Genomic DNA, 68,070 nt, shown 5'->3' on the forward strand with positions numbered 1-68,070 from the left:
GAAGCTCAAGTGAACACTGCGGAACTAACTGAAGCCCCGAACCAAAGTTCGGAAGAGCCTAGCGCTGAAATAGTTAGCAACTACCGAGAAGGCAAGCCCCGGACATAACCTATACTTCAAATTAATATCATTTACTGTATTATTTTACTTGTGCATTTACAGTTCATAGGAGTTGAATTGAAAACCTAGATGCAAGATCCTAGGAACCAATGTACTGAACACTAGACTTGAGTTCGAGTAATTGCTAAGCTTATAGGAACGGTAAAAGTCGAGTGATTGCCTGTCACTCGCGAGCTTTATAGGAATTGCTTGTTTACTTTCTGTTATCAATATAAGGACGACGGACGGGGTTGTGTTCGATATCATGTCCTATGTGAGACCCCGTCTGTGTTGATGAACTTGCTAAGGTCGCGGTGTGTGGTAGTGTTGGTTAAGTTTTTGAACGTACTAGCCACATGCCGTAAATATGGTACGCGGTAAGCCTAGTAACCGATTGGACTGGGGAGTGGATATACCTGACACTCTCTCTTAGAGATAGGTTTATTTTATGTTGCGCAACACTACGACTTCTAGGGACAAGGGTGGACCGGGCACGGGTGGACCTTGGAGCCCTGTAGTCGGGGAGAGTGTTCCTATCCACGAGCCGGAAAGAAAGGCAAACGGTTGTTTGGAAATGACCCGACGGTATTCCAAACGTGTGTGTTGGGTTTTCCTTGCAAGGTTGAATTTCGATTCAGAATCGTCCGCCTCTCACGATGAAATGAGACTGCTTGATCTCTTTGCCACACAGAGTAATAAGAGCAACAATATTCTTATTAATCTTGATGTTTGCTTAGAAGTTCCACCATGATTGGATAGTAGCTGCTTACATAGAATGGTTAATCAACTAGAATTTTGAAGCTAAAACTTGAAAGTAAGGACATACTCTTATTGCTTTGCAGCAAAAAGGAATACCAGAGCCTCACAAAACCTTGCATAGTCTAGTTAAAGTGGGCTACTTATACCCGTTGACGGTTAAGTCTTGCTGAGTATTAGAATACTCAGCCTTGCTGTTGAAACCCTTTTTCAGGTATGATTTTTGAGGATCAGATCGCTAGCTTGACCTATCCTTGCTCGTTGCCTCCTGGCTGGTCCGTAGAGTGGGATACGTCTTCGGCCGGCAATGACTATGACGAGTGATACCATGCTTGGGCTAGCTTGGTATACTTTTGCGACGTGTTGTAGTCATCGTGTTTCATCTTCCGCTGTTTAGACTCTGAACTTATAATCATAGCTTGTATAACTGTTATTTAAGTTGGCTTTGTAATAATGTGTTTAACTGGTTTGTAATCATTTTTATGCCTGAGTTGTAAAATTGTGGTTGTAATATCTCTGAACTCGCCTTCGTGCGGGGTATGCTTGTTCGATCCAAGAATCGGTGGTTGTATCGGGACGTTACCCGACAGACCAAAAATTGTTCCGTTTGAAGTGCGTTTAAGCTAATGTTGCCTTTATGGTGATGGTTTACGCACTTGAGCCGGGATAATTTAGGCGGTTCTGCCACAGGTCGCTACCGACCGGTCAGACCAGTCTCACCAGAGGCCGGGCCAGGCTCCTGTTCCAAGGTTTGAGTATTGCTTCAAGGAGCAGAAGCCTGTGGCTGATCCAGAGAAGCCTAAAGCCGAGGTTATTCAAATCGGTGAAATCAAAGTGCACATAAAAGATGCGGGCAAAGAGCCGATGGTTGTTGAGGAATCGGTTGATGTTCTTTCACAAAAGCCGGCCATGGCCAATGATCATGAGGCCGGTAGTAGCAAGGGCACAGCGGACAAGTACCATCAGCCCAAGTGGTGTCCTTCGGGTTTAACTCATACACAGAAAAGGAACCTGCAGCGCCTTCGCAACAAGGAAAAGAAGGAGCAGGAAGAAGAGAGGCTGAGGGATGAGGACTTCAACAGATACATGCCCATGTTCCCTCAAGGCAAGGTTTGGAAGGTCAAGACAACTGATCAGCCAGCCAGACCAGTCGGACCGCCGCAACCGACTGGTCAGACCTGTCAGGACCGGTCAGACCGCTCTGACCAACCGGTCAGACCGGTTGAACCCAGTACAGAGCCATCAGCTGAATCGGCGCCGCCCGCTTCGGCTCCTTCTGTTGATGAAGCCCCAGCAGTTCCTCCAACTACAGAAGACGAGGAATTGGTGGATTACGAGGCGTCTCCAGAGCATACCAACTTGGAGGTCAACATGGTGCACTTGTCTTCGGATTACTTCGTGGTTCCGGAGGAGAATTTGGCTCATCTTTACTTCGGGCCCCGTGAAGCTGTGTTTCATAAGCCAAGCGAGAAGGACAATCATCTAAGGCTCTTTATATGAGGGGACACATCAACGGGAAGCCGGTGACTTGCATGCTAGTGGATAGTGGGGCCATCGTAAATCTTATGCCCTACTCGTTGTACAAGTAGCTTGGTGGCCAAGACGAAGACTTGATCCAGACGAACATGACGGTCAGCGGCGTTGGAGGGAGCGAGCCCCTTAGCGCCAAAGGAGTTGCTTCCATGGAGCTTACCATTGGGAGTAAGACGCTTGCTACGCCCTTCTTCGTCTCGGAGGTGCAAGGTAATTACAATTTGATTCTTGGGAGGGATTGGATTCATGCAAATCAGTGCATTCCTTCTACCTTGCATCAGTTTCTTATTCAGTGGATCGGCGATGAGGTTGAGAATGTCCATGGGGACACTTCATCCTTTGTTGCTTTAGCCGATTCGGATTCTATTAGTGCACACGACAATGTCAAGTGTTTATCGGGCGTGGATCTGTCCGATTATGATTTGATCAGTTGCTCTAAGGATGGTTTTGTTTCTGCTATATTAAAGCCGATGGACAATCAGCTAAATCATTTAATGTAAATCAAATGAGTACAATAGAAGCTCCAGAAGCGACCGGTCAGACCGCTTGTGCCGACCGGTTAGACCGGTCCAGTCCCGTTTGACGGATAAGGCCGACCAGTCAGACCGGACCCCCCCGACCGGTCAGACCGGTCCAACGCAGAGTGGTTGCAGCAGAGGCTAGATCAATATCGGGCGCGTACAAACGATATGTGTCAAGCCATTGAAGATTCTGATGATCTAGACAAGCTGGGCCAAGGGTTTACATCGGCCGATCCTTTAGAAAAGGTAGATATTGGTGATGGAACTATTCCTAGGCCGACCTTTGTAAACAAAAATTTATCGGCTGAATATAAAGCCGATTTGATTAATTTGTTGAAAGAATATATTGATTGCTTTGCTTGGGAGTATCATGAAATGCCTGGTTTAAGTCGTGATCTTGTTGAGCATCGTTTACCGATTAAAGCCGGTTTTAGACCCTATAAGCAACTGGTTAGGCATTTCAATCCAATTATTTATGACCGAATTAAAGCTGAAATTAATCGTTTACTTGATGCTGGATTTATTCGGTCTTGTCGTTATGCTGATTGGATTTTCAATATCGTGCCTGTTGAGAAAAAGGATTCGGGGAAAATTAGAGTGTGCATTGATTTTAGAAATCTTAATAAAGCTACTCCCAAGGATGAATATCCTATGCCTATAGCCGATATGTTGATCAATGAGGCTTCCGGACATCGTGTCATTAGTTTTCTTGATGGTAATGCTGGTTACAATCAAATATTTATGGCCAAGGAAGATATATCTAAAACAGCCTTTAGATGTCAGGAATTTGTCGGCTTGTTTGAGTGGGTTGTCATGACTTTTGGTTTGAAAAATGCGGGCGCTACTTATCAAAGAGCTATGAATTTAATCTTCCATGATTTGATTGGTGTTATCTTGGAAGTGTACATTGATGATATTGTCATTAAATCGGCCGGTTTAGATCATCATTTAGCCGATTTGAGGCTTGCTCTTGAGAGGATGCGCCGGTATGGTTTGAAGATGAATCCACTCAAATGTGCTTTTGGTGTATCGGCTGGGAAGTTTCTTGGTTTCATTATTCATGAGATGAGGATAGAAATTGATCCAAAGAGAATTGAAGCCATGAAACAAGTTGAGGCTCCTACATGCAAGAAGGACTTGCAAAAGTTCTTGGGCAAGGTAAATTTCTTGAGAAGATTTATATCTAACTTGTCTGGGAAGATCGATGCTTTTACTCCTATTCTTCGGTTAAAAGATGAAACCGAATTTACTTGGGGGGGGGGGCAAAAAAACAAGAAGCGTTTGAGAAGATCAAGATTTATTTGTCTTCACCACCTATGCTTAAAGCGCCTAGGAGGGGAGTGCCTTTCAGACTTTATGTGGCTGCTGAAGATAAGGTTATTGGAGCTGTTTTGACTCAAGAGACCGAAGGAAAGGAGTACATCATTACATATTTAAGACGACGACTTATTGATGCGGAGATAAGGTATACATTTATTGAGAAGTTATGTTTGTCTCTTTATTATGCTTGTACCAAATTGAGACATTACCTACTATCTAGTACTTGCATAATAGTGTGTCAAACCGATGTAATCAAACATATGTTACAAAAGCCGATTTTGAGTGGTCGAATCGGTAAATGGGCTTATGCTTTGGTTGAATATGATTTGGCTTGTGAACCTTTAAGATCCATGAGAGGCCAAATTATAACAGATTTTATTGTTGAGCATCGGATTAATGACAAGCATGATCTAGAAGTCGGCTATATTACTTGCACACCGTGGAAGTTGTACTTTGATGGATCGGTTTGTGATGATGGTCAAAGGATTGGTGCTGTTCTTATTTCTCCGAATGGTCAAAGGATGGTCGGCTATATTACTTGCACACCCTAAACCGATTGGAAGAAGAGTGCACAAACAACCAAGTTGAATATCAAGCGCTTCTATTTGGCTTGGAATTCTTGCAATCCATGAGTGTGAAGCATGTTGAAGCCTTTGGAGATTCTCTTCTAGTGATGCATCAAGTGTCCAAGGTATGCCAATGCTATAATGGTTCTCTAAATGCATATTTTGATAAGTGGCTTAATATTATTTGTTCCTTCGATGAATTTATTATTAAACATATTTCGAGGGAAGAGAATGGAAAGGCAAATACTCTAGCTTAGCAAGCATCTGGCTATACGAAAAAAATATTTCAACGTTCGCAAGCCGATGCAATCGAAAGCCGAGTTTCTGGTTCTGGATGTACCGGTCCGACCGGTCAGTGAGACCGGTCTGACCGCCCAGACCGGTCTGACCGGTGATGCAGCTGTTGGTTCTGATTCGGCCAAGAAAGATGATTCAAATGTCTCGGCCGAAGCTCAGGATTGGAGGGTCCCTCTTATATCATATTTGAGAGATCCTGGTCGTGGAGCGGAGAGAAATATTCGGCGTTTGACTTTCAAGTATGTTTTAATTGATCATGAGCTTTATCGTCGAACTGCCGAAGATTTGCTCCTCAAGTGTTTATACTCGGATCAAGCCCGGGTTGCTATGGGTGAGGTTCCCAAGATGAAGTGGTTACTCAGAAGAGCCGGTTTCTATTGGCCCACCATGCTATCCGATTGTTTCAAATACTATAAAGGGTGTGAAGAATGTCAGCGGTTTGGTGATTTGCAATTGGTGCCTGCTATGTTGATGCATCCTATTATTAAAATATGGCCGTTCCGAGGTTGGGGGAGGATTTTATTGGGCAAATTAATCCTCCATCTTCAAAGGGGCATCGCTTCGTGTTAGTTGCTAAGGATTACTTTACCAAGTGGACCGAAGCGGTTCCTTTGAAGAATATGACACATAAGGAGGTAATTGAGTTTATTACTGAGCATATTATTTATAGATTCGGTATTCCACAAACTTAGACAACGGATCAAGGTTCTTCAATTATATCAAAAGAGGTGCGTGCCTTTACCGGATACAAGATTAAGTTGCTCAATTCATCTCCATACTATGCTCAGGCCAATGGACAGGCTGAGTCTAGTAATAAGATTTTGATCAAACTTGTCAAGAAGAAGATAGAAGAAAATCCTAGGAGGTGGCATGAAGTGTTATCCGAAGCATTATGAGCTCATCGTATATCTAGACATGGTGCTACTAAGGTTACTCCTTTTGAGCTTGTGTATGGTCAAGAGGATGTTTTACCCGTTGAGGTAAATCTGGACGCTTATAAATTAGCAAAACAAAATGACCTTTCCGCTGTTGATTATCATGATTTGATGATGGATAATATTGATGAGGTGACTGACAAGCGTTTGAAGGCTTTGAGGGAAATTGAGAAAGATAAGCTTCGGGTGGCCAGAGCTTACAACAAGAAGGTAAAACTTAAATCTTTTCAGGTTGAAGATCTGGTTTGGAAGACAATTTTGCCTCTTGGGATGAAAAGCAACAAGTTTGGCAAATGGTCGCCAAGTTGGGAAGGTCCATACAAGATTATCAAGGTTATCTCCGGTAATTCATATATGATGGAGACATTGCAAGGTGAGCGTCTACCTAGGGCTATCAATGGGAGATACTTAAAGAAGTTCTATCCTAGCGTGTGGTAAAGTGCATGAAGACGAAGACGACCGGTATTAGATATCGCCCTTAGTTTTATTTTTAGACTTGTATGCTCTGTGTAAAACATTACATCAGGATAGTTCTTGCTTTTTGGCTTGTGAAACTCACCAAAAAGCAGGGGGGCATATGTTGACAGCCAATTCTGGCAGTTCAGAGGCCGACCGGTCATACCGGTCTGTCCAGTTGTAATCCGAGTAGGCTTCGTTTTATTTTGAAAATTCTTGTATAAACCGACTTGGAGAGGGGTACGACTTCCCCGGCCTATAAATATAAAGGCTAAGGCCGATTGAGGTATTCCCAATCGAATCAATACAAAATACATCTACTTTTTGTTCCTCTCAAACCCTAGCTTTTCCAAACCCTAATTATGTTCTTTTTGCATCTCGACGGCGTTTGAAGACGCTCTGAGTGGCCTGCCGACTTCAGAGCAACCCTACGTTCACGAGCTCCGACGGGGTCCCTCCAGAGCTCGCTGTTCTAGGTCTTCGCGAGTTCCCTGCCTGCACCGGTCAGACCGGACGGCGAAACCGGTCAGACCGGTCCGCCCAGGGTTTTCGCTGTGTTGATCGTTTTGACGATCGTCGCGCGTTCTAGCGCATTCAGGTGTGTTTGGCGCGATTCTGTGTCAACACGTTGGATGTTCTTTCTCAGTTTACCAATTGGCCACTCCAGTCAATCCTAATATTGTATGTTCTTTCTCAATTTACCTGTTATCGCTCACTGCATACTGCTAGCTTTGTAATATGTCTGACTATAGCGACTGTATGTTGGAGGGGCATCATGGTATGTTTTATTATCTTCTAGGCCAATATCTAAACTTGATATAGCATTACCTCGTATCTTTTTGGAATTTGAAATGAACTTCCTACATTTTACAGGGAAATTATATCAGCATTGAAAGGGTGAATGATCATTATGAAACAAAACCAAAAGTAAGAAAAATACTATTTCCTGAACTTTGTTCTGTTCTATGCTGGGTTGATACCCTGTTATGAGATAAGCATAAACCAATCTTATGATAGAGGCCTTTGATAAAATATTAATCTTATGAATTCCTCGTGTCAGAGGTGGTGTGAAATGATCAGACTTGGGGTGCAAGTGTTGCTGTTCCAGACTTTTGTAAATCTGTATGGCAAGATAGCTAACATGTAATACTAAACCACAAATTTCTTACTGGTTAGAATGTGGTGGTAATTTTTCATCAAAGAATGTGATGGAAAAAAGCACAAGTAGAAAAAATTGTTCTGCTGCCCATTATTCAGAGGCACATAGCATTTCTAGAAAACTCAGTATTCATTATATTTATTTAAGGCAATGATCTCTAAATTATTTAGTGGGATATGCTTATTACACACACACAGTCACTTTGTAAAGTGGAGTTTATGTTGCTAGGCCTGTAAATAGGCATCTCTTCAGTCTTTCATGAGATGCATAATCTGAATCCTGTTGTCCAACTGTGAGATTAGAGGCATATATCAAATTAGGCGCATATAGTGCTGGTGGAGAAAGTTAGATAAAGGTTGACTGCACTAACAAACATTTTCAGTTAGCCTTTTTTTTCTAACTTGTTTGGATCAGTTAGGAATAGGATCTCAATTGAATGTTGCAGCTGTTGGGATGCATACTTTGAACTGAATAAACTTGAGATTTGTGTTAGGATTTTGGAGCAACGGCGTCATGCGGAATTGCTTGGGCTGTTTGGGGAGCATCAGCAGCGGCGCCAGCAGGCGTTGGCCGTGGAGGCAGGTTTGCAGCAGGTGTGGGCAGCGGTGGCGGCACGGCCGCAGCCGCAAGAGCTGATGCTGTACACGGTGGATGGGGGTGCCGCCGGGTACGACACCAAGAGGGACGAGCTGCACCCGGTCTCCCAGGGGGCTTCTCCTTCAAATCGAGTAGGCCTTGCTCTCCGCACTCGTGTTTGCTGTTCTTTTTTTTGTTGAAGAAATCGTGTTTGCTGTTCTACAGTTGGGACATTGATGAGGGGCGTTTATTCTGGTCAGGGTTGGGTTCATCTACGAGGTTTGGTTCCATTGCATTTATTTGGTGAATGGAGGGTGCGTTATGTTGTTACGGAAATCGTGGGGCTCACATTGTGTTTGGTTTCTTTAGCACGGTGAATGGAGGGGTGCATTCTGTTTTTGGGATCAGAGTTCTGAGCATTTGGGTTTTTGTGTTATTGATGATTTGTTTGGTGAGGTGAATGGAAGGCGCGTTGTGCTATTCAGATCAGAAAGACATGGGAATTTGTCTTATCCTAAATGTTTTCAGAACTAAACTGATAAATAATTGTGCCATTTATGTCAAACAAAGATAGGGTATTAATTTGTCTAACTCTAAATGTTTTTTCAGAACTAAACCGATAAGTATCGTGCAGCTATAAATATTTATTTCCGATGATGTCTTATTTGTGAATATTGATACATGTTCAGGTGGGCTAACATAGAAGATTTTGGTGTACCCAGAGGTTGAGAGAGAAATATGGATGGAGCTTGCTATATTTTTTCGAGTCTTGCATGGTGTTGTTGCATCAATTAGGCCATATTTGAAATTCATGTATCAATTAAAAATAAATTAAGATAAATTCTTATGGTGGATCTAATATAATTTTTCGTTGAACTATTATTATTGTTAATTTTATTTTGGTGATTTGTCCATTGGGTGCTGACCAATACGTGATATATATTCTTGATCTATCTACTTGGCGGAACTCTTAAACCATGGAGTATAATATGTACCTCCATAGAGTTGAAATAGAATTAGTTTTAAACACGTGCCTGAGCACGTGCATAACCACTAATGTAGTTTAAAAAATAACCAATTGCACAATTTGGCTGTAAATGATGAGATGAATCTTTTGAGCCTAATTAGTCCAAGATTGGACACTAATTACCAAATAAAAACGAAAGTGTGTAATAGCCCAAAAAAAATTCACTAAATGAAATCACGCGCTAAAAGTAATTTCCAAAACTTTTTCGTCGCTGAGCTCGAATCGAACTCCAAATTTCCCGTAAACCTTCCCGGTGATTTTTTCACCGTCCCAACACCGAATCCTATCGCCGTCCCGTCTCCCTGTTCCACACGTCACGGCGCGCGTGCTCGACCGGCTCGCGAACGCCGCCGAGAAATCCGCCGCGCCCCTCTCTCTTTTTCCTCTCTTTTTCTTTCCTTCTCCTTTTTCTTTTCTTTTCTCCCTCCTTCTCTCTCCTTCCTTTTCCTCTGCTCCCTGCCCACGCACGCCCGGTCCCGGCTCCCTGTCCACGCCGCGCGCGCCTCGCCCCCACGTGAACCACGCGCCGCGTCGCCCGTTGTCAAGCACCGCGCCGCTCGCTGCCCGACGGGTCTCGTCACCCTGTGCGCGCAACACGCGCCCCACGCGGCCCCGGCCATCGCCGCGCCGCTCGTCGATCCGAACAGAACCGCCGCCTGTGCCGGCTCGACGCGGGAGCGCGAGCCGAGCTCGACGTCGGCCACAGCAACCGGCCACATGCGCGCCCCACCCCTGGACGCCGCCCTCGACGCCCGCGCCGCTCCGCAACGCCCGCAAGCAGCCGGAGCTGCCCCCACGCCATTGAAGGCGCACTGCAGAGCTGCCCGTCGGCCACCACCGCGGCCCCCGTCCTCCACCGCCTTTCCGCGCCTATAAATAGGACCTCCACGGCGCCCTCCATCCCCACAACTCGCCCCCACTGCGCACCTCCCTTCCTGGCCTCCCAGCTCCGCCGCTCCGTGCTCCACCGCCACCTCCCGCCGGCCTCCGTGGCCAGCCCTCCTCGCTCCACCTCCGCCCAAGGTAGGAAGGGGAATCGGACCCCCTCGGCCTCCTCTCCGTTTTCTTCTACTCCCCGGCCGCTCCCGTGCCCTGGAGCGCCGCCACCCAGGGGCGCCCCCCTTCCTTCCCCTCCTCTGTTTCTGTCGAGGGAGGGGACGGGAGGAAGAAGAATGGGCAATTTTGCCCCTAGTCCCCTCTGTTTTCTCTTTTTCTTTAAAGAGCCCTCCCACCATTCTCTAATCCTTTTTCCAAAAGAAACCCTCCCTACATTTTATTTTCAATCCCTCCACTATGCCAAATATTTATAAACAGACCCCTGCCTATTTCCTAGAGTAACCATAATATTTCCAGAAATACTAATCAAGCCCCTGCTATCTCGAGAATTTTTTACAAATAAACCCTTGCACCCCCGTTTAGCGCCTAAACACATCCTTAACCTATCATTTCATGCACCGAAAATACTCCAAATATTCCAAAACTCGACCACGCCATTCCCAATATTATTTCGGCCGTGCCATTAGAAAACCACCCAAAAATATTACTCCTATCTCCGTATCTTAATTGTTTCTGATTCGAGCTCAACGATAAAACTCTTATTTCTTTTTCTTGATTGTGTGCTTGTTTGTGTGCGTCGTAGATCACGGTGGGAATGAGGGAGAACCCGTCGATGAGCAGTACTGCGAGCAAGCAAACGAGGACCAGTTCCGCGACCACGAACCCGAAGGACAATACCTCGATCAGGACTTCCCGGAAGGCTTTGAGAACGGCAAGTTCAATCCCATCCTTTGATGCATATTTTGTCCTAGTTTTTATAAACACAACCTATTGGCCTGATTTACAAAACTGCATATATTTTGCCTGCTGAAAACATGGTTGGATAGCCACCCCTTGATTTGTTATAACCATTCCTTGACCACCTAGATTAATGTCTGAATGTGATCTTTTTGGACGTTAATCGATGCTAGAACGCTTAGGACCTTAAACACGATACAACTTGTTTTATACAAAGAAAAGGTGTGAGTGTGTGGGAAGGGAAAAATGTGAAATTTTCAAAAGATAAGTTTAGACGGGATAGATGGCACTTCTATGTGAATTGCCGAATGGTGTGCTCGTACCTGTGTGGTTGAGCAAGGAAGGGAGATATCCATCTTGTCACAATTAAGGACCGAGTTGGTGTGTCATCTCACCTAACTCAACCATCGTGCAAACTACTCGACCGTTGTATGGGCAACGGCTTAGCATAAACCCCACTAGTTAGTCTGATAGTCATCAGGAGAGCTGAGAGCAACGGGTGACCAAGGAGGAGGGATATGCTCTGTGTGACTTATGCCCCGGTTATACCTCGGTGATAGGTCGATGACCCCTTGGTGGATCCCGTGGTGGCTAGTCAGGTCTAACTAAGGTGCGTAATGGCTTTGTTGGGATCTGCACCGACACTAAGGTGATCGAGTTGCGGTACCCCGCTTGTGGGTAAAGTTGCACACCTCTGCAGAGTTAAAATCTATTCGAATAGCCGTGCCCACGGTACTGGGCGAGTTACGGTGTGGTCACATAACTAGTGCTTCTTCTGGGAATGGACGGGTTGGCGTGAGTGGTTTTGATAAAGTGTCCGGCGGTTGTGCTGTGTGCTACGGCGGATGAGGAGTCCGGTAGCAGCTTAAAACTTGGATCCTGTGTGGGTCAACACTACGTGTTACCCGGTACAAGAAAAACTTGCTTTGAAAATTCTTTCTTTCAAATAAACCCCTGCATAAAAATTTGCTTTCCGCAAATTAAATCCTAACCTTACCCTTGATTTACCCTGTGCATTATATTCTGTTTATACCCCTCCGTGGGTGTGGTTGGACTTGCTGAGTATGTTTGTACTCACCCCATTCTTAATTTTTACAGAGGAAGATCCAGACTTCGTTCCCGAAGACGTTGAGTAGAAGTCCCGTCCCGCACCCAACCTTGCCTGTGGATAGGGTCACCCGCAGGAAGTTCCGTATGGCGCAAGACTCTGATGACCCCCTCTTCGTAGTTAATATCATTGTGTGGATAGTGACGCTTCACTGCCCACTTCCGCATAGAGTTGTACGGTGATGTACCATCTGATGTAATAAAAGTGTTATCAGCCTCCTGGGACTGATATTGTATCACTTTTAAGTCTTCTCTTATGAAGAGATGCTTCAAAGTGCTACAGTAACAAACCCAAAAAATTTCACCAATTAAACACACCCTCAATACTCATGCATGTTAAGGCTAGTTTCAGTAAAAAGTGTTATTGCACAGTTACCAAGATTGTGAACTAGATAACTGAGCCGGAGAAGTGTCATCACTCATGATGGCAATCCGAAGTCATAGTGTCTATGGGTGGTGTTCATGTTGCCATCATCAAGATACCACCTTTCGAAACTACACTCTACAACCCATGATGTTTTGCTATGAAATTTTATTAAACTCACTCTTTTTTCTCCACCTATCATATTTGTTCTCCATTTATTATGAAGACACTATCTCATTCCCAATGCACAACTTGTAATGTCTAGCGTATTGATTTACACACTAGGTCTTTCATGAGATCCAATTTTCTCTCTCTCTCTCTCATTTATTATAGTACCACATAAACCAAAAATCCTATGTGGCAATATAATTAATCACATAGACATCATCCTACATGGAGGGTTGGAAATGCCCTGACACTCTTCTAACATTCTATGACACTCCCTCTTCTCTTTTCTGTCATGTCAGCCAATTTAATGCTCATTACATTCCTATAATGCTACCATTGCGATTGGCCTAATGGGAGTTTAGGAGAAGACACCTTGTATTTTACAAATTGACAAAAATTGGTTACAATTATATATAGTGGGCCAGGCGTATGCACTTGCGTTGCTAGAGAAGCGTAAAAAAGCATCATCATTGGATATTGTATACTTTTTAATGGGCGTTTAGCCGGCTAGGGGTCCTTCTAAAATTAAGCGGGGAGCTTGAAGTGACATCTCTAAATACGAAAGCACATTCGCGCTTAGATGAATTCCTAAAAATAGAGCGCGCCACATCGCCTAAAAAAATCAGCCATTCAATCGGGCCATCCAAGGCTCATGTGCCCTCAAGGCAGCTGCCCGTCGAGCCACCTCGTGCCACCGGTCCGCCATGCCGCGTCGCGCCGAGCTGCCTGCTGGGCCATGGAAGAGGAGAACGAAAGAGGAGGTGCCGCTGAGGAACCGCCATGTAGAGCCGCCCACCGGGCAGCCGTGACGAGCCGCCAGATCTCCCTCGGTGGTGCGTCTCCCCCTGGCCTGGCTTGGACCGTGGTATTGCGCTGGCGGCGGCTGCCGCGGCTCGCGCTGCATTTAGACACATCTCTTGCATGTTGCGGCCCGACCTTCGTCCCTCCTCCGCCTGAGCTAACCCCTAGAACCGCTCCACCACCTCGGACTGCACCTCTCCGGCTTGACCTGGCCCGCCCGGCTCCGCCAGACCGCCACTGCACGCCGCTTCCCTCACCTACGAGTCCCTGCTCTCATCGTAGGCCCGCCCATCCACCCCGTCCCCAACCCAAGCTACCAAAAGGTAGCTCTCATCGCTCTGAAGCTCCCCCACCCTTCCCTCGTTGCCGACCGGCCACCACCTAGCCGAATTTTGGCTTCCCCCGCCGCCTGGCCATGGCCAAGGGTCACATTGCAAGCCTCCAATTAGTTGTAGGGTCTGTTACCCAAAAAGCTAGGGGTCTATTTGTAAAATCTGAGTTCAAGTTTTGTTTTCAAAACAACAAATTTGTAAAATCAATATAAAATTGTAAAAAAGTCATAAAAATGCAATGTTCCTCTAGCTGAGATCTACAACTTTTGTACAGGACCAAGGTCAGATCCAAAATAAATTGTAGTCTAGCATCAATGTTAGTTTATTAGCTTTTAAATGTAAATTATATTCTAGCTCAGTTCTATACATGATTTTTGGACAGTGGCCTTCATTCTAGGAGTTTAGCTCTGTACAAATTTTGTGGGCCAGAGCATAACTGCAGCTACAATTTATTTTTATTTCTTCTATGCTGTGTTTAAATAGATCTTATTGTTCTAGGTGTGATACTGCGATTCATGAAGTAAAATTTTTACAGTAATGTTATATTGATGTCTAGATACTGTTGAAAAAGTTTAGGACTTTTTGCTTCACTGGATCTTGCTCAAGTAAATTTTGCCATGAATAAATACAAGTCAGCTTTTCGCTAAACGTACAAATAGTAATCAACACAAAAAAATAAAGGAATATTTGCCCGTACTAATAACATGACAAAACACAAACCCTACCACAGTGTGCTAGAGGTGTACGTGTCCTCGCGTGAACCTGATGGGCAAAAGAGCGATTATCCTGCGGCACACGTTTAAAAGTCCCACATACGACTAAAATAAAAATATAACCTTGTATGACAATGCCATGTAGTTGTTCCACTATACCTTGTAACAACAAGTGCGGCAATAACCTATGCATCTTAAAAAAGGTAAAGAGTGTATCAAGCTAAGATCGTTCTTTTTTCCATGTATTAAATAAAGTTTCACATAATATAATTAAATGATAAAAAACAGGTCTCGCCTTTCTAGTGGTCACTACTACGAAAGGCCGTACGAAAAAAGTGAAACAATCAAGAAGTAAGTGAAAATGGAACTGATTAGTTTGCTTAAGTTTGCATAAGAAAATTAGAAACGAGTGAGAAAATTATATGAGCTATTTGGTACCTTCAAACATCAGTTTTGACTCTCTATCCCTGCACCGCACGGAAACTCCAAGCATGTACAATTTACCTCAGTAAGTATGCTGAACCACATTTCCCTAGTGCATGTAAGAACATAACTACATAAGTCACACATATAAATAAGTGCATAACAAAGATTAACGAGTACAAAGAGGCAACTTCTAAATTCCGAACTTCATGGGTAGCACATAGATCAGAGCATCGTCATGAATCTAAAGCTATCTTTCCAGGCAGTGGCGGATCTAGCGATGGGGCGGGCGGGGCTGGAGCCCCCCTACCGCCGTAATTTCATGGAGCCCCTCCTACTAAGCGCCCCCCCTCCAAATTTGAGGAGGAAGAAGAAGAGAAGGGGTGAGAGGAGGAAGAAGAGAAAGCAGCCCCTCCTGCTGGTCATTCCTGCGTTCGCCACTGTATCCAGGTGCTATTCCTCTAAATCCCCATGCAATTCTCCTTTTGTTCTATCTCAAACCTAGCGGAACCGAAACAATTTAAGGACCAGACGACTTAAAAGTTACATGAACCATCTGATCTTTCATGGCGAGTATGTTCGTGCCATCTGCATCACAATCCGCCACCTCATCCACAGGCTGCATCATCAAAATATCTAGATCCTAACTGATGGTTTGTGCATCGATCAGCTCAGGTAGGTGTTTTTCCATTGCCTCCATGAAGATGCCGATGTAGCAGCGTGTTTTTGATAACCAGTTGCAAGGAACTGCACAGACTGACAGAAACTATGTGAATTGAAGAAGTGAAATCAAGTGTCATTTTGCAGAGATAAGGTAACACATACTCCTTCCATCCCATGAAAAATGCAATTCCGCGTTTGAAAAGATCCTACAAAAAGGTGCAATTTTAGAGGTTGGATCTTCTATCTGCCTAATTAAGTGGTTAGATTTGGTTTGCATACCAAAACCAACCGCATGTGGTAAACAAATGAGGGTATGAGAGTTTTTTCACGCCACCACTAATCTGTCTTAAAAATAGAATTGCACTCTTCATGGGATGGAGGGGTACAAGTTAAGGACAAATTGATTCACAAACCTATTTTAAAGGTAGAATATTGTAGTAAAATGTTATATTAATTGCTTATCCTTAGGAAAAGAAAATTATGAGACCAAAGGTGAACTGAACAATCCTGATCACATAGACGTATTCGAACCTAAAAGAGGCCATACCCAAACACATTTTCACTATTAAATTGCATTAGATTTATTCTTTGATGGATAAGTTGGATAGGTAAAATGAATTAAAGAATGATTGAACCTAATTATCATACAAATATTAGGATTTCAATAAACAAAGCTAATGCAATGTTGTATAATGAATTGCCGTCAGGAAGATGAACAATGTTGCTCTGTTACCAAGATCTTCATCAAACAGCCGAACCGCGCTCGGTCGATCGACAGCAACTCGTTGCACTGCACACTCACGTAGCTTCCGCCATCATGGTAGCAAACCAAAGTTGTCGCTTGCGCCATCTTTCGACGATGAACCATGCCGGAGTGACTACAGCATAGCTCAGTCACCCGCCGCCATCCGCTGCAAGCCTAGTTGTCCCATGTTGTCGTTGCCGCAAGCGCTGCCCGCGGACATTGTGCCACACCGATTGACAGCCACTAAGCAGCTCCAGCCGGCCCGGCCCGCTGCATGCAGCCAAACTAACAGCCATGAAGCAACCTCTGGTCGTGACCATAACTGTGAGACGCCATAACTTGAGCTTGTCAACCCCCTTTAGCTCACCCTCATGCACATAGTCGTCACCTCCCTCAGCCGCCGACTTCCCAGGCTGAGCTGGGTCTCAAGGAGCAACGCCTCCAAGGAGGTCACGACGCCATTGATGCCGCCGTCGTCCGTCCAGGAACTGGACCAGGCTTTCGCCCAGAGACCCCAAGCAATGGTGGGTGGAGCTCGAAGATGACGCCCCCAACAGGGAGAGCGACGCCCGAAGGCACCGCCGCCATCGCTGCCAACATGATTGGCGGCCAGGACTTTCGCCCAGAGCATCCCGACCCAAGCCACTGCCCGCACCCAGCCCGGACGTGCACCGAGGGCGGCACCGTCGTGCCATCCCATCTCGCCGCACCGGAACGAAGCTGTCCAGACGCTGCCCACGCCGACCCAGCGCAAAACATCACAGCCGGAAGGCCTCGTCACACGGCGCCGGCCTAGGCCAGAAAACCAGGCCCACGGACACCGGAACCGGCTGCAGAGGCCCCGAACCCGGCCTCCTCAACACCTGCGAGGCCACCGTCGAGCCCGCGCCACCTCCTCGACGCCCGCGGCCGACCCCCACCGGTCCCGAGCCCCGCGTAGCTGATGTGCTGTCGCCGTGCCAAGGCCCGCTGTAGGGGCGTCCCGTCACCGCCGCCGCCGCCGCCCAGCTCCATGAACTCGTCCTCCTCGTCGCTCCCCACCCCGCGACGACGACGACCGCATCGCCGACTAGGCGCCACCCGCGAAGCCGACCGACGCCTCCGCACGAACACGCTCGCGCTCGACCTGAACGAAGGCAAACACAACCGGCGGCCGCCCTCGTGCAGCACCGAGTCGCATGTGCAGAGCCGCCGCCGCTGCACCTGGCAGCAAATCCACCCCCGGGGCCCCGCCGGATCCGGCCACAGCAGCCTTTAACCCGGCCTCACCGGCGTCGGCGATGCCCGGCCCAAGAAGCTCCCTTCCACTCCCGCGGCGGCCGTGCCCGCTGGGAGAAAGGGGCGGATAAGGCAGTCCCGCCGCGCGCCGTCCTTGTGAGCCGCGAGGGCTTCTGACGGCCAGCTCCAGCGGCGGCGCGACGGTGTGGAGAGGGCGGAGGGGGGGGGGGGGGCAGCGGCGCCGAAGGTGCCGCCCGTGTCGCCCACGCGAGGGCTGACGGGTCTATCTTAGATGTGGATTTTTAATTCTTGATTGTGGGAGTCATCTGACTTTTGGATTTCCCAAAACGGAACCTTCAAAATCGGCCCACAGCTAAAACAGACGGGGTTTTAAGCATGGCAACTGAAAGTCTGAAAGCATACGTAAAACATTCAAAAAGCACCCACCCATCAGGAGTCCAGGATTTAACCACCCCGTTGCAGTGTTGTGCTCCTCCGCTGCTAAACCCAATACAAGACAGTGCGACGACCAACTTACTACAACACTAGAGTACTCGAGTCTGACTGACCAACAAGATCGCAGCAGCAATTTCGCACGCGTTTCAAATACAACTCCAAAACGACCTCCCGCTCATTGAAAATTACTAAACAAATGCGCCACACCTTGCTTGCCTATATCTCCTCTTCTTCGAATGGGTCTCTCTCCGGGTAGTTGCCGACCTGGGAAAATAGAATAAAAGAACTGCTATTGAACATTTTAACTTCTGTGACCAAAATTTCCCCCTACCACTTAATTTTACCACCCTTAATAAGCAACATGTGCTTGCACAGCTAAAATCTCAATTCGATTGTCACAGAAAGAAACATGCACATAATTAGAAGAAAAATTCTCAAGACCTCATCGCGCAACACAGCCTCATGCCACACGTTCCGCTACTGCAAACAGGCTGCGTTAATCCTTACGTTCCAAAAGCTTATTTCAGAAACACCAGGCCCTCTAAAATTCGGAAATCAGTTAGGCATCTAGCAAGCAAAATACCTTTACTTTCTCTGGCCTCACAATTGCCCCGTGACCTTGAGGGCACTCAAAGAAGCGAATGCCTTTCACCCTGCAGCATCCAACAAGCAAAAGAAAGTGTTACAAGGAGCTATTGAGATGTAAGAAGAAATAGCATGTTACTCATCACAAAATTATGGCATAAGACATAAATTGCAACTGGCATCACAAATAATAATGGGCTATCAGACAATCAATACAGAGTTTATTTTATTCTAACGCTTTAGCAATGAACATACATGCCATCGTGCTTTCCAAGTGGCTCATCATATTGCACACCAACCCAGAATCCACGTCCAAGAGCTTCAGCTCTGCCAACAAATTTTATAGTGCCCCTCTTGGCACCTGGCTCAACTTCACATCTATCTCCCACCTGTGACACAATGTTTAGATCACTTGCTGCAGCTGCCAATAATTAAGACTACCAGTTTCAAACCTATCCTAAGGATGGGTACCAAACCATCAGCAGTATAAAAAGAAAAACTGAAAATAAATCTGACCATGGCATTGGAGCATTCCAGAGTCTAGTGCAACTAGATCGAATGCATATGACTATGTAAAGAACCAAATTAACTGACCTTGATTTTGGAGCACAATTCCTCCATGTGCTTTTCCAATTGCTGAAGAAATAGAGCAAGTGAGCTGAGAAGTAAGAATATAGAAGAAAACAGTCCAAAACTTGAGTAGCTTACTTCTTTATCCTCTGATGTGGAGCTTTTCGGGGTCATCTTTTCTTTAAATTTTCGAAAGTTCGCTGGCACAAAAATTATAACATCAGTGTTGGTAAACAAGATCACGCAAACAGAGTTTGTTGAGGGGGCAAGGAATTTGCGTGTGGGAAGTTACTGTGGAGCTTGTCGTATGCTTCATCGGACATTTTGTACTTGTCAACAAGGGAGGTGTCTTCCAACCAGCCACCAGAGGTGAGTGAGGAAGGATCGAGATCGAGGACATGGATCCGGTAGCCGTTGTAGGGGCCGTAGGCTGCGAGGGGCGCGGCGTCATCATCGAGGTCGGCGACCTTGGCGCCGGTGTCGTCGCGGAGCTGGAGGCGCATGGAGGCGACGGCGGTGCCGGTCTTGCGCCAGAGCTTGTCCTTGAGCGCCTCGACGGTGGTCTGCGATCCGACGCAATTTTCAGCAGAAGAAATGGCGGAGGTAGATAGAGATGACGGGATCCATGTTGAAGGGGAATGATACCTGTTGCGAGACGCGGATGTCTGCGGCGAAGGTGGAGAGATTGGAGTGGGTGAAGAGCAGGAGGACGCTGTCGTCCGCCGGAAGCTGCAGCTTGGACGACGCCATGGCTGAAGTCCTCCGGCGTTGCGTCGTGTGTGTGACTACTGACCCACCTGACCAGCCGCCGCCGCCGCCGCCGAAGGGGAGGAGGAGAGGGGGATGCTGGGTTGGGGCCGTGGGCTGCCTCTGCACGTCTGTCTCTGGCTGGGCTGTCAATTTGGGCCCGGCCCACCATAGGGGCCGCCTTAAGCAGGCAGCCCAGCACGGGGATGGCTTCTTCCCTATCCATCCCCTCCACCCACCACCACCATGATTTTTTTCTCCCCCCGCCCCCGCCCCCATCACCATCGCCCTGTCCTCGGTCTTCTCCTCCACTTCCAGCGAAGCCTGCTATCCTCCTCGGGACTCGTGAGGGAACAAGAGAGAGATGGCGGCTGCCACTCCCGTGCCCCCGGTCTTCTGCAAGCAGCAGCTAGTGCTTGTCCACGCCACCAAGCCTCCCCTGCCCCTTCTCGCGCGCCGCGCCGTCTCCGTCCGCGCCGCGCCGCCCCGCCAGCGCCAGCAACGCCCCCCTCCCAGGACCAAGCGGGTCGATCCTCCTCCCAGGCCCGCCCGCCGTCCGCCGAGGGCCCCTCTGGACTACGACGACGACGACGAGGAGGAGGAGGAGGAGGGGAGGTTCGCTGGGGGCACCCGGGCCGCCTCCATGCCCAAGCCGCCGGCCGGCTTCGTGCTTGACGACAAGGGCAGGTGCATCGCTGCAGCATCCAAGCGCATCGTCACCATCGTACGCCATCTTTTATTATATTAATGTCCTGACCCCTGAGGAGCTTGCTGCTTTCAATCATCACAAATGGAACGAAATAAACAGGCAGACATTGCCATTGCAGATCGACGACGCCAACAACCGCCCCTTGGAGTGCATAATCAGGAGAGTCTTCCGGAGCTCGCAGGACCACGACTGCATGCTTCTCTGCCCAGTTGACATGTAATAAACCTCAACGCCACACTTCCTCTGTGCTGCTGTCTATTGCTACTGATCGATACACTTCCAGGCCTGTGCAGGTCCTCAAGAGCACAAATTTCAGTGGCTGGATAGCTGTATGTCTTCAACCTCTCTCCGCCTCATATATATCTTTTCGCATGATTCTCGATGGAATCAACTTTTCTTCTCTTCCCCTCTTCTGCTTGTGTAGGTTGACGACCACCAGCTCAAGCAAATCATTCCTTCTGTTGCCTATGCCCTTGCAAGAGTGCATATGCACTTTGTCGAAAGCGGGTAAGGGCTCATGAATGCAAAAGAGTGTTCCTGAACTTGTGCTTGCTGCTGTTACTAAAATGTCTCCGTATAAGAATCTTGCTCTCCGTTTCAGATTCTGTTATACAGCAAGGGGTGGCTTTTGCTTTCCTGAAGAAGCCATTCAAGAGTTTCATGGTAACCAAAATTACAGGCATGCGTCTTTTAATTTTTTGGGGCAGCTCACCTTGTCATCTAGTCAAAATTATTAAAAGAATTTTAAGCAACTGTATTTGCAGATGAAAGAAAGTTTGTGCAAAGGTTTTGACAATATCTTGTCAGTGCCAAATGTTTGTAGACTGTATCTCAACAGTATCTGAAACTATTTGCTTACCAGTACGAACTACTCTCTGCAACGTCTTCTATGGTATCTCATTTAAAGATTGCAGATTCCGGTGATGGCGTTGAGGGGGTACCTTTCGAAGGTGTAGAGATTTGCTGCTTCAATTTGGTGAGCAAGTTTCTCGGATGTAATATGAGAACCCGGTTTTGGTCAACTAGAAATAGAATAATTGCCATATGCAGCACGATAGGCTACTGCTGCTATCGTGAGTCTTCACATTTGACATATAGATATAGATCCCCAAATAAGTAATTCATAAAGATTCAATCTTGGGTCTTCATTGGTATGCTTGTGATTGCTGACGCTTTGTATTTGCAGGATGGTGCTCACTATATGATTTATACACCAGTTGATCCTCTTCTGTTCGTCGCAGTCAAGGTTAGTTGGCTGCTGTTCAACTTGTTGTGGTAAATTCAGTTTGTACATGATATCTGAGAATGTTGTAACATGTTTGTGCAGGACAAGGATGGTGTGCTACGCATCGCTGAAGATGTAAGCAGTGCTGCAATCAGCGTTTCCATTTTATCACTGCAATCTGTATGTAGAGCAGGGGACTTAGCTGTGAGTGTTTTCACAGGATTTGATGGATGACCCTGCAGTTGTTGATGCCATAGACGAAGAGACAGAATTTACAGCTCTAGTGGTACGGTAACTGCTCCATACTTTATGAATGTAGTTCATCCAGTGTTTCGAGCTAAGACATGATGTACAAGATCTCCTGAACCATGCTCTATCTTACTCTGTGTCCGGCAGGAGGAGGAAGAGGCCCTTCTTGAAACGGTACTTGGTGAAAGGTGATGAATGGTAGGGAGGGGGTTCCTACATGAATTGGAAGAGGAGACCCATGCTCCACTAGTCCACTCCACCAAGCAGTAGAATGACGAAGCCCTAGTTGGTCCTGAAGAAGGGGATGCCAATTGCAGCTGCAAAAGTGCGTGTGCTTGCTTGGATTGGATTATATGTGCAGCAAAGCGCAATTGAGCTGCCTACCCTAGGATGGATGAAGATGTAATGTTAATCGTCATGTGCTGCTGCCACTGCTCATCGTCGTCTGTCAACTAGTGTAGTATAGAAAGCTGCAAGGAGGCTTTTGTTTTGTTTTCTAATCAAATGAATAGGACGACCAAAGCTATTGCTGCTCTGCTGATGACTTGAATCAACCTAATAAAAATGATCCAATCTGATATCCCATGAAACGCCCCAACTGTTGCTAGCTTTGTGGACTGCAGCACCCTAAGGCCGACGCAGGTCATCGCAATTGCACCAGCACCAGTGAAGTCATGCCCACTCCATCCATGAGGATTCTACTTCTAGGAGCAGACGACTCATGCTTCTACTGAAGTTCAGTTCAGATGCAGCTTAAAAAAAAGGTTCAGTTCAGGTGATGCTGAATCAGCAATTCAGCATACATATATACCACTCAGACGGCATCAAGCTTGCTCAGTGATCGTTTTCAAGGATCCATAGGAACAATGCCTGTAATTATCTGGAGTGATGAGATCCAAGCCTACCCAACTTCAGTAGTTCTGGGTGGGCTAGTTTTGTCTGTTTCAGTTCTCAATATTAACATGGTTTGCTTATCTAAAAAAAAGTCAAAATTATACTATTAACTATAACATCCAGAGGTCAAGCATATACATCTCAAATATAACATGATTTTCCATCCTTTCTTAGGTCAAGCATATACATCTCAAATATAACAACTCCCTAAAAAGGCAACCGATATGGATAGTATGGTGAATATACACAGGAGTGCAGTACCTAACACTGCCATGGCGAACTCAATCTGGCTCTGCCACAGTGACTCTTGCTATTCTACATGCTCATGAGGAGCGTATGCTGCGAGTTCGTGAGGCCCAAACACCAAACACAAGGAACCAGGACACAAACAAGATTGCCCAATATTGCATAGACCCATACTGGATTCTCGGGAAAACCTGCAACCATAAACGATCATCATAAACCATAGGTATACAAACATCATTTTCTGCAGATTAATTCTCAGTCTGAGGTAATAAGGTCTGGCAAAAGGGAAATTCCATATTATATCATGAAAGATCACCATCTACTTACAAATCTCATGGATATTACTAGAGTCAACGCGCATAAACCTCCAAGAAGCATGTGAAGACCAATTACAGCAGCCTTCTGCACATAGCCCCAAAAATAAAATCATACTTCCCATCAAATGCTTCATTCATAGGACTACTTTGTGCATACACAAGCATTAGTTTTAATTTTCCTCCAAAGAGCAAGGAATCCTTGCTAATTAGCTGAAAATCATATATAAAAATGGCTGAATTATAAAAGGAATGAAAGAAATATGCATGTGATTACATCACTTATCATACACCCTCAACCAGTACTGCCCTCAACATGGTCCAAGAACAGCCAAAGGCTTCAAAGAGGCAGCAGCATCCAAATTTTCTAATTCAGACTCACACGTTACTTCTACAGAACAGAAGATTGTCATTATAACAACCTTCAAATAAAGAGGACCACTTCCATTAACTTCAAAGTTGAAACTACGCTGATAGTTACAAAGTGCACTTCTGTAAGGGATTTTTTTTAAAAAAGAAAACCACATCATCACACATGTAAATATGTTTTAGCAAATAGCAGTATCCTTCAGTTGATGGTATTAACATGTGGAGAACCTTAAGAGGATCGATAACCTTCTTTATGCATCTATAAAGTTCTTTCCTTTTTGTTTCATCTATAAAGCATCTAATTACAATTGTGTGACTGCTTGATTGTTTTTTTCCATCTAAACAAATGGGAGGATTGTTTGCTGTTCAGCTAAAATCAAAGTATGAGAAAATTTTATTAATTATCCGAAGGGGTGTGCAGTTGAATTCATAGCCAGAGGATATGTAAATAACAGAACTTTTTAAGACATGCATACCTTGCCAACATGTGGAGCAACCAACCATGCAAGAACAATCACAGCTAGGCCAATAGCAACAAGAACTCCAGTACTCTCCAAACTCCATCTTGTATGCACCCGTCTCGCTGCCACAATACTATGCTCCGGTACAGAATTATTGCTTGGACTAAGTGGCGGCTGATCAACGTGCCCTTGAGAGACAGCCATGTGAGAGTTATGAGGATTGAACCAAGATGATATCTCGCTAAGCCGCTGCCTTCGTATTGCCGCAACAGCATCTGGGTCAACACCTGTGTCTGCCACATGCTGCAAGTATGAGAGTTCCCCAGTAGATGTCCTTTCCCTGAGAGCTTCATAATCCTTCAAGGACACAAGGACCTTGTTGAAATCGTCAGGCCTTACATTTGCAGCAATACTTCCACATATCTCACACACAGTGGATCCATGGCTGATGAACCACTTCAATGCACAGGCATAATGCGCAAGGGCAAGCTCATTCTTGCAGGAACAGCCTAGATCCACAAGATGATCTTGTTGATGCAGGGGGCCTGATTCGACGTCAGTAGCGCACACGAATATCTCGCCCTCGGGGCTTATAAACTCAACAAACCTGGGGGCATTGGTTCCATCCTTTAGCCCAGTGATGACATCCTTGCTGGTGGAAGTCTTGGTAGCATCATTGTTGGTCCTTGGGGCGGAAGGCTCTCTCGAAGGCGGCACAATGCCCAAGAAACCTAGGGCAGACTCGCCTCTGAAATCAGTCTCGACGCAATGACAGACCCGGCAAAGTGAAAGGCCAGAATCCTTATCAGTGCTGCAGCTTGATACACGGGGGATGGCCGGATTGTGGTGGTCATCAGCAGTAGGCGAGTTGACGGCATCAGTTTGATCAGTGGTGTTGGGTTGCGGATGCTGTTCCTTGAGGCCCATGTCGGATCAGAGGATCATTTCACGGTGTTCAAAACTTGAAAGGTGTATCTCGTCAAGAACTGAAGAAGGGAATAGGTAGCCGATCATAAGGTCAATGGCAATGCGTATCAGGCAGCGGAACAGCTGGAGAGGAAGAGGATGGATAAGATGACTGCAGGTAGAGAGAGTGGACAAATGGAGGGTAAGGGTGCGGTCCCAACTCCGAAGATGTGTGTGTAACAACACATGTCCTTATGAATATCTGAGTACCCAACCCAGATCACAAAATGATGAGGGCGGCGGTGCGGTGTGGTCTACTCTAAACGAGTGTGCATTGGCTGGCTCTAATCCAGGAGCCTGGCGTTGATGATACTTACATCTGGAGCTGAGGCTGGAAATCAGGCAAGGGAATGTACTGTACCTGGTTGGATGTGTGAAGTGAAGGGAACCTGCACGGGGCACTGTAGCATGGCACATACTAGGGGGAGTCAGCAGGAGGACGAACGAAAACAAAGGAGGATCGAGTGGGAAGCAGCTAACCTTGTCGCGCGCACCCCGGCGGACGAAGGGGAAGCAGGCAGATAACTGAAATTGATGAAGGGGAATCTCATCGAGGCTCCTAGCCTAGCAACATCAGCATGGGGATTTCGATCTCGATTTGAGGGGAGGGAAGCCAGGCAATCAATCGAATCACCCCCCTCCTACCTTGCTAGCTCGTCGATTCGATGGGATGGGATGGGATGGGATTGCTGGCCGAAGGGGACGAACACCATTGATCTCCCCTCTCCTTTCTCTCGCTGGCCGTGGGCCCCGCCGGAACTAGCATCTGGCGGTGCGGTGGTCGAGGGCCCACCGTCCAGCGGCTCATGCCAGCTGCTGCTGCTGCTCCGCACTGGAATTCTCCTCCCCCTCCAAAGCTGTCTCCAGTTCCCTTTTCCTTTTTTTCCCACCTCTGTTAAAAGGATCCAATTTGAAAGTTCCAGCATTTTATTTTGTACTACTAGTAAATATTTTAACATTTTTAATTGTACTAGCACCCTAATAATTTTATTTCTACCACCGGGCAGTGGTACAAATAAAATATGTGGTTACTGAGTTTAAATATTTGGTTTCTATTCCGTATGAATACGGTTGTTCTTACACTTAACAAATTTAAGTATACTAGATATAATTTTTTTCTTTGGATAGGTGATATGTGGTTGCTAAATTTAAATAAAAATCTCAAATAAATTTGTACTAGAATTACAATTGTCGCAGCTATATTTTTTGTTATTTCATCATACTTTTTTAGAAAAAAAAATATACATGACTTGACCAAATCATTCGTAGCACACACCAATGTAAATATACAAGCTGCTGTTTTTTTCACATGTTATTGTGTTAGGTTGTGCACGGTAATGGGAAGATGTTTATAGATGCTTTGATTAGAGTAGCTGTAAGCTGATGCCTTTTGTTTTTCGGGCTCGTTTGCCTTGCCTGGAAGCCGTAGCCACCATCCTTAGCCTCTCGTATTCTAGTTGCATGCAGCATGCGGATGATTAACCGATGGATGAGGAACACGCACATCAAAAGCAGCTGTCAATACACAAACTCTCGTGTAACAGCTGAGCCCCCGCGTCGTCCCCAGCTCGGGCGACTCGGGCGGCGTCCTAGTCCCCGGTGGCGCTACCTCCACATCCCCTCCCCTCCTTGCCGTTACCGGAGGGAGCTGTCGGAAGTCCGCGCGGCTCCCTAGGAGGACAGCGGTGGGGTCTCTCCGATCTACGCACGGATCTGGCGGGGGACCGCGGCCGGCAGTGGAGGTGCCTTATTGGTCGGCGGTGTGCGCGCCCGGCGAGCAGCGGCGGGGACTCGCGGCAGAGGCGCCAGTGTGGAGGAGGCCGAAGGCGGCGACAACGAGCTTGGTGACCAGAGGAACTGCGCGGCGAGGGTGCTCGCCGGTGCGGGCGGCAGATGGCGAGGCTGGTCGGCGGGGCTCCTCCGGCGACTTGGCGGCCGGATCCTTCGTCCCCATGGCCGGATCTGCCACCCCCATGGGTGGATCTGCGGCCATGGAGGGTGGCCAGCGCGGACGGCGTTGGCGGGCGGCGGTCCGGTGTCTGGGGACCCGTCTTCCCGGCGGAGGGCGGTGTGCCGGGTGTCCGTGCGCCACGGAAGCGGTAATGGCGGCCTCGACGCAGGGCGTGGTGCCCAGTGCGCGGCGTCCGATGTTCGCCGCAGTGGCGGCGATGGTGCGCGGCGCGGGGCCGCGCATGGCGGCAGTTTCAGTGCGGGGCTCGCGTTCGGTGTCGGCGTTGGAGTGGGGCGAGGTGCCCTCGCGCGGCGGCTGCCTCGGCGTAGGAGTGCTCCCCTCACGCGGGGGCAGCCTCGGTGGCGGGCGTGCGGCTTCGTTGCGCGACGCTGCTTGCAGCAATCAAAGTGGAGGTGGAGTTCGGCAGCATGGGCGTGTGGGGCGCGGCGGCGGTGTCGTTCCGAACGGGCTGTCGTGGCTTTGGTGTCGGTTTTGCCATGTCGTGCGCGTGCAGCTTGGGATTGGGATGCTCCGGGCGAAAGCACTCGCCGGTGTTGCTGGTGGGATGACGGCGGCATCCTTGACATCGCTTTCCCCGTTGGGCGCGTCATTTTGGAGCTATAACTCTGCTGCACGGGGTTCTCTAGGTGAAAACCATGTCCTTTGACGAGCGACGCGTGACGGCGGCGCTCTTGGCGTTGTGCCCTTCTTGAAGGCGTCGTCTCTAGAGACCTAGTTCGGTGTGTGGCTTCGCCCGTCCTTGGTCATTACCGGCTTCTGCTGGGGTCGATATTTTTGCTGCTTGGCGAGCTGGGACGGTGTTACTAAGCCCACGCGGAGGCAATCGATGTCTTGATGGCGGCCAGGGTTTGTTGCTTGGTTGTCGGTAGGCTGCTTGCAGCGGACCGCGGCGACTGGCGTTGCTTGGCAACGGTCACTGCAGTGTGGGACTGCGTCGGATGACGGCGCTCGTGGCACCGGTATTATGGGATAACTTGGCTTGCAGCAGACTACGACGGGTTGCTCAGACTGGTTGTGGCCTCCTGGTGTGGTACAACATCGGACGATGGTGCAAGCGACTTCCCTGGCTTGCCGCTATGGCGGCGGTGGCTAGATGCGAGGGTAAAGCAACAAGGCGAAGTCGAAACTATGGCGATGGCATGACGGTTTGTTAGAGACCCCGGGGGAGCGGGGCATCTTTGCGCACCACTCCGACGGCAACTTCTGAAACAGATCCTGGCCGTAGAGTTATGTGGCGGGTGTGCCGAGGCTCCTGTGCGCAAACGGGAACGGTGGAAGCGGCGAGGCCTCCGCGCGTTGTGTTATCGTGGTGGCGACTGCGTGGCAGTCTACGAGTGGCCCGGATCCGGTGTTGTTAACTCTGTCGGGTGGTGCGTTTTGTTGCAGCGGCATCACGGTGAAGGATCCTACATGGCGGCGACCCTTTTGGTGCGGTATTGTCCACCTCTTTGTTCTTTTTCAACATTGAGTCACACCGAAGTTTTCTCGACGATTATAAGAATGTGGAGTGCGGATGGGTGCTGCGATACTGTTTCGACTTTGTTGCCGTCTTGTGTGGAGTGTTTACCTCAGGGCCTATCAAAATAGTTTCGAGTTCTCGTGTTGATGACCCAATCCAATCGAGTGAGTTGAGTTGCTGTGTCCCTGTGTTGACGTTCCAATCTAAGCGGGCGAATCTTTTTTTTCCAATTTTATTTTGTTTTTCTAGCTATAGCCTCCCAAGACTGTAGAATTGTATTTTCTCTGCTATATCAATGAAACTCGCAAAACTCGCACTATCTTGTGCGATTCATCGGAAAAAAAGATTAACCGATGGATGTGCATGCTGTTATTTATCTATTAATCAATTATTAACTGTTTACGTAACCGGTATGGCCTAAATAATCCGGGTCCGGCTTGTCTAACATGCTGAAGCAAAGTCATCAAACAGTACAATTAATTGTGTCTGCGTAAACAGCATAAGTACTGTATCTATAAATCTCATCCATCCATCTGCGATTGAACGGCCGGGAGCGCACCGAAAGTCACCGCTGCAATTTTTGCTGATGGACACCCAAGAAAATTGCGCAGGACTGGCGGCGTCGCGTTATCCTTATTTGGGCAGGGCAGCCAATAGAGGCAGGCCAGCTGTCGGCGGTGCTCCCGTGGCTGGAGGCCTCAAGCTGTCTGTCGTCAACGTTCCACAGCCACAAGCCGAAGCGGCGGCCGGTGGCTCTACGCTTCGACGTCGCCGCAGCAACACCACCAGACAGGCTTCTTGCCAGTTGCCATGGGGGGCCTTGCTGCTCCTGCATCCTGAACTAAATCGATCTAATCTGCCCAGATTCCATCATCTGAAGCTTTCGTCAATGGCGGCGCGCGGCGGCGCGCTCTGCTTCTCATCCTCGTCCGCCGCCGCCGTCACGTGCAGGAGGGCGGGTGGCTGCAGGCCGGAACCGCCGCGTTTCTTGGTCGTCAGCTGCGACGCCAGGACAGCGGACGTCTACTCCTCCCTGCCCCTGGTAAGAATAATCAAGAGCTAGCCGACTGACTGATGAAACAATGCAATGCGATGCGATGCGATGCTTAGAATATCGAGCGATCCTCCCTCCAACCAGCCAACCAACCAACAGTCGATGTCGATCGATGCCCTCTGCATGCAGGCCGCGAAGCTGCTGGGTCCTCCCACGACCTTCAACGCGGCGAAGCTCAAGGTTGAGTTCGCCGGGGAGGATCCGCTGCTGCGGGGCAAGAAGCAGCCTTTCCCCAGAGCCTACACCCTGACCCACTGCGACTTGACGGCCAACCTGACGCTCGCCGTGACCGGGGGGCCCATGACCAGCGAGCAGCTGCGGAGCTGGCAGTCGACGCTGCAGCGGGACGACGTGGTGGCCGAGTGGAAGGAGGCGGCCGCCGGCGCCGGGGAGATGGCGCTGCACGTGCATTGCTTCGTCAGCGGCGCCAACCTCCTGCAGGAGCTGGCGGCGGGTTTCAGATACTACGTCTTCTCCAAGGAGCTGCCGCTGGTACGCTTAATTTCTTTCTTGTTCAATTCATTTCAGCTACCAATCGTAATCGATGGATGGATCAGGTCCTCAAGGCTGTGGTTCACGGCGACGCGGCGCTCTTCTCGGAGCGGCCGGAGCTGATGGAGGCCAAGGTGTGGGTGCACTTCCACTCCAGCTCCCGCAAGTACAACCGGATAGAGTGCTGGGGGCCGCTCAGGGAGGCCACCAAGAGGAACCTGCACCTGCTGGATAGGCGGCTGGACGAACTGCAGAGCGCAATCACCAGGAGCAGGAGGCGACGCAAGTGGGCGAGCCCAGAGACAATCTTCAACGCCCTGGTGGCACTACTGCTTTGACAGATCGAGCAAGGGATGAGCATTTCTTTGCAATCCTTTGCTCTGCTGCTGAATACTGATACGGGCATGTGCATTCTTCAATTCTGCTCTGCTCTGCTTGACACCCCAGTTGCCATTTGCAATGTGGGTGCTTTCTCCCTTTTTCAGGACTGGTGATTGCTTGGCTTGCTGCTCCAGTCCAGTAGTAGTTGTCAACATCAAGTTTGGCAAGCGAATCCTGTAGTAATGTACAATACTGTCGTGGTGTAGAAAACCACAGCCGGCTGGCGGAATGCACCCGCCTAATCCTAAGTGTAGGATGTGCTTGGGAGCAGTCAAGGAATGCTCGATCTAGAGGCGTAAGAACACGGAAGCACACAAGGATTTAGAGTGGTTCGGACCGCCGGAACGTAATACCCTACGTCTACTGCGTGATGTATTGCCTGAGCTTGTGTGCAAGCTAGGGGAGGAGCTATGGATGTCTCTGCATGTGTGAAAACTTGTGAAACCTGTGTTCTAGCGGGCGTGCTCTCCCTTTTATATGTCCAAGGGGAGCATGTACACTGAGCGGGGCCCCGACAGGTGGGGCCGGCGATATATTTGATATTGTATACAGCGGAGGCTTAAATGCTACAAATCCGGAGATCTTCGTCGTCGGCCTCCGTGCGTAGCTTCTGACCAGGGATGGTCTTGAACTGTCCTGTCGGAGTAGAGTCTAGCCTCTGGAGCTGCGTGTCGAGGTTATGATGAAGCGCCGAACTACTGACTCAGTCCGCTGTAGCAGCGTGCACTGTTGCTCCAGTTAGTAGCTGGTCATCATGACTTGTCGCCCACGCGTGCGGCGCTGAGACACTGCTGCACGTCTCGGTAACAGACGAGCCGCCTTGAAAACAGGCGGGCTTACCGTGTTGTCATGTCACGCCTGTCCAACCCGTGAGTGGGTATCCGATGCCCTGCTCTGGCAGCGCACGCCCCAACCACCAGCATTTAATGCGGCAGGACAGCTGGCTTCAGGCAGAAGACTCGTGCCTGTGGGACACGTGACGGCACCGAACCCGGGGGTTGGCAGTCGCGCCCACAGGGGCATGTGGCGGTTCCGGACCCCTGTCCAAGCGGGGAGCGGAGGTCCGGAGGTCGGCCCTGTGGGTCACGTGGCGGCGCCGGACCCTGGGGGCTTGCGAGGGCTCCGGACTCCTGCCCAAATAGGGTGCTGGGTCCGGATCCCTTGGCTGGCTCGATGACTCAGGCCTCCTGGAGGTCCGGCTTCCACTTGTAGAGGCCCAGGTCCGGCCCGCGGAGGTTCGGGACCTGTCCGCGGGGGTCCGGACCCGTGGTCCGTGGTCGCCTCTCCTGAGCGCCTTCGTCCTTGTCTTGTAGGAGATGGTACTCCTGTCTGAGTGTACCGACAGTGGCCCCCGGGCCCACCTGCGGGTGAGGTATTAACCCGCAGGTGGGGCCAAATCGATGTCGTGGTTGACGCCTGCTCGGACGGACCGCGCCAGTGTTCTCCGTGGGGGAATTCGTCCCCTGCAACTCCAGTAGCTGGCGCTGCCGGTCTCCAGGTACTCTGGCCCCCGTCTTGTACACAACTTAGGACTGGTGTTTAGTAACTTGCCCACGTGGTCCCGGATCCCGTTGGCAGAGGTCCTTTGAGATACGCAGCCAGACCTGTGGAACAGAGCTTAGGAGGCCAGGCCTCAAGCTAGAATGAGGTCTGGACCTCTAGGTACACTGAGCGGGGCCCCGACAGGTGGGGCCGGCGATATATTTGATATTGTATACAGCGGAGCCTCAAATGCTACAGATCCGGAGATGTTCGTCGTCGGCCTCCGTGCGTAGCTTCCGACTAGGGATGGTCTTGAGCTGTCTTGTCGGAGTAGAGTCTAGCCTCTGGAGCTGCGCGTCGAGGTTATGATGAAGCGCCGAACTACTGACTCAGTCCGCTGTAGCAGCATGCACTGTTGCTCCAATTAGTAGCTGGTCATCATGACTCGTCGCCCACGCGCGCGGCGCTGAGACACTGCTGCGCGCCTCGGTAACAGACGAGCCGCCTTAGAAACAGGCGGGCTTACCATGCTGTCATGTCACGCCTGTCCAACCCGTGAGTGGGTATTCGATGCCCAGCTTTAGCAGCGCACGTCCCAATCACCAGCATTTGATGCGGCAGGAGAGCTGGCTTCAGGCAGAAGACTCGTGCCTGTGGGACACGTGGCGGCACCGGACCCGGGGGTCGGCGATCGCGCCCACAGGGGCACGTGGCGGTTCCGGACCCCTGCCCAAGCGGGGAGCGGAGGTCCGAAGGTCGACCCTGTGGGTCACGTGGCGGCGCCGGACCCTGGGGTCGGCAGCCGCGCCCACAGGGGCTTGCGAGGGCTCCAGACTTCTACCCAAATAGGGTGCTGGGTCCGGGTCCCTTGGCTGGCTCGATGACTCAGGCCTCCTGGAGGTCCGGCTTCCACTTGTAGAGGCCTAGGTCCGGCCCGCGGAGGTTCGGGACCTGTCTGCGGGGGTCTGGACTCGTGGTCCGTGGTTGCTGCTACTGAGCGCCTTCGTCCTTGTCTTGTAGGAGAGGGTACTGCTGTCTGAGTGTACCGACAAATACCAAGAAATTCAGCAGAGGAAGCAGTATAATGATTCATCATTCAGAAGGTGGTACTGCATTTCGAACAGCACTTCTTTTGGAAGATGGATCGGCAGGAATGCCGTTGTGAATTCAAACATCTTGCGCTCTAGAGTGGCACACAATTGCAGTTGCAGGAAGGGGCCATGGCCATGCGCACAAAATCTAGCCAGACACCCACTTTTTAGCTACATAAAAAACAATCGATTGGTTCCCAAAAGGCAAAAAGGTGAAGTGGATGGAATTGGGTTTTCTCTTCTTTTACAGCCTGCCTGCCTTGAAAAACTTGGCAACGGATAGGTCGGTTTGTCCTCTCTGGTCAATCACTCTGCCTATCTTGCATCTTCTGTGTGTGTGTGTGTGTATTGCACATATGATGGCCTTCCCCGCAGCAAGGAAGCAAGGCCTGCTCTGCTCATTCGTTTAAGGATGGCAGCGGGGCGGGTTCGGGGCGGATACCCGCAGGTTTCGGGTTTGCGGGTTTCGGGTTTGCGGGTTTCGGGTTCGGGTTTCGATATTCGCCCGCGGATTTGCGGGTTCGGATATCCAAAATATTTCGGGTTTGGTGCGGGTTTTAAAATGTACCCGCAGAGCTCCATTGGGCCTCCGAAAACAACCAGCCCAATAGAAGCCCAACTAACATCCATGACTATATAAGCCCAGAAACCCTATTCCCACCCTCACCCACACCTCACCCGTCAGCTCCCTAGCCGCCGCCGCCGCCTGCCTCCCCAATCCTGCCCGATGCCGCGACGGGGCACCTGCATCCCGCCCGGCGCTCGCAGCGCGCACCCGCCCCGCCCGGCGCGGCGCACGGCGGAGGGCCGGAGCCCGGAGGCCGGCCGCACCTCTCCCAGCATGGAGGTCGCCGTCCGCCAGCAGCCCCGCACCCCGCCCTGCCGGAGCTCGGAGGCCGGCCGGCGGCTCGCAGCGCGCACCCCGCCCCGCCCGGCGCGGCGCACGGCGGAGGGCCGGAGGCCGGCCGCACCCTCCCAGCACGGAGGTCGCCGTCCGCCCACACCCCGCCCTGCCGGAGCCCGGCGGCCGGCCGCACCCCTCCCGGCACGGAGCTCGCCGTCCGCCTGCACCCCCACTGGAGGCTGCAGCTGCACGCAGACGCCAGACGCGGCCCAGGCACGGAGGCGCACGACACGGTGGCCCGCATCAGCATCTCTGGGAGATTCGTCTAGCTCACTAGAAAATGTTCGGGTTTCGGATTATCCGTCGGTTTTCGGGTATCCGCGGATTTCGGTTTCGGGGATAGATTTCGACCCGAATTGAAGTTCGGGGCGGGTTCGGGTTTCAAATTCGGGTTTCGGGTTTGGGTGCCCAGACACTCCACCCAAACCAAACCCGACCCGTTGCCAACCTTGCATTCGTTCTTGCACCATCACCACCAGCAGCAGAGCATGGGCACCTGCGTGAGCAAATGCTACCCTTCTCCTCCTGATTCCACCAGCAAATCAGCAGCACCAGCACCAGCAAAGGAGGCTTCTCCTCCTCCCACCACCACCACCTCCTCGCTATCTCGAGGGTCAACTTGCAACTCCTCCTCGTCGTCTTCGTCGTCATCAGCGGCTTGCTCCTCGTCGCCTCCACGACCGCTTGGCCTCGTCCTCCTCCCCGACAGCAGCAAGAGCAGGGAGTGGGACGTGGTGGTGCTGGATCAATGCGTATCACTGTCATGCTCGCGGTTGCCCGGCGGGTTCAGCCGGCCCGGTCTATAGCTACGTGTACGACGTCGCGGCGGCGCGCGCGGCCTCCAGGTCGGCGGCGTCGGAGGCGGCGGTGTCGAGTGCCGCCTGCTGCTGCTTCGTCCCGCCGCCGCGGCGCTTGCTCGGCCTCATCTCCTCCGCGAAGATGGGCTTGCGCCGGCGCTCCGTGATGGCGATGGAGATGGAGATGTCGTTGGGGAAGAGGTCGCGGTGCACCACCGCGTGCAGCAGCGTCGTCAGGAAGAGCGCCGTCATGGTCAGCGAGAAGCTGAACCCCCGGAACAGGTTCACCCGCACGGCCTGCCACGATCGATCCCGGAACAGGTTCAGCAGCAGCAAGCAACTACTAGCAGTCAATGGTCATGGAGATCGATCGAGCAAGCGAGCGGCGCGTCTTCTTGCTGGCCCCACCGCCAGGGCAGGGTCGTGCCGTCTACGCGCACGCGCGACCCGACGCGGTGGCGCGGCTGCTCGCTGCACCGTCGGGAGGAATGCAGGAGAGCGACCGCGGCGGCGCTGCAGGAGAGCCAAGGGAGTGCGTCGCCGGAGCAGAGGGGGAAAGAAGAGAGTGGGCTGGGCTGGATTTGGGCGCGCGGGCTGAACATTTAGGGTTGGGGGAGCCATGCTGACATGGATCCCTGCTGCAGGGACAAGGTGACGTCCACGCAAGTAAAAGTGGTAAAATTGTATTGTTTTTCTCTCTTTCCTGCTCTTTTCGTAATTGCAATTCTAAGAGTGTCATATGAGGAGGTGGCAACCGATATAATGATAAAAAGTTAAATGCCCCCATATCGTCCTACAATTGCAGCAAGCTCACCTCTGTCCACCCTCCCGGCAATGGCAGGCTTGCAACACCCAAGCCCAAGCCCAAGCCCAAGCGCCGGTGGGCACCGCCACCCAAACGGCAGCTGCTGCTGCAGCACAAGAGGCAGAAGCCGGCAACGGAGCAGGTGGCGGAAGATGAACTCACCAATCCCGTCATCGCCATGGATTGCTTCATCTTCCTCTGACTGCTCCTTTATATGTGAAAAATCTCTCTATTGAGTCAAAGTCCGTAATATAATTGGTGCTTCTCGCAAAATCGTCTCTAACCAATTTGCTTTCTTCGTTCGGCCGCAACGATTTGCCTGCTAGTACTAACACAGCTAGCTAATAGTTTTTTTTTTAAAAAAACAGTCAATGAGTTTCTTACATTTACCACCAATAATGATCCAGCAAAGAGCAGACGTTTGCTGCCATTTCCTACTAGATTAGTTCAAATAAAGCCAGCCAGCGTTTTGGGGATAACAAAAGGACTAATGAAATGGTAGTCACAACCCAGTGACTAATGAAATGGTTTGTCTTGTCTAGCAAGTGGCAATTAGCAACACAACATTCCACAATAAGCTGCTGCCTGCTTCAAAACACACTCCCCCCTCGTAGCCAGCCAGCTTAAACAGACACTATTTCAACATCAGAAACTCGACAGCCTAAACCGACAACACTATGCTCTCCATATCTGCGCTCAGATCATCCAAGCAGATCACTTCCGTGCCCCCCTTTTCCCTCTCCCTCTTCTCCTTCTCCGCAGAAGTCAGTTTCTCATCCAGCTCACTTATCTGCCTCCTTATCTTCTCCCCACCATCTGGTAGCTTCGACACCAGTGCCTAAATTCAACAATTTGTTTACTCCCATACCATGATCATCAAGCTGAATGCAAAGATCCACTTGAGAGAGAGAGAGAGAGGGAGGGAGGGAGGGAGAGTTACCGCATTGGAGAGAGTCTGTGAAAGCCGGTCGATTCTTGCCTTAATCTCTTCAGGACTCTCTGCACTTCTGTTGCTTGGGGAGTACCTTGGAGCAGTGAATTTTTCATCTTTCGGCTTCAATGCAAAAGCTGCCCTACATATGCAAAATGGAAACACAAAGCCTCAACAGACCAAACCTACACAAACAATACTTCAGATGAGGATCCTTACCCGCTGGCAACATAGTCAGACGAGGATCCCTTGTAATAGTGCTGAGGCATCATGGGCATTCCTCGAGGTTTGCTGCATGTAATGTGCCAGTTTATATACAATAATAACAAGTGCACAGATTAATGCAGGATAAGAAACTGGAGATGCTCTCGAAAGCATGATAACCTTTATTACCAAAAGAAGCACATGCTATGCTAGCGGTATGGCTAACCTGTCCAGTGCATCACTCTCACTCAATGTGGGCAGGGTTGCTGTTTTAGAGAACAGGAGGCTGTGATGGCTCACGCCGGCTATTCCCTGTTGCTCCAGAAACTGTATATGCTGCCTCAAGGATTCATCCCTGTAAGATGCATAACAAACTTCTCAGTAGTTCTTAGTAAACCTGGAACTATGAGTAACTACTGCACACTGATTGTGAAGAAAATTCATCTAAAAACAGGCAGCAACATTTTTAAAGGGCAATGCATTGTCTTCTGCAAATAAAGAATGCCTCATGTGCCTACAAAATTCATGGAGGAAATTCAACACGTTGCAGCATGCAGGTTGTGCTTTATTTACACCACGGGGATACTTCAAATTAATGTGATAATGTAAACAAAATTATTGTCGTAGCCATCCATTATCTATATACCTCAGGAGACACATAAGGCTGTACCATCAAAGATAAAATTAGCTGTGCTACAATTAAACAGAGTTCAATTAAAACAGATCTCTTACATAACAACTTGTTGACCATGCTCTTCTTGCAACTGCTTTTGCGTGAGGGAAACATCAAAACCTTGTTGTGGCAAACTAAAAAGCTCTTGAATCTCCTGAGGTTACAAACAAGATAGCCATAAAGTATCTAGTAGGAGATTGAGCAAACAATGACAAGAAATAGAAGCAGGACAAGTACACTCTTGCTGAAGTAACGTGTTTGCTCCTTTTGTTCTGTAGCTGTTCTGAACAGAGCCCCCTTGAAAACCTGGACAAAAGATCATCTCTAACTACTCAGTCTAGCTTTCCTTTCACATGGTCTTTTACAAAAGAAAAATATATAAGCGATTTGCTAAGATGGAAGCACAAAGCAGAAAGCTGGAGAAATCCATGAAAAAGGGAGTTGTGCGTGCAGCAATACAGCATGGTAAAAAGGACATCCAGTACACACATTACATTCACATCAACAAAAAGCAGTAGCAGATTCTACGCCTAGAAATCAAATTTCAGTAGTAGGGTCTATGATGTTGCAGAGAGAAACACAAGGATGTAAGAAAATTTTCACCATGTAAAACCATTATAGAAAGCTCATACTCCTAATAATTGCTTCAACAAACCAGCAGGTAAGAACTGATATTTGTGAACCTGTAATTTGTAGATCTTTTCCTCAATGGTTGCAGATGTCATCAAGCGGTATACAATCACATCTTTGGTCTGGCCAATCCGGTAAGCACGATCTACACTTTGATTGTCTGTACTGTAAATATAAAAACAAGTGTGTAAGGATAAAAAATATGTAGTGCTAAACATCCAGTCCAGAAAAGTTGAAGTCATGCAGTTAGGTGTCATTGTTCAGATACCTTGGGTTCCAAGCAGGATCAACTACTATGACGCGTGCTGCCTTGGTAAGTGTAAGTCCAAGTCCACCAACTTGTGTGGTTAGTAAAAATATTGGAGCTCCAGGACCCTCTTGGAAATCCTGGAGGATGCAAATACATGTAAGCAACAAAGCAGATATGGCTGACTATATGACACAAAGCTCATGGAGAGAACCTTCACAATCCTTTCCCGATCAGAAACCTTTGTTGTGCCATCAATGCGCAAAAACTTGTAGCCCTCTAATAATATGGCTTCCTGTTACAACAAACCAACAACTGAAACTGTTGAGCTAATAAGCCAAAAAAAAGTATGTATGATTTTACAAAAAGAAAAAAAAAATGACAACAGATATACTTGTTGACAAAGAAGCTGTCAATGAAGATTGAAAGAACATTCTGGGGCCAAAACACCAAACTATCACTGATGCGTTATGCCAGAACTAGATAACACTAAAATGTCTACTGGCAAGCTAATGATCAGGTTATCAGACCAATTGCTTTTAATTTCTTCTAAAGAAGTGTATCTCGAATACTACCATAGGGAAAAGAAAGCTCTATATTGATGCAGCAGTGATAACCAATGACAGTATTAAAGCTTCGAAGACAACTGGAACAGGATGTGATGTTACACCTACAGCTTGGTGATAGTAATGAGTCCATGTATTTTAGTTCACTAAACATTTACAGAAGGCAACTAACCATACATACGTCCTTGTCCAGTTATGGAGGTTATCCATGTGCATTGAGACTCCAGTAATTTACAAAGTTTTTAATGGATCTAAGCAGTAACTTATCAATGTACAGAAGAAATGCAATCTAAAAATCACAAGTGTCATGTGCAAATGTGCTACGGCAGGGTGAAGCACAAAAAAAAAATTAAAATAGCAAAAACGTACCTGAATAAGGTTCAACATTTTACGGGTCTGCGAAAAGATTAAAACATGATGCCCCTCTTTAACAAGGTTCCGCTGTGACATCAGATAATACTTATTTTAATTTAGCATTAGGGCCGAATACATAGGTTACAACAAAAATAGGAATGCGTCCAATAATACTTACCAACAAGGACATGATGAATGATAGTTTGCATGAGACATCCTGACCAACTTCCAGTGCATCATCATCATGAGCCATATCTGCAAGGTTCATGGCCATTTTTTCTACCATTCCTATGTCTTGATCATTCAGCATTTCATCCATCCCTTCCAAGACGCCTTCAGCAGCTTTCTTAGTCAATAGCAGTGGGTGATCGCATATTTTCTTCAATATCTGTGGAGAGAATAAAAGTGTACGATACATAATCGCACCAATAAACATGCCCAAAAAACTTTTCTATAAACCTATGAAACTTGATTTTTGAGCAACAAGAGAAAACATGATCCTAAATGAACAGAAAACATGTAGGCAGAGGAAGGTAAACAGTATCACTATAAAGGAATGAAGGTGATCTTACTGTGATTGCAGCCAGTGGTGATCCCTTTGGTTGTACAGCTAAATGAACCAACTCACTTTTTAGAAAAGCTTCATACAACTTCCTCTGCGCCCAGAGAAAGGTCATCAGTAAAACATCCATTAACCAATAGCTCAAGCAATTTTTTACAAGAATGACACTAGAGTCAAACCTGGCAAGCCGTTAACTTCAGCCAGACAATTAGCTCGTTCTTCTTTGCTAACGTTTTTTCTTCTGATGCACCACTATCAAGGAATACTTCACTTTTCATGCGTCGCAAAAAGTATGGCTTGATCCGCTCTCTTAGTTCCTGTGAAATATAGTTCAAAACCAATCAAAAAACACATTAAATTATATCAATTAATGAGAACATACTTAAGAGTAATATAATCTGGAATGGTGAGCACATAAAAAGCGAGCAAACTACAAAGGCTTAATTTAACACGTTTGCCCACTTATTGCTTCAACCGAGAGTAGATCAGAGTTAATCTTAAGTCTGAGTGCAGTATATATGCATTGCTTTCAAAGGTACAATCAAAGATGAATCTACTACCTAGTTGGTATATGAATGAGTCACTTGCATTACAATTTGTTGATGTCTAACTGTGCTACTTTATCAAAGTCAATGGTGAAGTTGTTCTTCAAGCCTACCGATTCAATGAGTAAAAGACCAACCATATCCTAACTTGGCTAAACTCTCTCCCTTAATCTTTCTGAGAGTTTGCTCTGTACAGTCCTCTTCTTTCTCTAGTTATTAGTTTTCATTTCTTTCAGTTGTTTTTTATTTTGTACGGCTCCCTTTTGGCAATTTTCTTATACAGTACTGGAAGCCAGATTCACACACCATCCATATATTAGTATATTATGAACAAAAGAAGTTCAAGATAGAAGTTACTACCTTAGCTACATTTGAGCCTATGTGCTTCTCTCGAGTGGTAGCATTCTTGTCGTTTCCTCGAAGGATAGCCATCTCAAACCTTGTTTTGAACCTGTAATAGTATAGAGAAATAAATGACACAAAATTGTGAATTCAACAAACTTTGAGAGTACAGGACAATAGAGAATAATTGAATGTACGAAATTACTGTTGTTTATCACCCAAGACATCCGGGCAACAGAAATTGAACAGAGCCCACATTTCCTGCAATAAAATGAGGTTCGTTGCAAAGCATATTGTATATCATGTATAAGTTTGAGGAACTGAAGTAGGGGATAAGGGATACCTTCAAGTTATTTTGGATAGGTGTCCCACTGATCACAATGCGATGGGCACAAGGTATTTCGAACAAGCTTTGAGCCCTTTGTGTCTTATTGTTTTTTATTAGATGCCCCTCATCAAGAATGACGTAATTCCACAATGTTCCTTCCTCATCGTCGTCATCATTGTTGTAGGAATTGCCTCTTATCAGCTTGTAATTGTTCCGGACAATGTCATACGTTGTTAGGAGGACACCACCCTCCTGTGGAAAGATGGAGTTAAACATTTGCTAGAACTAATTACAACATCTTGGGAGGGATTCAGGAATTTGTTCTAGATGATGATATGAAAAAAATGGCTGGGTAGTCAAATTTTCAAAATGTTACATATTGCAAAGTTACAAAAAGCCAGACCAAGTAATCCTTATGATAGAAGAACTTGCCTTGAAGGCATACCGAAGCTCATGATTGCGAATATTTGTGCTGGGGCCAGAGTAGCTGTCAAAAATGGAAAGAAATAGATGATTAGCACCAACAAACAGAACTTAGATCATATGAACTAGATAGAAGATATAGTTCTCTATACTCTCTGATCTTATGTTTAAGGCCAACAACTGAGAGCTCCTTGGTCCAATGAGCCAGAAGTGTCTTTGGAGCGACAATGAGCACCCTCTTGATTAGGCGAGAATGAAACAATCCAGCCAGAAATGCAGAAACCTGCACAGCACAAATAAGGTCCCATGCTTCCATTAGTGGATTCTGGATTCCACAACTAAATGAACCGGTGGCGAAGGATGAGAAACTGTCAACAAAATTCACAATATGAAGCCAACTGGGAATGACAGGTATGTATATAGCAACAAAAGGAAGAGAACAGTTTTCAGCCCCCTAAGCCTTAATGAATTGAAATGGCATTGAACAAGAAAACACTAAAAAGTTCAAGAAAAGAGTATAAGTGAAAGAAGGGGAGATGAGCGTGAGGAACCTGCATGGTCTTGCCAAGGCCCATGTCATCCCCTAGGATCCCTCCAGTTCCCTTGCAGTGCAGAACCCAGAGCCATCGGAGGCCCTCCCGCTGATGAGGGTAAAGCATCTTGAATATCCTTCCCGGGAGCTTATATGGTTTGGATGTTGCAGCAGTTCCAGTTGGCTCCATCTTGAAGTCCTCCGTCTTCTCCCATCCAACATCCTCAGCATCGTTCTCCACAACTCCATGATTTTCCTTCTCCTGACCCAGGACGTCATCGCTGCTGTAGTCATGGTTCATGAATGTTGAGGCCTTGGTTTGTCTCCTTGTGAATGCCTTCCTTCTGACATGCTTAGCAGCATAAGCTGTTGATGTTCCTTTCTCCTCATCACCGTCGTCGTAATCAGAATCAGAATCAACGAAGGATGAGGCCTTTGATACCCTATCTATCCTCCCCACATCCTTGGTACCTTTGCTCTTCCCAATGCCACGGGGGACCTCACCACATGAATAATCAGTAAAGGCTGAGGCGACTGAAGTAGTTTCTGGATTGACCTCAGCCCGCCTGGTGATGGTTGTAGCTGCTTCATCAGAGCTAGAAATCTGAAGGGGCGAGGAGGTGCCGGCATGGGTCACTCCATCCTTGGCGCTCTGGTCATCTGGGTCTGAGGTGATGTCGCACGGCAGGGGGGCGAACTGCTCTTCTCTGGGCCTCGCGGTAGGGTTGGTCTTGTGGACGGACAGCGAGTCGAGGCGGGTGGTGAGATCGTCCAGGATGTCGCGAATGCTGTCGCCGCCGTCCTGCTGCTTCTGCTCCTCCTCCTCCGGTTGCTGGGTGGCGAGCTTGCACAGGCGGCGTCGGTCGGCGAGCTTGACCTTCCTGGCTTCTTCAGCGGGGGTTCCTGTCAGAAAAGGGGGCAAATGGAATAATCCGGATTATTGATTGATGGGCGCGGGGCGACAGAGAGACAGGCGAGCGAGTGGGAAAGGTGTACATACCTGGAGGCGGATTGGGGTTAGGGTTAGGGTCTTGGCGGCTGCGGGCGAGGCGGAGGAGGTGGTCGTTGAGGCCGTTGGGCGTGGGGGCGGCGGCAGGGTGATGGCGACCGGCGGGGATGGCGGTGGCCGGCTCGTCGTCGAGATCGCCGCAAATGTCGAAAGGCGGGGGAGATGCCATACCAGCCGCCCGCCGAGGGCCCTGTTCGATTCAACTTACCTGAGCGAGAGGGAGGGAGGGAGGGAGGGAGGGAGGGCGGCGGCGCAGGCAGCAGGCAGCAGGCAGCAGATGGTTGGGAAAACAGAGGCGCGGGCGTTTGGGGAGGGGCGGCGGCGCAGCTCAGGCGGAGGTTGGGCTTAATAGCAAGCAAGAAGAGGAAGGGGCAACCAATCGATCCAAATCCCTAAGTTTTGAATTCCTCCGGCCCGGCCGGCCAACGGCACCGAGCGCGGGTCTCCACTCCTCACCAGGGTTTTAAAATCCGACCGGACTGGACTAACCGCCACCCTCCGGTACCGGTTTACCGGACCGGTTAGGCCGGTAACCGGTGGAAACCGGTTGAATTCAAATTCAAATTCAAATAAATTCAAAAACTCCCATGCAACTAGTTCCGACCGATTTACCGGCCGGTTTTACCGGTTTACCGGCCGGTTTGACCGGTTTGAAATTCAAGAACTCCCGTGCAACCGGTTTACCGGCCGGTTTGACCGGTTTACCGGCCGGTTTGACCGGTTTGATCGGTGGGCCTTCATGGGCCGGCCCATTTTTTTCTTTTTCTTTTTTGATTTAAGTTTTAAATTTCCACAAACTATACTAAATGAATGAATTTTTGAGAAAATTTGACACCATTAGATTCATCACACCTTGAAGTATTTTTAGGAATTTTTTGGGAATTTTTCATTTTTTGAATTCAAATTTAAAATTTGAATTTTGGCCGGTTGGGTACCGGCCGAAACCGGAACCGGACCGGACTGGTTTGACCGGTAACCGGTCAAACCGGACCGGTTCCCACCGGTTAGGTTAACCTTGCTCCTCACACGATCCACTCGCACAGTCGCACCTAGTAAGAGCACCAATGGCCCCTGCTCAAGGGCTCTGCTGAAGTATACCATATTATATATTCACTGTGTAGCTCTAATCATTTGGAGTCCAACACATTTGGATTTTCCATTTTATGACTTTTCTGTGATTTACTATGATTTTTCAAAACTACTTTAGGATGTAATTTGACCGATTTTGGAAAGTTCAGGGGGTGATATAGACCGTTTTATAGGTTGGAGGGTTATGTAGTCCACCCCGCATAGTTGAGGGGGTGATATAGACTTTTTCCTAATAATAATAGGATCCACTTGTCATAGACTATGTCTTTTCTCCTTTCTTCCTAATTCTCCTGTCCGTTCCCTCGATTTTCTCTCTCTCCCGCATTGCTCCGCCGCCGCGCCGGCGACCCCGCCCATTGTGTACTCCACGGGGAAGATGGCATTGTCGGCGTCGCTCCGCTCCACGGCCGCTAGCGCGTCCGTGAAGGCCCGACACGGGAGCGCGGAGCCCTGGAACGCCGCGCAGACCTTGGTGGCCGCGGAGGCGGCGCCCCCGCCGGCGGCGCGGGTGCGGAGGGATCCCGGCCTCCGCCATGGACGGATCCAGGCGGCGCGCCTCCTCCGTGATGCAGGACAGGCTGCGGGACAATATCCGACTCGTTGGAGTGAACTCGCCGGCGGGCGGCAGCGGGAGCAAGGCCGGGCGGGGCAAGAACGCCCGCGGATGCCACGCCTTAAGGGCTCGGGGCGGCGGCGACGAGGTGGGTGTCGTAGCTCGGGGGACGGCAGGGGTGGCCGAGCTCGAGGACGACGTCGGCGCCAGTGGTTCAGCTGGGGGCGGTGGGGCGCATGCGGCTCCGGCCGGCCGCGCGGGCAGGAGATCCGCCTTGTGCGCGTGAGGCTCCGGCCGGCCACGCCGGCGCGAGCTCCGCCGCAGGCGCGGGCGGCTCCGGCCGGCCGCGCAGACAGGAGTTCCGCCGCGTGCTGCTGGCTCTGGGACGACGGCGCCGGGGGTGCTGCAGCTCGGGGCGCCGCGGCGAGGCGAGGTCCCGTTCGCGACGGCGTAGCACAGTCAGGCCAAGCCAGTGGTGCGCGGCGTAGCGGGGTCGCGCCGAGTGGAGAAGTGGAGAAGGGGAGTAGGGGACTCCCTAGGGATCCGTTGGAGTTGGGGGTGGAAGGGGGGATTTGAGTGCCTCCCTACTCTAGGGACCCAAATAGAACCCCTGCTAGAGTGAGTTTTTTTTGCTCTTCGGCCCCTATTTTAAAAGTAGGGACCCAAGTACGATCCTTATTGGAGATGCTCTAACCCACATGTTTCATTCAACGATAGGATACTACGGCCTCGGTGTGTTTAGTTGGTAAAAAAGTTTGAGTTTTGGTACTGCAGCATATTTCATTGTTATTTGACAAATAATATCTAATTATAGACTAATTAGATTTAAAAGGTTTAGCTCGTGCTAATCAGTTAGACTGTGTAATTAGTTATTGTTTCAACTACATTTAATGCTCCATGCATATGTCCTAATATTCGATGTGACGGGTACTTTGCAAATTTTTTGGGAACTAAACAGGGCCAGCAAAAATTTTTGGGTAAAAGTTTTTGTACCTTTTTTCAACACTAATTACGTATATTAAATATTAATTAATTATAAAACTATTTACACGGATGGACGGAAAATCACGAGACGAATCTATTAATCCTAATTAATTCATTAGATGATGTTTACTGTAGCACGACATTGTCTAATCATTGCAATTAAGTTCATTAGATTCATCTCGCGATTTCACCTGGGATTATGGAATGAGTTTTGTTAGTTATCCACATTTAATACTTCTAATTAGTGGTCAAATGTTCGAAATTACTGTCGCGTGAGAAAATTTTTGGGAACTAAACGGAGCCTACGACTCCATCTTCAACTCGGATTTTGGGTATGATTTAGGGCCCGTTTAGTTAGCAAAATTTTTTGGCAACGTTTGCAACACTAATTAGAGATATTAAATGTCGCTGCGGGAAATGGGCGACTACAAAACTACTCGATTGCTTGATTGTTGTGCGCTTGATCGAATATGGTCTAGCACGCAAAGACTCGAGGATTTAGACTGGTTCGGGCCTGAAATACCCTACGTCCAGTATGGGAGTGGTGTTCTTGCTCTATTGTTCTCGAGCCTGGGTGCTCAAAGTTCAGAGGGGAGCTTACAAACTGGTCTAGTAGTGTCGAACCCGTGAGAGTCCAACCAGCCCTTTCCTACGTGGGGGGCCTTCCCTTTTATAGTCCAAGGCGGGGCCCCTATTTACAGTTATCTAGTGTTGTGCCTTTGAACCGTCGGGGCGCAAATCATCCTTATCAGTCGTCGGGGCCCACTCGGTCGATCGGGAGTGGGCGAGCTTGATCCTGGCGATCTTCTGGTGCAAGGAATGATCCTGGCGATCTCCTTGAGCGGTGTGTCCCCCTGGCGCTGTCCCATCTTGGCTCAGTCGGGGCGGCGCGACCACCCGGTCGGTCACTCGGGGGTCTCCTTCGGTCTTGAACGCCGGAGCCTGGGTTTTTTACCTGAGGGGCTATCTTACGTAGCTCTATCACCAGACGGCGCGTCTGGTGAGGGGTGCCTTACCAAGGCCTGGCCGGGGCGTCCGGTCACGGTCGCTGGCGTAATGGAGTGGTGCGCAGAGGCGACCATCATTACGGCGAGGGGAAGGCAGCGTCTGTGGACGTCCCCTCCCGTTGTGTCAAGGGGCCCGCACGAGCGGCGTTGTTCCCTTGTCAGGGAGGCCTGCTGGCTTGGCCCTTGGCGCAAGATAAGGAGAACCGGCGCCTTAGGTCTTGGACGGAGGCTGTCTTGGCCGGCACGCCTGTCAGAGGGTGCGGCGCCCTTGGAGCGCACGTCTCAGGCCACCAGCCTGGCCTTGACCCGGGGCGCTAGGTCGGGGTCCGCCACGTGTCCGGGAGGTCGCGCTCCCGGACCCGTTCGCTTAGCGGCGAAGCCAGCTCCCCGCGCGTCTTAACGGGTCGTCCCGTCCTTGGCCCAATAAATCTGCCGGGCCTTGCTTTGTATAAGTCGGGCCCGTTAGGCACCCCAAGTCTATTCCCCCGTCAGAGGCCCCCGAGCGGTTCTACGATTTTGAAAATAATCGTGGAGCCACTGGTCTCGGCTTTGATGGCCCCTGATCGGGCCGTCCCCTCCGGCTGCCCGCGCCCTCAGCTTTCGTCGTGCGCCAGACGAGGCGTGACGGGATCAAAAGAGAGCCGTTGCCCTTGCTTTCGTTCCATTCATCGTTCTTGGGTTCTATGGACCTGTGAGGTCTGTTGGTGCCCAAGGAGAGGTTGGGAGCGGTAGGGCTCTGGCGAACGCGTAATAAGTGACTGGCCCGTGGGGTCCGGCTCGCCTCCGGCCCCGAGGGGGAGAATTCTGGGCGTGTTTCGATGACGCGTCTCTTGGAGACCCGCGTCATCTGGTGGGGCCCATCATCCTGAATGCCTCGGCCTTTTAATACGCGGAGTGAAGGGTTTTGTTTCTTTATTTACCTAGCCCCGACCCCCTCTCTCCGCCGCCTTTCAGCATTCGCCTCCTTCTCTGCTCTTGCTCGCCGCCGCCCCAGCTTCCGCCCTCCTTCTTGTTGCTCTGTTTGCGGTTTAGGTGCAACCATGTCGCTGTGGAGGCCGTCTTCTGTGACTGAGGCCCAGCTTGTGAGGCTGGCCGTGGAGGGGTCGATTCCTCCCAAGGATGTTGCTCACTGGAGGGCGCCACCGCCTGCAGAGGTAAGTCCTCATCCTCGCTCCGACGAGGTGGTCACCTTCCGCATCTTCTATGCGCGGGGGCTTGGCCACCCTGCCCACCCCTTCCTGCTGGGCTTGTTGGAGGGGTGGTAGATCGGGCTGCACCACCTTAACCCTACCGGGATGCTGCATATCGCGGGCTTCATGATGGTGTGCGAGGCGTTTCTTGGGATAGATCCCCATGTGGATCTATTCCGGGAGATGTTCGTTGGCCGTCCGGTCACGCTGAGGCGTGAGGCCGGGACGTCACGTTCGGAGACGACCATCGCTCCCGTGGGCGGCTTTGGTTTGCAGCGGAGGCCTGGGAAGACCTCATACCCCCGGTACACTCCTGTGGATAACAACCGGGGGTGGCATGATGAGTGGTTCTACATCCGGAATCCCTCCAGGAGGGAGGAGGCATTCTCGGCGTTCACCAGGAGTGCCTCGGAGAAGCAGGACAGTTGGATTTGGGGGGCTTCCCGGAGGAAGAAGAACAATGTGGGAGTGATTGAGGAGGTGCTGCAGGGTTTGGTGGCCCGCGGTTTGGACGGCACCCGCATTTTCTCCACCATCTTCCTTCGCCGGGTGCGCGTTCTATCGGCGCGGCGAGGGAAGATGTGGGACTATGAGCACGACGAGCCGCAGGAGGAGTTGCGGGATCCAGCCAGCTCTGGGCTGTGGAGGTGGCTTGACGGCATGATCGCGGGCGAAGGTCGCCGTCCGATCGGTGGTCCGTCTCCTTTTTGGACAGGGTCGCCCCCTAATTTGATAACCACCAGTCTGGTTTTTCATCTCTCGCTCCTCATTGTAACGTCCTGGTCCCCATCCGTCTCATTTACCATTTGTATTGGCAGGGACTCGGCAAGCCCAAATCTCTCCCTCATCGCAACAAGGGTCCGGAAGGAGCCGCTCGCCAAGCCGAGCAGCAGAGGAAGGCTGCGGGGAAGAAGAAGAAGAAGAGGGCGCTTCGTGCCCGGGTGCATGAGAGCCTCGAGAAGGAGGTGGCCAAGCTTATCCGTGAGGGGATGGACCCCGCGGAGGCTTAGGATTTGGTCGACGCCTGGATCCCGGAGGATCCGGAATCTGGGTTCGACGGGGAAGAGGAAGAAGAAGAACTGGAGTCGCCCGGGGCCGTGGACTTCGGTCCGGATGTTTCCCCTCGTGGGACGAGCGAGTCCGGGCCCCCCAAGCGCGCTAGTGATGAGGCGGAGCCGGAGCCGGCGAAACGGTTTCGAGGTGAGGGTCTGGGTGCGCCGGGGTTTGTTAGCGACGTCTTCCGGGATGCCGATGACATCCCCACCCTGAGCCGCAGAGAGGCCGATGGGCCGCCGCTGCCCATTGCGGCGTCCGTCGCGACGCATCCGCCTCCTTCATCGTCGGCCGAGGTCGCTGTTCCGAAGAAGACGGCGAGAACACAAGTGCCCTTCCCATTTCCATTCTGCCATTTCTGGAGGGGCGGCCTTTTGGTGACGTGTTCTTTTGTTCTTGCAATATAGGGTCTCGACCGGTTTCCAGCCGACAGCCGATCCGGTGGAGTGGACCGAGCACCCTGCATTGGCGACACTGCTTGCTAGGTGTCGGGGAGGGCGCGTGCTTTTGGGCACGTCCTCGTCACAGGTGGTGATGGTGGCGATTCCAGGCCCCATCCTCTCGCCGGTCGGCATGGTGCCGGCATTTGTGCCGCATTCGGTGGGCCATGCGTGCGCTTCCGCTGGGAGTTCTCCCCTATCGCCTCCCGTGGGGGAGACCGCTGCGTCGGAGAGGCTGCCGTCGGTGGAGGGCGCTCTAGTCCTGTACCGCTTGCCGGAGGGGCCGCTGGAGTGGTCGTCCCGCGACGAAGGTGATGACGCGCTGTTCATGCTGAACGATTCCTGGGAAGACAAGGTCTGGCGGCATGTGGGTCGGCAGGGCCTCGAAGCCCAGGAAATGCTCGCCTATGCTAAAAGTCGCCTCACCCTGGTGTTGAAGGAGGTGGAGCGAGCTGCGAAGCTTGTTACCTCCGGCCTGCATCCCGCTGTTGGGGTGAGTTCTTTTGCATCGAGTCTGTTCTTTCCTGCCCGCAGGTGTCTTGTTGTGACCCCCTTCCGTTTTCCAGGTGTTGGAGAACATCTCAAAAAGGAAGTCATCTTTCCTGCAGGATGAGTACGGTCACGAGATGGCGAGCGAGGCGGCGCACCGGGACCTTACGGAGCGGTTGCGCTCCGTGGAGGCTGCGCGTGCTTCGGATACTGAGGAGTATCGTCGCAACCTTGCAAGACATGTCAACTCCTATACGCACACAAAGATCATATCAGACGAGCCGCCACAATATCATATACATGATGTTCCCTTTGCCTCACGATATTTGGTCTAGTTTAAAGCCGACCACTCTTTCTCGATCCTGTGATTCGGAATACTTGGTTAACTCTTAACCCCAGCATGGCCATGCATTTCCTGATCCGAATCACTCGAGGGGCCCAGAGATATCTCTCTCTTGTAGAGAGGGGCAAATCCCATCTTGACCGACTATGTCTCACAGTATGCTTCTTGACAGACCCGAAAGCCACCTTTATGACTACCCTGTTACGGTGCAGCGTTTGATGGCTCATAAGTAAGTCGGTTCACATCTTGAGTACATACGACGATCTCAGGTCTTAGGACACAGCGTACATACTGTGTAATGAGAAGTCATCATCTCGTGTTGGGTCAGTTCAGTCTCATGTCTCACATGAGCCCACATTATTAGTTTCACATCCCCATGTCCATGACTTGTGAAACGTAGTCAATCAACTAATACATGTGCTAGTCTAATATTTATGTGTGTCCTCACATGAACTCCGACTAGAAACATTTTAGAATATTCATACAAGTATAGAGTTTCACAAATACTTCACATAAGCATTAATCAATACAAGTTGTCATCCATGAATATTCAAGGTACACTTTATTAACCATGAATACAAGGAAATATGATTGCCTCTAGGGCATATTTCCAACAGTCTCCCACTTGCACTAGAGTCAATCCAGAATGTATCTAATACCCATAGCTCTTGTGTGCCTCTCATGCTTGGGTTGTGGAAGGGGTTTTGTCAATGGATCTTAAATGTTCAGGTCCGTGTGTATTTTGCATATCTTGATCTCACCCCGATCGATGAACTCTTGAATGAGATGAAATCGCCGCATAACATGTTTGCTCTTCTGGTGATTCCTTGGCTCCTTGGCTCGCGCAATGGCTCCACTGTTGTCACAGTAGAGATCCAGCAGGCTAGAGGCATTAGGGAACACACCAAGCTCAATAAGGAACTTACTTATCCAAACACCTTCCTTCGCAGCTTCCGAAGCTGCGATGTACTCGGCCTCTGTCGTAGAATCGGCCACCGTCTCCTGCTTGGAACTCTTCCAGCTAACAGCACCACCATTTATTGTGAACACGTAACCTGATTGGGACTTTGAATCATCTTTGTCAGTTTGGAAGCTAGCGTCGGTGTAACCCGTTACAACGAGCTCTTCCTCACCTCCATAGACCAAAAATACATTCTTAGTTCTTCTTAAGTACTTAAGAATGTTCTTCACAGCTGTCCAGTGACTCTCACCTGGATCAGACTGGTATCTGCTCATTACACTTAGAGCATAAGAAACATCTGGGCGTGTACTTATCATTGCATACATGATAGATCCAATTGCTGAGGCATATGGAACTTTGCTCATGCGCTCTCACTCATCAGTCGTCGTAGGACACTGAGTCTTGCTAAGATGTATGCCATGTGACATAGGCAAGAACCCTTTCTTTGCTTCTTCCATGTTGAACTGCTTCAACACTTTATCAATGCAAGTATCTTGGCTTAATCCTATAAACCTCTTTGATCTATCTCTATAGATCTTGATGCCCAGTATGTATGCTGCTTCTCCTAAATCCTTCATCGAAAAACTATTTTTCAGTGAAGTCTTTACGGACTCAAGCATAGGAATATTATTTCCAATCAGCAGTATGTCATCTACATACAAGATTAGAAATACAACAGAGCTCCCACTTTCCTTCTTGTAAACACAAGTTTCTTCTTCGTTTTTAATGAAGCCAAACCCTTGGACTGCTTCATCAAAACGAATATTCCAACTCCGAGATGCTTGCTTTAATCCATAAATGGATTTTTGAAGCTTGCATATCTTTCCAGCATTGGTCGGATCGACAAAACCCTCGGGCTGCATCATATACACGTCCTCGGTTAGATTTCCATTGAGGAAAGCTGTTTTGACATACATCTACCATATTTTATAATCGAAATATGCAGTAATAGCTAGAATAATCCGAACAGATTTAAGCATCGTTACGGGCGAGAAAGTCTCGTCGTAGTCAACTCCTTGAACTTGTCGAAAACCTTTTGCGACAAGTCGAGTTTTATAGATGTCAATATTTCCATCCATATCTTTCTTCTTCTTATAGACCCATTTGCACTCTATGGTTCTCACACCGTCAGGCGGGTCTATCAAGTTCCAAACTTGATTTTCCTTCATGGATTCTATTTCGGATTTCATGGCATCTTGCCATCTCTCGGAGTCAGGGTCTGCCATCACCTCTGCATATGTCACAGGCTCATCATTGTCTAACAATAATAATTCCCGTGCTGCGCGGAGCCTTGCTGACCTTCGTAGTTGCGGAGGTGCTTCTGTTTCCATAGGCATCTCAACTTGTTCAGCTACATTAGCGTCACTTGTAGAGTCTTGTCCTATTGGCTCATCTCGAAATTCTTCGAGTTGCACCATTCTTCCACTTTTCTCTCCTTTGAGAAACTCTTTCTCTAGGAAAACTCTGTTCCGAGTGACAAACACTTTGCCCTCAGATCGATTGTAGAAGTAATACCCTAAGGTCTTCTTTGGGTATCCCACGAATATGCACTTATCCGATTTGGGTGCAAGCTTGTCAGACTGGAGTCGTTTGACAAATGCTTCACAACCCCAAATTTTTAGAAAAGACAAACTGGGAGACTTGCCAGTCCATATTTCATATGGTGTCTTGTCTACTGATTTTGACGGCACCCTGTTCAGTGTAAAAGCTGTTGTTTCTAGAACGTAACCCCAAAACGATAACGGTAGGTCCGACTGGCTCATCATTGATCGAACCATGTCCAACAGAGTTCGATTACGTCGCTCAGACACACCGTTTCTCTGAGGTGTTCCAGGCGGCGTAAGTTGTGGAACAATTCCGCAACTCTTTAGATGATTGCTAAACTCATGGCTCAGATATTCGCCTCCACGATCAGATCGTAAAGCTTTAATTTTCTTGCCACACGGATTTTCAACTTCACTTTGAAATTCTTTGAACTTTTCAAAAGTTTCAGACTTATGCTTCATCAAGTAGACATAGCCATATATACTCAAGTCATCAGTGAAAGTTATGAAGTATTGGAATCCACCTCTAGCAATCGAGCTCATTGGTACACATACATCAGTATGTATGAGTTCCAGTAAGTCTGATGCTCTCTCTGGAAAACCTGTGAATGGCGTCTTGGTCATCTTGCCTAGCAAACAAGCTTCGTATGTCTCGTATGACTCAAAATCAAACGATGTTAGAAGTCCATCCAAATGGAGCTTCTTCATGCGTTTCTCGCTTATATGACCGAGACGACAATGCCACATGTAGGTAGGATTCAAATCAGCAAGCCGAGGCCTTTTAGCATTAATATTACAGATAGGTGAATCATCAAGATTTAAAACAAATAGCCCATTCACAATGGACGCAAAAGCCACAAACATATTATTCTTAGAGATAGCACAACCATTGTTTTCACTCGCAAAAGAATAACCATCCTTCATCAAACATGAAGGAGACAGAATGTTTCGACTCAAACTAGGAACAAAATAACAATTACTAAGCTCCAAGACAAATTCTGATGGTAGGTGAAGTTGCATCGTCCCGACGGCCACAGCAGCAACTCTTGCATTATTGCCGACGCGGAAGTCAACTTCTCCTCTTTCAACGCTTCTACTCTTTGTCATTCCCTGCATCGAATTGCATATATGAGCAACCGATCCGGTATCAAATACCCATGAATTAACATAAGAGTCAGCGAGAAATATTTCTGTAATATGAACAACAAGCGTACCCGAGGTGGAAGAACGATTCTTCTGTGCGGCTAGGTACAGCTTGCAGTTCCTCTTCCAGTGTCCTGGCTGGTGACAATGAAAGCACTCCTTGTCTGTAGCTGGTCCACGTTTAGCCTTGGGTGTAGGGTTTGGCTTGGGGTTCGCAACCTTAGCCTTGCCCTTCTTCTTCTTCCAAGAAGTGCCTTTCTTCTTGAAAGTAGGCTTATTCTGGACAGCCATTACATGGCCACCACTTGTGCTTTTCTTGATGTCACTCTCTACCGTCTTTAGCATGCCACACAGTTCAGTCAGGCCCTTTTCAGCCCCATGCATATGGTAGTTCGAGATGAAGTTCCCATAGCTTGGCGGTAAAGAGGCGAGAATGAAATCAGTGGCCAACTCTTGGCCAAGTGGGAAGCCCAGCTTCTCCAACCTCTGTGTGTAACCAACCATCTTGATTATATGCTGACCCACTACAGCGCCTTCTGCCAGCTTGCTCTCGACAAAGGCCTTAGACACATTGAACCTTTCAGTCCTGGCCTGAGTTTGAAACATGTCCTAAAGCGCCACGATCATATCGTGTGCCACATGGTTTGTCTCGAACTGCATCTGTATGTTAGGTTCCATGCAAGCGAGCATAAGGCAGCTTATTTCAAGGTTGTTGTCACAAGCCTTTCTGTAAGCTGTCTTTTCCTCAGCTAGTGCATCATTAGCAGGCTCTTCTGGTAATGGGGTATCTAGAACATCTTTCTTTTTCTCTGCCCTGAGAATAATTCTCAGGTTGCGGATCCAATCCGCATAGTTAGCCCCATTCAATTTGTCCTTCTCAAGGACCGAACGCAATGAAAAGGATTGGGTGTTATTGTGGACCATGATCTACAACAAAATAATAATGCAAAATACTAAGACAAACGTATTCATGATGGAGTAAACGATATTAAGCAATTAATAGAATTTACTCCCACTAAAATCAATATCCCTCTATTGATTCTTAGCGATTCAAGACCCACAACTATCAAGTCGACTAGTGAGCTTTAGCATCCCCGCTAGAAGACTAGATAGATCGGTAAGCAACTCTTTGCTAATCATAACACATATGACTCTTGTTGTTGGGTGACATCTCCATGTCTCGCTCCCAACCTTTATGCCCCAAGGTCCTTAACCGTTAAGATGACATTGTCAAGCTAACCAACCCTTTATGCGTGCATATATCCGATACAGCCTGTCTAGTCAAGGAAAACCAGTGGTGCCCCAATTTCATAGACCCACGACAAATCGTACAAGACATGGGACAGTGCAAGGTTTAGTTGGTAGGGCATGATAGCTCAAAATTTGTGAGGGATCGTTCTACTTCTACTATGACGCACGTGGTAGTAAAACGTCAAGAACGGCAAGCACATAATTGTGAATCAGTATGGCCCTTGTTCTTCTGGTGATCTCCATCTCCATAGAACTTGTTCGCCATATAGATCTCCATCTTCATGTACATGTGCACCATCCTTCATGTGATGAAAACTCCAAGAACTAGAACTTACTATTACACCTAATAGCTAGTAAATAAAATTACATTCACGACTTGGATCATCACAGGTTGGCACGCAGGCCATTACATCAAATGCAATAATTCATATGGCTCTAGCCGGATTGTCATAATCACGACACGCAGGTCATGGAACAATTACACATATGCATCACATACACATAGGGGCCATACCGATCACAAAACCTGCAAAACAGAATTATGCGATTCCGACGTCCGAACTTAAAATGCCAAAAACTCTAGCTTTTGGGCCGAATTTCGCAAATCTAAATTTCGCGAAGACACCAAAACTGTTCTAAACCAAGTCTACCTTTTTCTGTAGATACAAATCAATATAAAATTCGCCTAAATCCGAGTTCGTATGCAAAAGTTATGACTGTTTTACTGTAAAATACGCTTTTGCAACAAAACGGAATTCGCAGTAGATCCAATCTACTGCCCTATGCATCTCATGCATCTGGCTTATGCCCTAAGTTTCGATTCGACCAATCACATAGATCTCCAACCGCAGCGACCGGGTTTATGTGCATCACTTAACTCCGATGGCGGAAAACCAACCGGTAGGAGTATGTCGTTGCACAACCTTCGCAACTAGTTTACGAAACTAGGTCATAGATCGATCTGAAACTACGCATATCTCCATATGCACATATCCGAATCTATAACGAGATAGCACTGGCTCTTGATACCGCTGTAGGAATATGGGGTAGCAAAAACAAAAATTTTCTACCGCATAAACCAGGATTACTGCAGTTATAGATCACGGGATTACCACTAGACGCACGGTTGCGGAACTTCTGTAGCGCGTCGGTGTAGTGCAGATGGAAGCCGGTAGTGCAGTTGCGAGAACCTCCGCTCGTGCGGCTCGTCCTTGTGCAGTAGATGCGGCACCTTCAAGGTAACAACACGTATGGCTTGCATATAGCAGTTGCGAGAACCTCCCTCTGTTTATATAGCCCCTTAGGTGGGCTGCCTTGGGCCCCACCTTGGGCGCCCCCTTTTGGGCCGAAAAGGCACATTAGTGCACCTAAGCCCAGTCTAATTCGGATCTCATCCTTATTATGCTTCTTTCCCTTAAGTGTGTGACCCTGTGGGCTCATATGCGAATAGGCATGGCCCGAGTACTCTTACTCGGCCCAAAGTAGACAGTGGCCTCTAGCAAGACATGTCAACTCCTATACGCACACAAAGATCATATCAGACGAGCCGCCACAATATCATATACATGATGTTCCCTTTGCCTCATGATATTTGGTCTAGTTTAAAGCCGACAACTCTTTCTCGATCCTGTGATTCGGAATACTTGGTTAACTCTTAACCCCAGCATGGCCATGCATTTCCTGATCCGAATCACTCGAGGGGCCCAGAGATACCTCTCTCTTGTAGAGAGGGGCAAATCCCATCTTAACCGACTATGTCTCACAGTATGCTTCTTGACAGACCCGAAAGCCACCTTTATAACTACCCTGTTATGGTGCAGCGTTTGATGGCTCCTAAGTAAGTCGGTTCACATCTTGAGTACATACGACGATCTCAGGTCTTAGGACACAGCGTACATATTGTGTAATGAGAAGTCATCATCTCGTGTTGGGTCAGTTCAGTCTCATGTCTCACATGAGCCCACATTATTAGTTTCACATCCCCATGTCCATGACTTGTGAAACGTAGTCAATCAACTAATACATGTGCTAGTCTAATATTCATGTGTGTCCTCACATAAACTCCGACTAGGAACATTTTAGAATATTCATACAAGTATAGAGTTTCACAAATACTTCACATAAGCATTAATCAATACAAGTTGTCATCCATGAATATTCAAGGTACACTTTATTAACCATGAATACAAGGAAATATGATTACCTCTAGGGCATATTTCCAACAGTCTCCCACTTGTACTAGAGTCAATCCAGAATGTATCTAATACCCATTGCTCTTGTGTGCGTCTCATGCTTGGGCTGTGGAAGGGGTTTTGTCAACGGATATGAAATGTTCAGGTCCGTGTGTATTTTGCATATCTTGATCTCACCCCAATCGATGAACTCTCGAATGAGATGAAATCGCCGCATAACGTGTTTGCTCTTCTGGTGATTCCTTGGCTCCTTGGCTCGCGCTATGGCTCCACTGTTGTCACAGTAGAGATCCAGCGGGCTAGAGGCATTAGGGAACAAGAAAAATTCAAATTATGCATTTCTTTTGGATAGTGAAATATGTGTATGTATGAATATGCATGTGTATGAATGTGTGTTTATGTGTATATGAAATTTTGCACATAAAATGAGAGGTCAAACGAACCATAGTATTCGAGGTTTTAAACAATCTTTGAAATTTGAAAACAAATATGCTTTGAAAATGATTTCTATAGTATAGCTCAAATGAACTTTTGCCAAAACTAAAGTTATAGGTTTTCAAAAGACGAACAACTTTCGTGTTCAAAGTTTTTCGAGTTGCTACACAAAAATGTGAAAAAAAAGTTGATTTCCAAAGTGTATAGGACATTTTCGAATGCACACAAGTTTCAAATTTTACATTTGAAACCATTATTCAAATGAGTTTGTGCCTAAAACGAAAGTTGTAGGATTTTAAATTTTGTGCAACTTTCGTATTCAACATTTTTGAGTTTGGGAAAATTAGTTCTATAGCACTGAAAGAAGACTATTTCTGTGAAATACCATTAAAAGATCTCCGTTCCGTAAAATAGCACTGAAAGAATCCACGTTACCCTCGAGTAGCATTCCATCACTTTCTCCACTAACTCTCCGCTAACTCCTCCGTTACTAGCTTCTTCTTCCTCCTCGCTGCCCCCCTTCACTCCCTCCATCCCTCCTCTCCCGGCAGCAGGGCACGAAGGCGGCGCTCGGGGGCTCGGGCAGCAGCCAACAGGCCCCGCTTCAGTGCCTCCCCCAGCTCCCACCCTCCGGCTGCCACCAACACAACCGGTGCCGCCTTGTCACCGGACTGGTTCCGCCCCTGCCGCCCTCGAAGACCAGCGGCTCGGTTCTCGGTTCTAAGCGAGGCGGCGATGCTTTGGTGCCTGATGAGCAACGGGGACTGGTGGAATGAGTACAGATCAACGTGGGGAAACTCGTGGTGGTGGTGGATTGAGCCGGCGCCCAACAATAGCTGCGAATCGGGCAGAGGAAATGAAGGCGGCGGGCTCCCTGCAGCTCTAGCGAGTTTATGTGGTAGCAGTGCTGCGCAACAAGCAGCAGGGGCTGGAGGAAGCGGCGCGTGGAGGAGAGGGGAGGGAGCGACGCTCTACGACGACGACTATCGCTCCGTGGCTCGGCAAACAGCGCCGAGCGATGCGTACGCGCATCACCAGGGAGGAGACGGCAAGCGTCGGTAGGCCGTCGCGTGCGATCGAGAGTGCAACAGGCAGCAGTACCGTGGCGCCGGTCCGGGGCTTAGCGAGGTGGGCGGCAGGAGCGAGCGCTTCTGCTCGGGCATTCCGGCCGCTGGCCAGGCTCAAGTCGAGGGAGGCAGGAGCGGGAGCTAATAAAAACACCAGGCAAACAGGGATTGGACGGGGACGCCCCTGCCCGGCTGCCCTGCTTCCTGTCCATGCGCGCCGCACGCGGGTCAGTGTCAGCGTCCGGGGCAGCGCGAGGAAGAAGAAGGAGCTCCTGCCCAGCTGCTCGTGACGGAGAGTTAGCGGAAAACATGACTGAGTGCTAGTTTACGGTAACGTGGATTCTTTCAGTGCTATTTTACGGAACAGAGATCTTTTAATGATATTTCACGGAAACGGTCTTCTTTCAGTGTTATAGAACCAATTTTCCCTTTGAGTTTCAATTGAAAATTTTGAGAAAATTTTAAATTTGAATCGGCCAAATCTCTATTTCTCTCTACTCTCTTCTTCTCTGTTCCCTCACTCTCCCCTTCTCTGCGCCGGCCGAGCAGAGGCCGCCGGCCACGCGCAAGCTCGGCCTAGGGCCTTCCCCAACCGAGCTCCTCGACCAGCTATCGGCATACCTCGCCACCGCTCTTCTCAGTCTCTGCTCACGCGCCACATGGTCACCGCTCTTGCCGCCGCCCGCCACGGCGATGACGCGCCGAGGCGTGCAGTGTCGTGCGCCTCTTCTCCACCTCCCCTGTGTCCTCGCCCCTTCCTTGTTTGCGTCCTCATCTCGCTCTCCTTACCTCTCTCGACATGGCATCCCGACCCCTGCCCCCAGCTGCTCGCGGGCAAGCTCGCCGTCGCGCTAGAGCGAGCACCGCCGCCGCCATGGCCGCCGATTCCCCTTGCCCACTGTCGAGCCCCTCCTCCGCCCCACCCCAAATCAAATCAACTGCGCAGCAAGCTTATCCACCTCCCATCGATGCTCCCCGACCCGCTTGCCGCCGCCCAGGGCCATCGGAGCGCCGCCGCCGTGGCACAGGACCGCCGCCGGCCGCCGGAGCACGCGGAGCCGCCGCCACGGCCACCCCGAGCCGCGCCGAAGCCACCCCAAGGTCGATCCGGAACTCCTCTAGCTCGTCCACCCCAGGCCCCTCGCCGCCGGCGACCGGAGCCGCCGGAAACGGCCGGCGCCGCCCTCACTGCACGCTCCCTTGTTTTGAAGATCGGCCAAGGGCCTTTTTGTGAAGTTTTAATTCTTCCAGGGCTCCCAGTGCAAATACCAGGGAACCATCTGCAATATTAGTTTTGTTTTTAAATTTTTGCAGTAAACTTGGAAATTCAATTACAAATTGTAGAAAAATCCTAAAATAGAAAATAAATACTTTTCGGAATCCTTATCAAAATCTCTACAATATAGAATCATAATATTACATGTTTTAATTAGAATTTTTTGCTGCAAAAATAGATTTATGTTTAATAATGCATAAAGGCTAATTGTTTATATCTTTTTAATAACTGATGTTTGAAGCCATGTCATGCTATGAGATTTTCATGGTAGTGTGTTCCTGTGATTCTAGTGTTATTGTAAAAATGTCATGGTCATTCCTCATGTTTACCTAAAGGGTTAATTAAATCTTGATTTATGTCTAAGAGAAATATTAGAATAATTAGCATATAATGTTTCTAGGAGTCCACACATGAACTAAGGATGATTTTTGGATGGTAGCCTTACAGCACTGAGTAGAGTCTCACATAAAATTTTCATGACCAGAAACCCATTGTAACTATATGTTTCTCTAGCTCTTGTTTTAATCTTGGTTTAAATTACCTATTTTAGTTCTTGATGCCATACTTAGTTTCTCAGGATGAAACTTTTCTAGTGCACTTGAAATGCTACAAGAATGGTAGGATAAAAGTTTAAAACCCTTACAACTGTTTAGCTATGGTTTTGATTTTAATCCAAGTTGGTAGCACAAAATCAAGATAAATAGTTCTAGTACTTGGAAAATTTTAAAAACGTATACAAGTTAGCTTGATGTGCTCATCCCTATGAGATGCTTGAGTGATGATTGAACTAAATAGCTTTAGGTGCTTATGTTAGTGTGTTGTGCCTTATAAATGCTTTGTATTTTGCACTTCCATGCATTCATACATATGCATTGTTGCATTTCATTTTGTTAGTGTGTCGGTACCCTGTAACAGGGATACCCACTCTTACTGCAGCAAGGCAGGACCCGCGTAGTTATCCGTAGCTACGCGGGAAAGACGGAGTAGCCAGGCCCCACAGGCCAGGTTTTTCCCTCACCAGGCCAACGGCCCCGGACCGTTCCCCGCCTGAGGATGGGTCCGGTGACGCCACGTGTCTCCACGAAAGGGAAGCTCCGAGCTGACCGCCGAGGCCTCGGACCCCCAGAGGGGTCCGGGACCTCCTGCGCCCGTCCGGACTCCCCTCGCCGTGTAGGGGTCCGGAGCCGCCACGTGTCCCGGAGACGTGGGATCGTGCGCGAGTCTTCCGCAGGAAGACTCGCCCACCTACCGCATTTAATGCGATGGACAAGGCGTGCTCTGCTGCCGCGGTACACAAGACAGCCTTTTGTCAGGCCTCGCTGCGCGCCGCGTATTACCAAGGAGCACAGTGCAGCCGCCTGAGCCGCGCCCGCGAAGAGCCCATCTGCCGCGTTAAATGGATACGATGGCACGGCACTTTTCCATCATGCCACCTACGCCGCTCCCTACACAGCCGCTCAGCTACGTGGCAGGCGATGCTACTAGCTACGTCAGGCTCCGTCTCGACAAGACAGCGCCAAGACATGATGGACGGAGGGCTCCGGGAGCAGGCGAGGGAATCCAAGAGAGAGATCTCCTTTGCCTGCAACGCCATAATGTATGAGCACTCCGTTATTTTATATTGCATCGTTGGACCCACCTGTCGGGGATCCAACAGCCGTGTACGCACCCCCTTGAGATATAAAAGGGAGGTGCCCGCTGTGCACAGGACAATCTCCACAATCCAGACAGACTCAAGCTCTCGCACCTTCTCACTCTCGTGGGAAGGCAATACAACACACAGTGGACGTAGGGTATTACGCTCCGGCGGCCCGAACCACTCTAAATCTTGCTGTGTTCATCGTGTTCTTGAGTGAGATCGATCTAAGACTAGCTAACCCCCGAGTACACACCCTCTGGGCTAGGGCGGGTGCCTTCCGCCACCCGGCTGTGGTTTGCAGCACCACGACATTTGGCACGCCAGGTAGGGGGCTACTAGCTAGTCGCATTTCATCATCTTCTTCGTCCCCATGGTTCGCGTGGACGACGTGGAGATGACGGAGGGGGTGGCGTCCTCCACGCCACATGCCTCTCGCGTTCCTGCTCCAGGGGCAACTGTGCCTGTGGAGCAGGCACCGTTGGCGGCGGCGCGCGCCGCCCGCCGGCAAGAGTCAGGGCGCCCGTCAAGGGTCCCCTCACAGGCTGCGAGCGGCGGAGCGCTGGCAGCGGCTAGGGAGTTGCTTCGCAACCCCCCGGCTGAGGCAGCCTCGCCAGACGCCCTGAGGCAGTGGCGGGACGACGTCGATCGTCTCCTCCATCTGGCTCAGGCCTCCCCCAGTTCTGCAAAGACTGGGCAACGACCTCCGCCTGGCAACGCGGTGGTACCTTACCACCAGCGTCAGGGCGGTGCGTCGGCATCTGTGCGCTCCCCTACCGTGAGGGGTGCACGAACAGAAGACTTGCGGGCGGAGCTCAACTGCCGGCGCGCGGGGGAGGATGCCCGCATCGCTGTCGAGAGGGCGCGAGAGCGCCGTCTCAACTTTGAGGGACGCAACATCAATGTTGATCTGGACGCGGCGGCACCCAGGCCTCCGGTGAACGCCCGGATTCAGTCAGGCGCACCGGTGGCCGCGGTGGGCTGTGCTGCGCTTGCGGAGCACCTCCGCGCCGTGGCGTGGCCACCCAAGTTCTGCCCCCACCTGCCGGAAAAGTACGACGGTACTACTAACCCGTCGGAATTCCTGCAGGTGTACGTTACCGCCATAACAGCGGCTGGTGGCAACGGCGCCGTCATGGCAAGCTACTTTCATGTAGCCTTGTCTGGGCCAGCCCGGACCTGGCTCATGAATCTCACACCCGGGACGATCCAGTCCTGGGAAGAGCTCTGTGCGAGGTTCACAGCGAACTTCGCCAGCGCCTACCAGCAGCATGGTGTGGAGGCACATCTTCACGCCGTGAGGCAAAAACCCGGGGAAACGCTTCGGGCTTTCATCTCGCGCTTCACCAAGGTACGGGGTACCATTCCTCGTATCTCAGATGCATCTATTATTACTGCTTTCCATTAGGGGGTGCGTGATGAGAAGATGCTCGAGAAGCTGGCGACGCACGAGGTGGAAAGCGTCACTACGCTTTTCTCCCTGGCAGACAAGTGTGCCAGGGCCGCTGAGGGCCGTGCATGGCACTCAGCCCCCCAAGATGGAGACACCAAAGCTGGTGGCTCCAGTGCTACTGCTCAGGGCGGTGGCAAGAAGAAGAAGAAGAACCGGGGTCGCGGGGAGCCGCAATCTGGCGGACCAGTCGTTGCAGCAGCAGCGCCAGCAGTGGCGCCGGCAGCGGCGGCAGCGGCTGGGGGCCAGAATACACACGGCAAATGCCCTCGCCCGCAAGGTGGAAGCGGAGGTTCATGCCCAGTGCATCCCACCGCTCGCCACAGCGCCGCTGACTGCCGCGAGATCCAAAAGCTCGCGAAACGGGTCAGTGGGCGGCGTGAGCAGTCCTCTAAGGATGGCTCACCCCCTCCTCGCCAGCGGGCCGGCAAGGAGAAGGCCTCTGACAGCGGGGCCGCAGCCGGGGAGAAGGAGCTGGGGTACCAATCCCCCGCCCGAGAGCTGAAGGGCGTCTATCACAACGACGACTCCGATTCCGACAACGGCGACCGCCGCAAGAAGCTGTACGTAATGTATGGCGGGAGCTGGGAGCTTGTCTCCCGGCGGGACGTGAAGACCCTTCGCCGGGAGGTCCTTTCGGTGAAGCCGGGGGTCCCGAGGGCGGCGCCGCACCAGAGGTGGATGAACACCACCATCTCTTTCGGGCCATCCGACTGCCCGGAGAATATGGCCGGAGCTGGTGTGCTACCTTTAGTCACCGCTCCTGTCATATCCAACGTGAGGCTCTACCACGTGCTGATTGACGGTGGGGCTGGCCTCAACGTCATCAGTTATGCAGCATTTAAGCAGCTGCAGATCCCAGAGTCCAAGCTGACTCCCTCTCGCCCATTCTCCGGAGTGGGCCCACACCCGGTGTTCCCCCTGGGGAGCATCACATTGCCGGTCACGTTCGGGACCGAGGAGAACTTCCGCACAGAGAGCGTCATGTTCGATGTTGCGGAGGTGAACCTCCCGTTCAACGCCATCATTGGCCGACCGGCACTCTACCGCTTCATGGCCATTGCCCACTATGGGTATTTGGTCCTGAAGATGCCTTCCCCTGCCGGAGTCCTCACCGTGCAGGGCGACCGCACCGCTGCCGTCGCTGCAGTTGAGAGACTGCATATTCTGGCGGCAGAGGCTGCACGCTCCGAGGAGGATCCGTCCACCTTGCAACCCAGGGCGCCTGCAAAGGCTCCCAAGGTCCAACCATCTGACCCGGACCAAGTTCCCGTGAAGTCGGTACAGATTGGAACAGACTCCACCAGGACCACCCGCATCGCGGGGAACCTGGAGGAGAAATAGGAAGACGCGCTCATCGCTTTCCTCCGGGCAAATGACGACGTGTTCGCCTGGGAACCGTCACAGATGCCCGGGATCCCCAGGGAAGTGATCGAGCACAATCTGAGGATCTACCCCGACGCCACGCCGGTGCGCCAGAAGCCTCGGAAGCAGTCCGTGGAGCGGCAGAACTTCATCCGCGAAGAAGTCCATAAGCTCCTACACGCCGGCTTCATCGAGGAGGTCCACCATCCCGAGTGGTTGGCCAATCCGGTCGTCGTCCCAAAGGCCAACGGGAAGCTCCGGATGTGCATCGACTACACCAGCCTCAACAAGGCATGTCCAAGAGACCCCTATCCTCTTCCGCGTATCGATCAGATCGTGGACTCCACCTCCGGGTGTGAACTTTTGTCTTTCCTAGATGCATACTCTGGTTTCCACCAGATTCAGATGTCTAGAGAGGATAGGAAGCATACTGCCTTTGTAACAGTAGATGGGCTTTATTGCTACATTGTCATGCCGTATGGTCTAAGGAATGCCTTACCTACATTTGTACGAGCTATGAACAAAACCTTCTGTAATCTAATTAGAGATATTGTTGAGGTTTATGTCGATGACATTGTGGTCAAGACTAAGGTAGGGTCAACACTAGTGGAGGACCTGTCCCTCGTCTTCGACCGTCTTCGCGCCACGCGCACAAAGCTGAACCCAGAGAAGTGCATCTTCGGCGTCTCAGCAGGGAAGCTGCTGGGTTTCCTGGTCTCACATCGAGGCATTGAGGCAAACCCAGCCAAGATCAAGGCGATCGAAGCAATGAGGCCTCCTGGCCGTATCAAGGACGTCCAGAAGCTTACTGGATCTCTCGCTGCTCTTAGCCGCTTCATATCGAGGCTGGCTGAGAGGGCCCTTCCCTTCTTCAAGCTGTTGAGGAGGTCCGGTCCATTTTCATGGACCGAAGAGGCTGAACAAGCCTTCCAGGAGCTGAAGCAGCACCTCACCTCGCTGCCAGTACTGGTGGCTCCAGAACCCGGTGAGCCGTTGTTTCTGTATCTTGCTGCATCTGCGGAGGCGGTCAGCATGGTGCTGGTCGCCGAAAGGATGGAGCAAACTTCCCAGGGGAGCACCAAGGTCCCCTTGGCCAAGGATGGTGAGCCGGACCCCGGACACGGGGGCCCGTCAGCCTCACCCCAGCTTGAAGGTCCGGATCCTGCACAGGCAGGTCCGGAGGAGCCTCATCCCAGTGGGAACCCAGAACCACTGGGGGCCCAAGGGACAGAAGTGGTGGACAAGGGCGAGCCGGACCCAGGAACTAGGGTCCGGACCGTCCAAAAGCCAGTCTACTACGTCAGTGAAGTCCTCCACGAGGCAAAGGCCAGGTATCTTGAGACGCATAAGCTTATCTATGCAATACTTATTGCGTCCAGGAAACTGCGCCACTACTTTCAAGCACACCGAGTTGTTGTAGTGACCTCTTACCCATTAAGAGCGATCCTACACAACTCCAACGCCACAGGCAATATCGCCAAGTGGGCAGCAGAGCGGGCAGAATTCCAACTGGATTTCCAGCCACGCCACGCGGTCAAGAGCCAGATCCTGGCTGATTTCATAGCGGAGTGGACTCCTTCCCCAAGCAACCCTGGGGGTCCGGTCATAAATGTTGGACCCCCGGAGCCGGAAATCAGGACACCAGTCTTCACCGAGCCTCACTGGACACTCTTCTTTGATGGGTCTGCCCGCGAGAAGTGGTCCGGGGCTGGTGTGGTCCTCATCGACCCAAATGGAGATCAACTGAAGTACATGGTGCACCTTGAGTTCAGCGCCACCAACAACATGGCGGAATACGAGGCTCTGATCTTCGGCCTGACGCAAGCCCTCTCATTAGGGGTCCGGCAGCTTCTGGTGAAGGGGGACTCCCAGCTAATCATCAAGCAAATCCGAGGGGATTGCAACTGCAACAATCCCCAGCTCGCGGCATACCTCATACACGTGAGGAAGCTCGAGAAGGACTTCGACGCCTTGGAACTGCAACACGTTCCCCGCGAGCACAACTCAGCAGCAGATGATCTCTCTGCGAGAGCATCTACCTGGGCATCTGTACCCGAGGGTGTCTTTGAAAGACGGCTGCTGAAACCTACCGCCCAGCCTGCCGAGCCAGGTGAGGGGGATCAAGCTGGCACCCCGAAGCTAGCGGTCCCGGCAACATTCCACCTATGGTGCCTAACTGGGGCTGTGTGTTCTGTTGAGGAACCTGGTGTCCTCACGGAGCCACCCCTACCTGCTTTGGGAGCTCCCGATGCATGGATCTCCGAGATCCGGGACTACCTGAAGGATAACATCCTCCCTGATGACGATGTGTCCGCTGAGCGCATAGTCCGATTGGCTAAACGCTACGCGGTGGTAGAAGGGGATCTCTACCGCCGTGGCGCCAACGGAATCCTCATGCGATGCATTTCCCAGGGAGAGGGCCGCGAACTGCTCGCGGAGATCCATGGAGGCGAGTGCGGAAGTCATTCCTCCTCTCGCACGCTTGTTGGCAAGGCCTTTCGGCATGGCTTCTACTGGCCAACAGCACTCCAGGATGCGGCTGAGCTGGTAAGGTCCTGCAAAGCATGCCAGTTCCATGCAAAGCAAATACACACCCCAGCTCAAGCCCTGCAGATGATTCCACCCTCATGGCCATTCGCTGTGTGGGGTGTGGATATCCTGGGGCCTTTCCCCCGGGCTGTCGGCGGATACCGGTTCCTCTATGTCGCCATCGACAAGTTCACCAAGTGGCCGGAAGTTACTCCTGTGGTGAATATTACTAAGAAATCAGCAGTCGCTTTCCTCAGGTCCATTGTGTGCAGATTTGGCGTCCCAAACCGCATCATCGCGGACAACGGGACCCAATTCAAAAGCAGACTCTTCCAAGAGTACTGTGAGGACATTGGCATCCAGCTATGCTTTGCGTCCGTGGCACATCCCCGCAGCAATGGACAGGTTGAGAGAGCGAATGCAGAGATCCTCAGGGGACTCAAGACCCGCACCTACAACTGCTTGAAAAAGCATGGTGCCAAATGGGTTGACGAGCTTCCGTGTGTACTATGGGGCAACCGGACCACACCCAGCCGAGCTACCGGGGAGACTCCGTTCTTCCTGGTCTACGGGGCCGAAGCATGTCTTCCCCCAGAAATTCACCTGGGCTCACCACGGGTCCAGGCCTTTGACGAATCCATGCAGGAGCAGCTGCGGTGCGATGATGTGGACTTCGTTGACGAGCGAAGGTGGCGAGCAGCAATCCGAAATGCACGTTACAACCAGGCGCTCTGGCGCTATCATCAACGGTTCATGCACAGTAGGGAGCTCCGGGCTAGCGACCTCGTCCTCAGGCGGATCCTGAACCGAGCGGGGCTCCACAAACTCTCCCCCAGCTGGGAGGGGCCTTTCAAGGTTACAGAGGTATGCCGGCCCGGATGCGTTCGCCTCGCCACAGAAGACGGAGTGCCGCTGCCCAACCCGTG

The 68,070-nt window shown here is 50.0% G+C and overlaps 5 protein-coding genes across 23 annotated transcripts; 2 read left to right on the plus strand and 3 right to left on the minus strand.

The window, feature by feature from the left end:
* Positions 1-17,961: 17,961 nt before the first annotated feature.
* LOC120683234 (tubulin-folding cofactor B-like) lies at positions 17,962-20,089 on the minus strand. 2 transcript variants are annotated; one of them, XM_039965285.1, is made up of 7 exons: positions 19,830-20,087; positions 19,477-19,747; positions 19,323-19,384; positions 19,209-19,250; positions 18,870-19,003; positions 18,613-18,682; positions 17,962-18,293 (listed from the first exon to the last, which is right to left on the minus strand). In XM_039965285.1, the coding sequence occupies exons 1-7, from the start codon at positions 19,932-19,934 to the stop codon at positions 18,246-18,248; spliced, it is 732 nt and encodes a 243-aa protein (XP_039821219.1). In that variant the 5' UTR covers positions 19,935-20,087; the 3' UTR covers positions 17,962-18,245. The 2 variants fall into 2 exon arrangements, with proteins under 2 accessions (XP_039821219.1, XP_039821220.1); XM_039965286.1 differs by lacking the exon at positions 17,962-18,293 and adding an exon at positions 18,358-18,509 and having other exon boundaries at positions 19,830-20,089.
* A 90-nt stretch (positions 20,090-20,179) lies between these two features.
* Positions 20,180-22,699, plus strand: LOC120683235. 3 transcript variants are annotated; one of them, XM_039965289.1, is made up of 10 exons: positions 20,180-20,655; positions 20,759-20,856; positions 20,924-20,969; positions 21,065-21,147; positions 21,242-21,303; positions 21,555-21,616; positions 21,827-21,886; positions 21,968-22,000; positions 22,086-22,151; positions 22,262-22,699. In XM_039965289.1, the coding sequence occupies exons 1-10, from the start codon at positions 20,296-20,298 to the stop codon at positions 22,304-22,306; spliced, it is 915 nt and encodes a 304-aa protein (XP_039821223.1). In that variant the 5' UTR covers positions 20,180-20,295; the 3' UTR covers positions 22,307-22,699. The 3 variants fall into 3 exon arrangements, with proteins under 3 accessions (XP_039821223.1, XP_039821221.1, XP_039821222.1); XM_039965287.1 differs by having other exon boundaries at positions 20,187-20,655; positions 21,222-21,319; XM_039965288.1 differs by having other exon boundaries at positions 20,187-20,655; positions 21,222-21,303; positions 21,548-21,616.
* A 391-nt stretch (positions 22,700-23,090) lies between these two features.
* LOC120683232 lies at positions 23,091-26,196 on the minus strand. 13 transcript variants are annotated; one of them, XM_039965281.1, is made up of 5 exons: positions 25,845-26,187; positions 25,726-25,753; positions 24,414-25,384; positions 23,582-23,656; positions 23,091-23,445 (listed from the first exon to the last, which is right to left on the minus strand). In XM_039965281.1, exons 3-5 carry the CDS (start codon positions 25,323-25,325, stop codon positions 23,332-23,334), a joined length of 1,101 nt encoding a protein of 366 aa, XP_039821215.1. In that variant the 5' UTR covers positions 25,326-25,384; positions 25,726-25,753; positions 25,845-26,187; the 3' UTR covers positions 23,091-23,331. The 13 variants fall into 13 exon arrangements, with proteins under 13 accessions (XP_039821215.1, XP_039821213.1, XP_039821216.1 ...); XM_039965279.1 differs by having other exon boundaries at positions 25,726-25,765; XM_039965282.1 differs by having other exon boundaries at positions 25,726-25,782.
* A 3,270-nt stretch (positions 26,197-29,466) lies between these two features.
* On the plus strand, positions 29,467-31,166 carry LOC120683068 (protein STAY-GREEN LIKE, chloroplastic-like). Of its 3 annotated transcripts, none has more exons than XM_039965086.1 (3): positions 29,467-29,837; positions 29,979-30,341; positions 30,407-31,166. In XM_039965086.1, the coding sequence occupies exons 1-3, from the start codon at positions 29,685-29,687 to the stop codon at positions 30,677-30,679; spliced, it is 789 nt and encodes a 262-aa protein (XP_039821020.1). In that variant the 5' UTR covers positions 29,467-29,684; the 3' UTR covers positions 30,680-31,166. The 3 variants fall into 3 exon arrangements, with proteins under 3 accessions (XP_039821020.1, XP_039821018.1, XP_039821019.1); XM_039965084.1 differs by having other exon boundaries at positions 29,500-29,837; positions 29,934-30,341; XM_039965085.1 differs by having other exon boundaries at positions 29,501-29,837; positions 29,949-30,341.
* A 5,031-nt stretch (positions 31,167-36,197) lies between these two features.
* On the minus strand, positions 36,198-43,514 carry LOC120681833 (protein CHROMATIN REMODELING 24-like). 2 transcript variants are annotated; one of them, XR_005678106.1, is made up of 20 exons: positions 43,139-43,514; positions 42,158-43,041; positions 41,759-41,889; positions 41,616-41,670; positions 41,199-41,435; positions 41,061-41,116; positions 40,874-40,964; positions 40,148-40,285; positions 39,979-40,062; positions 39,585-39,794; positions 39,422-39,493; positions 38,701-38,781; positions 38,508-38,626; positions 38,293-38,404; positions 37,847-37,915; positions 37,669-37,763; positions 37,163-37,291; positions 36,952-37,023; positions 36,742-36,869; positions 36,198-36,639 (listed from the first exon to the last, which is right to left on the minus strand). XR_005678106.1 is itself a non-coding variant. In XM_039963471.1 (20 exons), exons 1-20 carry the CDS (start codon positions 43,314-43,316, stop codon positions 36,463-36,465), a joined length of 3,123 nt encoding a protein of 1,040 aa, XP_039819405.1. In that variant the 5' UTR covers positions 43,317-43,512; the 3' UTR covers positions 36,198-36,462. The 2 variants fall into 2 exon arrangements, 1 of the variants encoding a protein (XP_039819405.1); XM_039963471.1 differs by having other exon boundaries at positions 36,742-36,874; positions 43,139-43,512.
* Positions 43,515-68,070: the final 24,556 nt, after the last annotated feature.

The sequence above is a fragment of the Panicum virgatum genome, chromosome 7N (assembly GCF_016808335.1).
Source record: "Panicum virgatum strain AP13 chromosome 7N, P.virgatum_v5, whole genome shotgun sequence".
In the NCBI taxonomy this organism is placed as follows: Eukaryota; Viridiplantae; Streptophyta; class Magnoliopsida; order Poales; family Poaceae; genus Panicum; species Panicum virgatum.

Excerpts from the sequence above, each read along its gene's own strand:
- LOC120683234 (XM_039965285.1), bottom strand. The coding sequence starts at position 19,934 with ATGGCGTCGTCCAAGCTGCAGCTTCCGGCGGACGACAGCGTCCTCCTG. Across the intron at positions 19,251-19,322 it reads CCACATCAGAGGATAAAGAA|CAATTGGAAAAGCACATGGA; the intron begins GTAAGCTACTCA and ends CTATTTCTTCAG. Across the intron at positions 19,004-19,208 it reads AATTGTGCTCCAAAATCAAG|GTGGGAGATAGATGTGAAGT; the intron begins GTCAGTTAATTT and ends ATTGTGTCACAG.
- LOC120683235 (XM_039965287.1), top strand. The coding sequence starts at position 20,296 with ATGGCGGCTGCCACTCCCGTGCCCCCGGTCTTCTGCAAGCAGCAGCTA. Across the intron at positions 20,656-20,758 it reads CCAAGCGCATCGTCACCATC|ATCGACGACGCCAACAACCG; the intron begins GTACGCCATCTT and ends TTGCCATTGCAG. Across the intron at positions 20,970-21,064 it reads ATTTCAGTGGCTGGATAGCT|GTTGACGACCACCAGCTCAA; the intron begins GTATGTCTTCAA and ends CTGCTTGTGTAG.
- LOC120683232 (XM_039965281.1), bottom strand. The coding sequence starts at position 25,325 with ATGGGCCTCAAGGAACAGCATCCGCAACCCAACACCACTGATCAAACT. Across the intron at positions 23,657-24,413 it reads TTGCTCCACATGTTGGCAAG|AAGGCTGCTGTAATTGGTCT; the intron begins GTATGCATGTCT and ends GGCTATGTGCAG. Across the intron at positions 23,446-23,581 it reads TAGTAATATCCATGAGATTT|GTTTTCCCGAGAATCCAGTA; the intron begins GTAAGTAGATGG and ends TTATGGTTGCAG.
- LOC120683068 (XM_039965084.1), top strand. The coding sequence starts at position 29,685 with ATGGCGGCGCGCGGCGGCGCGCTCTGCTTCTCATCCTCGTCCGCCGCC. Across the intron at positions 29,838-29,933 it reads TCTACTCCTCCCTGCCCCTG|CCAACCAACCAACAGTCGAT; the intron begins GTAAGAATAATC and ends CCCTCCAACCAG. Across the intron at positions 30,342-30,406 it reads TCTCCAAGGAGCTGCCGCTG|GTCCTCAAGGCTGTGGTTCA; the intron begins GTACGCTTAATT and ends TGGATGGATCAG.
- LOC120681833 (XM_039963471.1), bottom strand. The coding sequence starts at position 43,316 with ATGGCATCTCCCCCGCCTTTCGACATTTGCGGCGATCTCGACGACGAG. Across the intron at positions 38,627-38,700 it reads ATCGGGAAAGGATTGTGAAG|GATTTCCAAGAGGGTCCTGG; the intron begins GTTCTCTCCATG and ends TGCATCCTCCAG. Across the intron at positions 37,764-37,846 it reads CACGTTACTTCAGCAAGAGT|GAGATTCAAGAGCTTTTTAG; the intron begins GTACTTGTCCTG and ends TTGTAACCTCAG.